Source organism: Oncorhynchus kisutch, unplaced genomic scaffold (genome assembly GCF_002021735.2).
Source record: "Oncorhynchus kisutch isolate 150728-3 unplaced genomic scaffold, Okis_V2 scaffold715, whole genome shotgun sequence".
NCBI classification, from domain to species: Eukaryota; Metazoa; Chordata; class Actinopteri; order Salmoniformes; family Salmonidae; genus Oncorhynchus; species Oncorhynchus kisutch.
Genome location: NW_022262660.1, coordinates 51,052 through 123,140, shown reverse-complemented (window position 1 = coordinate 123,140; position 72,089 = coordinate 51,052). Strand labels below are relative to the sequence as shown.

Sequence of the window (72,089 nt, the reverse complement as noted above, 5' to 3'; positions counted from 1 at the left end):
AGAGAGGCAGATTGTAGCTACAGTTGACTGAGAGAGAGGCAGGTTGTAGCTACAGTTGACTGAGAGAGAGGCAGGTTGCAGCTACAGTTGACTGAGAGAGAGAGGCAGGTTGCAGCTACAGTTGACTGAGAGAGAGGCAGGTTGCAGCTACAGTTGACTCAGAGAGAGAGGCAGGTTGCAGCTACAGTTGACTGAAAGAGAGGCAGGATGTAGCTACAGTTGACTGAGAGAGATGCAGGTTGTAGCTACAGTTGACTGAGAGAGGCAGATTGTAGCTACAGTTGACTGAGAGAGAGGCAGGTTGTAGCTACAGTTGACTGAGAGAGAGGCAGGTTGTAGCTACAGTTGACTGAGAGCGAGAGGTGGGTTGTAGCTACAGCTGACTGAGAGAGGCAGGTTGCAGCTACAGTGACTGAGGAAGCGAGGCAGGCCAGCGGCTACAGTTGACTAAGAGAGAGAGGCAGGTTGTAGCTACAGTTGACTGAGAGAGGCAGGTTGCAGCTACGGTTGACTGAGAGCGAGAGGCAGGTTGCAGCTACAGTTGACTGAGAGATAGGCAGGTTGCAGCTACGGTTGACTGAGAGCGACAGGCAGGCTGCAGCTACAGTTGACTGAGAGAGAGGTAGGTTGCAGCTACAGTTGACTTAGAGAGAGGCAGGTTGCAGCTACATTTGACTGAGAGAGAGAGAGGTCGTAGCTACAGTTGACTGAGAGAGAGAGGTAGGTTGCTGCTACAGTTGACTGAGAGAGAAGCAGGCTGCAGCTACAGTTGACTGAGAGAGAGGCAGGATGTAGCTACAGTTGACTGAGAGAGGCAGGTTGCAGCTACGGTTGACTGAGAGCGAGAGGCAGGTTGCAGCTACAGTTGACTGAGAGATAGGCAGGTTGCAGCTACGGTTGACTGAGAGCGACAGGCAGGCTGCAGCTACAGTTGACTGAGAGAGAGGCAGGTTGCAGCTACAGTTGACTTAGAGATTAGGCAGGTTGCAGCTACATTTGACTGAGAGAGAGAGAGGTCGTAGCTACAGTTGACTGAGAGAGAGAGGAAGGTTTCTGCTAAAGTTGACTGAGAGCGAGGCAGGCTGCAGCTACAGTTGACTGAGAGAGAGAGAGAGAGGCAGGTTGCAGCTACAGTTGACTGAGAAAGAGAGGCAGGTTGTAGCTACAGTTGACTGAGAGAGAGAGGCAGGCTGCAGCTACAGTTGACTGAGAGAGAGGCAGGCTGCAGCTACAGTTGACTGAGAGAGAGAGAGGCAGGTTGCAGCTACAGTTGACTGAGAGAGAGAGAGGCAGGTTGCAGCTACATTTGACTGAGAGAGAGGCAGGCTGCAGCTACAGTTGACTGAGAGAGAGAGGCAGGTTGCAGCTACAGTTGAGAGAGAGAGGCAGGCTGCAGCTACAGTTGACTGAGAGAGAGGCAGGATGTAGCTACGGTTGACTGAGAGAGAGGCAGGTTGTAGCTACAGTTGACTGAGAGAGGCAGATTGTAGCTACAGTTGACTGAGAGAGAGGCAGGTTGTAGCTACAGTTGACTGAGAGAGAGGCAGGTTGCAGCTACAGTTGACTGAGAGAGAGAGGCAGGTTGCAGCTACAGTTGACTGAGAGAGAGGCAGGTTGCAGCTACAGTTGACTCAGAGAGAGAGGCAGGTTGCAGCTACAGTTGACTGAAAGAGAGGCAGGATGTAGCTACAGTTGACTGAGAGAGATGCAGGTTGTAGCTACAGTTGACTGAGAGAGGCAGATTGTAGCTACAGTTGACTGAGAGAGAGGCAGGTTGTAGCTACAGTTGACTGAGAGAGAGGCAGGTTGTAGCTACAGTTGACTGAGAGCGAGAGGTGGGTTGTAGCTACAGCTGACTGAGAGAGGCAGGTTGCAGCTACAGTGACTGAGAAAGCGAGGCAGGCCAGCGGCTACAGTTGACTAAGAGAGAGAGGCAGGTTGTAGCTACAGTTGACTGAGAGAGGCAGGTTGCAGCTACGGTTGACTGAGAGCGAGAGGCAGGTTGCAGCTACAGTTGACTGAGAGATAGGCAGGTTGCAGCTACGGTTGACTGAGAGCGACAGGCAGGCTGCAGCTACAGTTGACTGAGAGAGAGGTAGGTTGCAGCTACAGTTGACTTAGAGAGAGGCAGGTTGCAGCTACATTTGACTGAGAGAGAGAGAGGTCGTAGCTACAGTTGACTGAGAGAGAGAGGTAGGTTGCTGCTACAGTTGACTGAGAGAGAAGCAGGCTGCAGCTACAGTTGACTGAGAGAGAGGCAGGATGTAGCTACAGTTGACTGAGAGAGAGAGTAAGGTTTCTGCTACAGTTGACTGAGAGCGAGGCAGGCTGCAGCTACAGTTGACTGAGAGAGAGAGAGGCAGGTTGCAGCTACAGTTGACTGAGAGAGAGGCAGGCTGCAGCTACAGTTGACTGAGAGAGAGGCAGGCTGCAGCTACAGTTGACTGAGAGAGAGAGAGGCAGGTTGCAGCTACAGTTGACTGAGAGAGAGAGAGGCAGGTTGCAGCTACATTTGACTGAGAGAGAGGCAGGCTGCAGCTACAGTTGACTGAGAGAGAGAGGCAGGTTGCAGCTACAGTTGAGAGAGAGAGGCAGGCTGCAGCTACAGTTGACTGAGAGAGAGAGGCTGGTTGCAGCTACAGTTGAGAGAGAGAGGCAGGCTGCAGCTACAGTTGAGAGAGAGAGGCAGGCTGCAGCTACAGTTGACTGAGAGAGAGAGGCAGGTTGCAGCTACAGTTGAGAGAGAGAGGCAGGTTGCAGCTACAGTTGACTGAGAGAGAGAGAAAGGCTGCAGCTACAGTTGACTGAGAGAGAGAGGCAGGCTGCAGCTACAGTTTACAGAGAGAGAGAGACAGAGAGGCAGGTTGCAGCTACAGTTGACTGAGAGAGAGAGTAAGGTTTCTGCTACAGTTGACTGAGAGCGAGGCAGGCTGCAGCTACAGTTGACTGAGAGAGAGAGAGGCAGGTTGCAGCTACAGTTGACTGAGAGAGAGGCAGGCTGCAGCTACAGTTGACTGAGAGAGAGGCAGGCTGCAGCTACAGTTGACTGAGAGAGAGAGAGGCAGGTTGCAGCTACAGTTGACTGAGAGAGAGAGAGGCAGGTTGCAGCTACAGTTGAGAGAGAGAGGCAGGCTGCAGCTACAGTTGACTGAGAGAGAGAGGCAGGTTGCAGCTACAGTTGAGAGAGAGAGGCAGGTTGCAGCTACAGTTGACTGAGAGAGAGAGAAAGGCTGCAGCTACAGTTGACTGAGAGAGAGAGGCAGGCTGCAGCTACAGTTTACAGAGAGAGAGAGACAGAGAGGCAGGTTGCAGCTACAGTTGACTGAGAGAGAGAGTAAGGTTTCTGCTACAGTTGACTGAGAGCGAGGCAGGCTGCAGCTACAGTTGACTGAGAGAGAGAGAGGCAGGTTGCAGCTACAGTTGACTGAGAGAGAGGCAGGCTGCAGCTACAGTTGACTGAGAGAGAGGCAGGCTGCAGCTACAGTTGACTGAGAGAGAGAGAGGCAGGTTGCAGCTACAGTTGACTGAGAGAGAGAGAGGCAGGTTGCAGCTACATTTGACTGAGAGAGAGGCAGGCTGCAGCTACAGTTGACTGAGAGAGAGAGGCAGGTTGCAGCTACAGTTGAGAGAGAGAGGCAGGCTGCAGCTACAGTTGACTGAGAGAGAGAGGCTGGTTGCAGCTACAGTTGAGAGAGAGAGGCAGGCTGCAGCTACAGTTGAGAGAGAGAGGCAGGCTGCAGCTACAGTTGACTGAGAGAGAGAGGCAGGTTGCAGCTACAGTTGAGAGAGAGAGGCAGGTTGCAGCTACAGTTGACTGAGAGAGAGAGGCAGGCTGCAGCTACAGTTTACAGAGAGAGAGAGAGAGACAGAGAGGCAGGTTGCAGCTACAGTTGACTGAGAGAGGCAGGCTGCAGCTATAGTTGACTGAGAGAGAGGGGGGCAGGCTGCAGCTACAGTTGACTGAGAGAGAGAGGCAGGTTGTAGCTACAGTTGACTGAGAGAGAGAGGCAGGCTGCAGCTACAGTTGACTGAGAGGGAGAGGCAGGTTGCAGCTACAGTTGACTGAGAGAGAGGCAGGTTGCAGCTACGGTTGACTGAGCGAGAGAGGCAGGTTGCAGCTACAGTTGACTGAGAGATAGGCAGGTTGCAGCTACGGTTGACTGATAGCGACAGGCAGGCTGCAGCTACAGTTGACTGAGAGAGGCAGGCTGCAGCTATAGTTGACTGAGAGAGAGAGAGGCAGGTTGCAGCTACAGTTGACTGAGAGAGAGAGGCAGGTTGTAGCTACAGTTGACTGAGAGAGAGAGGCAGGCTGCAGCTACAGTTGACTGAGAGGGAGAGGCAGGTTGCAGCTACAGTTGACTGAGAGAGAGGCAGGTTGCAGCTACGGTTGACTGAGAGCGAGAGGCAGGTTGCAGCTACAGTTGACTGAGAGATAGGCAGGTTGCAGCTACGGTTGACTGAGAGCGACAGGCAGGCTGCAGCTACAGTTGACTGAGAGAGAGGCAGGTTGCAGCTACAGTTGACTTAGAGAGAGGCAGGTTGCAGCTACATTTGACTGAGAGAGAGAGAGGTCGTAGCTACAGTTGACTGAGAGAGAGAGGCAGGTTGCTGCTACAGTTGACTGAGAAAGAAGCAGGCTGCAGCTACAGTTGACTGAGAGAGAGGCAGGATGTAGCTACAGTTGACTGAGAGAGATGCAGGTTTCTGCTACAGTTGACTGAGAGCGAGGCAGGCTGCAGCTACAGTTGACTGAGAGAGAGAGAGGCAGGTTGCAGCTACAGTTGACTGAGAGAGAGAGGCAGGTTGTAGCTACAGTTGACTGAGAGAGAGAGGCAGGCTGCAGCTACCGTTGACTGAGAGGGAGAGGCAGGCTGCAGCTACAGTTGACTGAGAGAGAGAGAGGCAGGTTGCAGCTACAGTTGACTGAGAGAGAGAGAGGCAGGTTGCAGCTACATTTGACTGAGAGAGAGGCAGGCTGCAGCTACAGTTGACTGAGAGAGAGAGGCAGGTTGCAGCTACAGTTGAGAGAGAGAGGCAGGCTGCAGCTACAGTTGAGAGAGAGAGGCAGGCTGCAGCTACAGTTGACTGAGAGAGAGAGGCAGGTTGCAGCTACAGTTGAGAGAGAGATGCAGGCTGCAGCTACAGTTGAGAGAGAGAGGCAGGCTGCAGCTACAGTTGACTGAGAGAGAGAGGCAGGTTGCAGCTACAGTTGAATGAGAGAGAGAGGAAGGCTGCAGCTACAGTTGACTGAGAGAGAGAGGCAGGCTGCAGCTACAGTTTACAGAGAGAGAGAGAGAGAGAGAGAGAGAGAGAGAGGCAGGTTGCAGCTACAGTTGACTGAGAGAGGCAGGCTGCAGCTATAGTTGACTGAGAGAGAGGGGGGCAGGCTGCAGCTACAGTTGACTGAGAGAGAGGCAGGATGCAGCTACAGTTGACTGAGAGAGAGGAAGGTTGCAGCTACAGTTGACTGAGAAAGAGAGGCAGGTTGCTGCTACAGTTGACTGAGAGAGAGGCAGGTTGCAGCTACAGTTGACTGAGAGAGAGGCAGGTTGCAGCTACGGTTGACTGAGTGAGAGAGGCAGGATGTAGCTACAGTTGACTGAGAGAGAGAGGTTGCAGCTACAGTTGACTGGGAGAGAGGCAGGTTGCAGCTACAGTTGACTGAGAAACAGACAGGTTGCAGCTACAGTTGACTGAGCGAGAGGCAGGTTGCAGCTACGGTTGACTGAGAAACAGGCAGGTTGCAGCTACAGTTGACTGAGAAACAGACAGGTTGCAGCTACAGTTGACTGAGAGATATGCAGGATGCAGCTACGGTTGACTGAGAGCGAGAGGCAGGTTGCAGCTACAGTTGAGAGAGAGAGAGGCAGGCTGCAGCTACAGTTTACAGAGAGAGAGAGGCAGGTTGCAGCTACAGTTGAGAGAGAGAGGCAGGCTGCAGCTACAGTTGAGAGAGAGAGGCAGGCTGCAGCTACAGTTGACTGAGAGAGAGAGGCAGGTTGCAGCTACAGTTGAGAGAGAGATGCAGGCTGCAGCTGCAGTTGAGAGAGAGAGGCAGGCTGCAGCTACAGTTGACTGAGAGAGAGAGGCAGGTTGCAGCTACAGTTGAATGAGAGAGAGAGGAAGGCTGCAGCTACAGTTGACTGAGGGAGAGAGGCAGGCTGCAGCTACAGTTTACAGAGAGAGAGAGAGAGAGAGAGAGATAGAGGCAGGTTGCAGCTACAGTTGACTGAGAGAGAGAGGCAGGTTGCAGCTACAGTTGACTGAGAGAGAGAGAGGCAGGTTGCAGCTACAGTTGAGAGAGAGAGGCAGGCTGCAGCTACAGTTGAGAGAGAGAGGCAGGCTGCAGCTACAGTTGACTGAGAGAGAGAGGCAGGTTGCAGCTACAGTTGAGAGAGAGATGCAGGCTGCAGCTACAGTTGAGAGAGAGAGGCAGGCTGCAGCTACAGTTGACTGAGAGAGAGAGGCAGGTTGCAGCTACAGTTGAATGAAAGAGAGAGGAAGGCTGCAGCTACAGTTGACTGAGAGAGAGAGGCAGGCTGCAGCTACAGTTTACAGAGAGAGAGAGAGAGAGAGAGAGAGAGGCAGGTTGCAGCTACAGTTGACTGAGAGAGGCAGGCTGCAGCTATAGTTGACTGAGAGAGAGGGGGGCAGGCTGCAGCTACAGTTGACTGAGAGAGAGGCAGGATGCAGCTACAGTTGACTGAGAGAGAGGAAGGTTGCAGCTACAGTTGACTGAGAAAGAGAGGCAGGTTGCTGCTACAGTTGACTGAGAGAGAGGCAGGTTGCAGCTACAGTTGACTGAGAGAGAGGCAGGTTGCAGCTACGGTTGACTGAGTGAGAGAGGCAGGATGTAGCTACAGTTGACTGAGAGAGAGAGGTTGCAGCTACAGTTGACTGGGAGAGAGGCAGGTTGCAGCTACAGTTGACTGAGAAACAGACAGGTTGCAGCTACAGTTGACTGAGCGAGAGGCAGGTTGCAGCTACGGTTGACTGAGAAACAGGCAGGTTGCAGCTACAGTTGACTGAGAAACAGACAGGTTGCAGCTACAGTTGACTGAGAGATATGCAGGATGCAGCTACGGTTGACTGAGAGCGAGAGGCAGGTTGCAGCTACAGTTGACTGAGAGAGGCAGGCTGCAGCTATAGTTGACTGAGAGAGAGGGGGGCAGGCTGCAGCTACAGTTGACTGAGAGAGAGAGGCAGGCTGCAGCTACAGTTGACTGAAAGAGAGGCAGGTTGCAGCTACAGTTGACTGAGAAGAGAGGCAGGTTGCTGCTACAGTTGACTGAGAGAGAGGCAGGTTGCAGCTACAGTTGACTGAGAGAGAGGCAGGTTGCAGCTACGGTTGACTGAGTGAGAGAGGCAGGATGTAGCTACAGTTGACTGAGAGAGAGGCAGGTTGCAGCTACAGTTGACTGAGAGAGAGGCAGGTTGCAGCTACAGTTGACTGAGAAACAGACAGGTTGCAGCTACAGTTGACTGAGCGAGAGGCAGGTTGCAGCTACAGTTGACTGAGAAACAGACAGGTTGCAGCTACAGTTGACTGAGAGACATGCAGGATGCAGCTACGGTTGACTGAGAGCGAGAGGCAGGTTGCAGCTACAGTTGACTGAGAGATAGGTAGGTTGCAGCTACGGTTGACTGAGTGCGAGAGGCAGGTTGCAGCTGCAGTTGACTGAGAGAGAGGCAGGTTGCAGCTACAGTTGACTGAGAGAGAGGCATGTTGCAGCTACAGTTGACTGAGAGAGAGGCAGGTTGCAGCTACAGTTGACAGAGATAGGCAGGTTGCAGCTCCAGTTGACTGAGAGCTCTCTCTCTATAGTGACATTGTCACGCCCTGGTCTAAGTATTTTGTGTTTTTCTACATGTATTGGGTCAGGCCAGGGTGTGGCATGGGGTTTTTGTATTGTGGTGTGTTTTGTCTTGGGGTTTTGGTGTGTATGTATTGGGATTGTAGCTAGTGGAGTTATCTAGCAAAGTCTATGGATGTCTGGAGTGGTTCTCAATCAGAGGCAGGTGTTTATCGTTGTCTCTGATTGGGAACCATATTTAGGCAGCCATATTCTTTGAGTTTGTCGTGGGTGATTGTCCTCAGTGTCGTTGTTCCTATCTCTTTGTTTATTTACACAAGTATAGGCTGTTTCGGTTTTCGTTACGTTCTTTGTTTTGTAGTGTTTTGTGTTTATTCGTGTTTCACGTTGTTCATTAAACATGGATCGCAATCTACACGATGCATTTTGGTCCGACTATCCTTCACACCTAGAAAACCGTAACAGAATCACCCACCACAACGGGACCAAGTGGCGTGTTCACAGGCAACAGCGGGAGGAAATCCTAAACTGAGAAGGACCCTGGGCTTAGCCTGGAGAATATCGCCGCCCCAAAGAAGAACTGGAGGCGGCGAAAGCGGAGAGGCGCCGGTATGAGGAGGCAGCACGGCGACTCGGGAAGGAAGCCTGAGAGTCAACCCCAAAAATTTCTTGGGGGGGGCTCAGGGAGAGTGTGGCAGAGTCAGGAGTCAGACCTGAGTCAACTCTCCCTGTTTATCGTGAGGAGCCAAGGAGGAGACCAGAACCAGAGCCGGAGTTGGAGGTGAGCGAAGCAGAGACTGTGAAGGAGTTAATGGGGAAATTGGAGGAGAGAGAAATGAGGGAGTTGCTGTGTTGGTGCTTTTTGCATGGAATTCGCCCGACAGAACGTGTCGGGGATTTGATGGCACCTGGGTTAGCGCTCCATACTCGTCCTGAGGTGCGTGTTAGTCGGCTGGTGAAGTTGGTGCCAGCCTCACGCACCAGGCCTCCTGTGCACATCCCTAGCCTTGCACGTCCTGTGCCAGCACTGCTCTCAAGATCTCCAGTACGCCTTCACGGTCTAGCCCATCCTGTGCCACCTCCACACCCCAGCCCTCCGGTAGCAGCTCCCCGCACCAGGCTTCCTGTGCGTGTCCTCGGTTCAGTACCACCAGTACCAGCACCACGCATCAGGCCTACAGTGCGCATCGCCTCTCCAGCGCTGCCGGAGCCTCTCTCCTCTCCTGCGCTGCCGGAGTCTCCCGCCTGTTCAGCGCAGCCAGAGCCTCTCTCCTCTCCTGCACTGCCGGAGTCTCCCGCCTGTTCAGCGCAGCCAGAGCTGCCAGACTGCATGGAGCAGCCAGAGCTGCCAGCCTGCATGGAGCAGCCAGAGCTGTCAGTCTGCATGAAGCAGCCCGAGCTGCCAGTCTGCAAGGAGCTGCCAGTCTGCAAGGAGCTGCCAGTTTGCAAGGAGCTGCCAGAGCTGTCAGTCTGCATGGAGCAGCCAGAGATGTCAGTCTGCATGGAGCAGCCAGAGATGTCAGTCTGCATGGAGCAGCCAGAGCTGTCAGTCTGCATGGAGCAGCCAGAGCTGTCAGTCTGCATGGAGCAGCCAGAGCTGCCAGTCTGCAAGGAGCTGCCAGTCTGCAAGGAGCTGCCAGTCTGCAAGGAGCTGCCAGTCTGCACGGAGCTGTCAGTCTGCAAGGAGCTGTCAGTCTGCAAGGAGCTGCCAGTCTGTAAGGAGCTGCCAGTCTGCAAGGAGCTGCCAGTCTGCACGGAGCCGCCAGAGCTGCCAGTCTGTAAGAAGCCGCCAGAGCTGTCAGCCTACATGGAGCAGCCAGAGCCGCCAGTCAGCGTGGAGCAGCCAGAGCCGCCAGTCAGCATGGAGCAGCCAGATCTTTCAGTCTGCCAGGATCCGCCAGTCAGCCAGACTCTTCCAGATCTGCCAGTCAGCCAGACTCTTCCAGATCTGCCAGTCAGCCAGACTCTTCCAGATCTGCCAGTCAACCAGACTCTTCCAGATCTGCCAGTCAACCAGACTCTTCCAGATCCGCCAGTCAACCCGACTCTTCCAGATCTGCCAGTCAACCAGACTCTTCCAGATCTGCCAGTCAACCAGACTCTTCCAGATCCGCCAGTCAGCCGGAATCTGCCAGAACTGCCAGTCGGCCAGGATCTGCCAGTCGGACAGGATCTGCCAGTCGGCCAGGATCCGCCAGTCGGCCAGGATCCGCCAGTCGGCCAGGATCCGCCAGATCCGCCAGTCAGCCAGGATCTGCCAGTCAGCCAGGATCTGCCAGTCAGCCAGGATCTGCTGAAACCACCAGACAGCCAGGATTTGGTAGATCTACCTACCTGCCTGAGCTTCCTCTCACTCCTAAGCTTCCTCTCACTCCTGAGCTTCCTCTCACTCCTGAGCTTCCTCTCACTCCCGAGCTTTCTCTCACTCCCGAGCTTTCTCTCACTCCCGAGCTCTCTCTCACTCCCGAGCTTTCTCTCACTCCCGAGCTTTCTCTCACTCCCGAGCTCTCTCTCACTCCCGAGCTTCCCCTCAGTCCCGAGCTGCCTCAGTCCCGAGCTGTCCTTCAGTCCCGATCTGCTCCTCAGTCCAGTGGGGTTCTGGGTGAGGACTACTAGGCCATGGTCGGCGGCGAGGGTGGACTATCCAGGGACGCGAGGAGAGGGGACTAAGACATTGACTGAGTGGGGTCCACGTCCCGCGCTGGAGCCGGAGCCGCCACCATGGACATACGCCCACCCGGACCCTCCCTATTGTTTTGAGGTGCGTTCGGGAGTCCACACCTTAGGGGGGGGGGGGGGGGTTCTGTCACGCCCTGGTCTAAGTATTTTGTGTTTTTCTTCATGTATTGGGTCAGGCCAGGGTGTGGCATGGGGTTTTTGTATTGTGGTGTGTTTTGTCTTGGGGTTTTGGTGTGTATGTATTGGGATTGTAGCTAGTGGGGTTATCTAACAAAGTCTATGGCTGTCTGGAGTGGTTCTCAATCAGAGGCAGGTTTTTATCGTTGTCTCTGACTGGGAACCATATTTAGGCAGCCATATTCTTTGAGTTTGTCGTGGGTGATTGTCCTTAGTGTCGTTGTTCCTATCTCTTTGTTTATTTACACAAGTATAGGCTGTTTCGGTTTTCGTTACGTTCTTTGTTTTGTAGTGTTTTCTGCTTATTCGTGTTTCACGTTGTTCATTAAACATGGATCGCAATCTACACGATGCATTTTGGTCCGACTATCCTTCACACCTAGAAAACCGTAACAGACATTGTTGTGACTATATCCTCTCCACCAGCAGCATAATTGACTACCCTTCCAGTGAGATGGAAACGACAGCCCTGTTTGACTACTATTAAAAATGTCATTCTCACATTCTCACACTTTCATTGAAGTAATCTTGAAAGCGGAGTGAAAATATCATCTTTACTTAACTTTGTAATCGTGGGTTAGGTCACCTCAAAGAACGTATACAAATACAGTAATTATTTTAAAGTTTGATTCATTCCAGGCAACAGCAGCAAAGACGTACCAATATGTTCCCTGCTGAGCCCGTTGACCACACCAGATTCCTCAGTTGCTCCAGCTGAAATATGAGCAAACTGTTTATCTGTGTTTCCATGCAGCGATTGACAAGATAGACCTCTTTTGAGTGGAGCCATTTTCCCTCCCAGTGTTCAGCTAGCATGGTGTTATGTGACCCCATTCCCACAGCATCTGATAGACCAGATAGATACAGAACAAGCTGGGGGATGGCATCAATTCAGATGCTCCTGACTGAAATCTATCATATAATGAGCCAGGGCCATTCAACGCTGGTCATCAGAGGGGAGTCTGAATTAAGCTCTCTGTCCTGTTCTCCCCATGCTTTACCCAGGGCTTTCACCCCCGCCCCCACAGCGCAGGCAGCAGAAGGTCCCTGGAACGAGAGGCAGCGAGGGCTGTGAGGCCTGTTCTCGGGTGATTGGGGATAATTTGGAGAGGATGAATTGTAGCTTTGTGTCGTGGGCCAACTCCATGACAGGCACCTGTTGGACTGTCAAACTGAGCTGGGAGAGAGAGAGAGAGAGAGGAGGAATGAGAAGGGGAAAAAGAGGGAGGGTGAGAGGGAGAGGGGGAAGACGAGATAGAAATGAAGCGATAGAGAGAAATATAGGACAGAATAGAGAGAGAGAGAGAGAGAGAGAGAGAGAGAGAGAGAGAGAGAGAGAGAGAGAGAGAGAGAGAGAGAGAGAGGAGAGAGAGAGAGAGAGAGAGAGAGAGAGAGAGAGAGAGAGAGAGAGAGAGAGAGAGAGAGAGAGAGAGACAGAGACAGAGACAGAGACAGAGAGAGATGTTCCAGCAGGCTAGTCGTGAACAATGGAAAAGACAGCTGTCATACAGAACTAGGAACCCTGGACAAATGACCAGCCATTCAGATCATTCTGGTGGGGTACACACACACAGGTGAGTGCCAGTAGGAAGCCAAGGAGATCCACAGAGGGCACATGACCCACCTGGGGCAGGAGACAAGTGTCCCACCTCCACCCATTTTGCTCTGAAGCACCGGAGAGAGTCACAGGCCTGCAGCGACAGAGTTCCCAGGGGAGTTAACCCCAATAATGCACAGAGACCATATTGATGTTCCATATTTCAATGGAAGCATCTCTTGATATAAGAGCCTATCTGCACCCCTCTCCTCCCTCTCCAACCATTCACCAGGCTTCAGTCTAACAGATGGTCTCACGCATAACAAGTTAAACAGAACGGAATTAGTACCCAAACAGCAGCTAACCAGTATAACTCATCTTATTGATGGTCTTTCCTTCAAGTTCTAAGTCCTAAATGACCAATTTACTGTTGATAATTCCGTATCCATGACTAAAGACTGTTGCTGTGGTCAAATGTATCCCCTGAAACTAGTCTAGGTGCATTTCTCTCCTTTCTCCACTATATTAACCAGTATGTCTCTAAGGAGCCTGGAATCGTCCTCCATGACCAGTCGTTTTATCAGTCAGGTTTTGTCTCCTCTCTGTTTCTGCACTTCTGTCTATACTGATTGCGTAACTCCTCACACCCGCTGGTTGGTTGCCTGCAGTCTCGCGGTTTTAATTATAATTGCCATCTCAGCCAATTATGCATTAATAATCAGCAAATTAGCCATGATTAATCGGCATTAGGTGAATGATTATGGAACTAAAGATAGATAATCAGCTGGCGGGGCTGGAAATACAGGGTTTAACACAGTAGGAGGCTTCATTTGGTGGAAACAGACATTCTCTTGGTTGTCTTCCTCACTCAGCATGGCTATATTCTGTGTGTGTGTGTGTGTGTGTGTGTGTGTGTGTGTGTGTGTGTGTGTGTGTGTGTGTGTGTGTGTGTGTGTGTGTGTGTGTGAGAGAGAGTTGGAATTGTATATAATCCATGCTAGCTTTACAACCCTGAGTGATGGGTTGTCTATTGTTACACACACTGAACAGCGACATGGGTTAATACTATGTTAACACAGCCAACCTCCATAAAATGCTGTTGTGACCCCCATGAATAGATACGCTGTCAGTCACACTGTTTATCTCTAAATAGGAAAAAGCTGCCAACTGTGCACTTTATCAGGACAATATGTTGTGTGCCACAGGGAAGTCTACATTCACACTGAATTGATGAGGAAATGTAAACAGTGAATTGATAAGGAAATGTAAACAGTGAATTGATAAGGAAATGTAAACAGTGAATTGATAAGGAAATGTAAACAGTGAATTGATGAGGAAATGTAAACAGTGAATTGATGAGGAAATGTAAACAGTGAATTGATAAGGAAATGTACACTCCAGGAAAGAGGATGTGGATGATGTATATAATGTTTATAACTAGGTATAACAGGCATGATGTTTATAACTGTTTATAACTGGTTAGGTATAACAGGCATGATGTATATAACTGGTTATAACTGGTTAGGTATAACAGGCATGATGTATATAACTAGCTAGGTATAACAGGCAGGATGTTTATAACTAGCTAGGTATAACAGGCATGATGTATATAACTGTTTACAACTGGTTAGGTATAACAGGCATGATGTATATAACTGGTTATAACTGGTTAGGTATAACAGGCATGATGTATATAACTAGCTAGGTATAACAGGCATGATGTATATAACTAGCTAGGTATAACAGGCATTATGTATATAACTAGCTAGGTATAACAGGCATGATGTATATAACTAGCTAGGTATAACAGGCATTATGTTTATAACTAGCTAGGTATAACAGGCATTATGTTTATAACTAGCTAGGTATAACAGGCATTATGTATATAACTAGCTAGGTATAACAGGCATGATGTATATAACTAGCTAGGTATAACAGGCATTATGTTTATAACTAGCTAGGTATAACAGGCAGGATTTTTATAACTAGCTAGGTATAACAGGCATGATGTATATAACTAGCTAGGTATAACAGGCATGATGTATATAACTAGCTAGGTATAACAGGCATTATGTATATAACTAGCTAGGTATAACAGGCATGATGTATATAACTAGCTAGGTATAACAGGCATTATGTTTATAACTAGCTAGGTATAACAGGCAGGATTTTTATAACTAGCTAGGTATAACAGGCAGGATTTTTATAACTAGCTAGGTATAACAGGCATTATGTATATAACTAGCTAGGTATAACAGGCATGATGTATATAACTAGCTAGGTATAACAGGCATTATGTTTATAACTAGCTAGGTATAACAGGCAGGATTTTTATAACTAGCTAGGTATAACAGGCATTATGTATATAACTAGCTAGGTATAACAGGCATGATGTATATAACTAGCTAGGTATAACAGGCATTATGTTTATAACTAGCTAGGTATAACAGGCAGGATTTTTATAACTAGCTAGGTATAACAGGCATGATGTATATAACTAGCTAGGTATAACAGGCAGGATTTTTATAACTAGCTAGGTATAACAGGCATGATGTTTATAACTAGCTAGGTATAACAGGCATGATGTATATAACTAGTTAGGTATAACAGGCATGATGTATATAACTGGTTAGGTATAACAGGCATGATGTATATAACTGGTTAGGTATAACAGGCATGATGTATATAACTGGTTAGGTATAACAGGCATGATGTATATAACTAGTTAGGTATAACAGGCATGATGTATATAACTAGCTAGGTATAACAGGCATGATGTATATAACTGGTTAGGTATAACAGGCATGATGTATATAACTGTTTATAACTGGTTAGGTATAACAGGCATGATGTATATAACTAGCTAGGTATAACAGGCATGATGTATATAACTAGCTAGGTATAACAGGCATGATGTTTATAACTAGCTAGGTATAACAGGCATGATGTATATAACTAGTTAGGTATAACAGGCATGATGTATATAACTGGTTAGGTATAACAGGCATGATGTATATAACTGGTTAGGTATAACAGGCATGATGTATATAACTGGTTAGGTATAACAGGCATGATGTATATAACTAGTTAGGTATAACAGGCATGATGTATATAACTAGCTAGGTATAACAGGCATGATGTATATAACTGGTTAGGTATAACAGGCATGATGTATATAACTGTTTATAACTGGTTAGGTATAACAGGCATGATGTATATAACTAGCTAGGTATAACAGGCATGATGTATATAACTAGCTAGGTATAACAGGCATGATGCATATAACTAGTTAGGTATAACAGGCATGATGTATATAACTAGCTAGGTATAACAGGCATGATGTATATAACTAGTTAGGTATAACAGGCAGGATGTTTATAACTAGCTAGGTATAACAGGCATGATGTATATAACTAGTTAGGTATAACAGGCATGATGTATATAACTAGCTAGGTATAACAGGCATGATGTATATAACTAGTTAGGTATAACAGGCAGGATGTTTATAACTAGCTAGGTATAACAGGCATGATGTATATAACTAGTTAGGTATAACAGGCAGAATGTTTATAACTAGCTAGGTATAACAGGCAGGATGTTTATAACTAGCTAGGTATAACAGGCATGATGTATATAACTAGTTAGGTATAACAGGCAGGATGTTTATAACTAGCTAGGTATAACAGGCATGATGTTTATAACTAGCTAGGTATAACAGGCAGGATGTTTATAACTAGCTAGGTATAACAGGCATGATGTTTATAACTAGCTAGGTATAACAGGCAGGATGTTTATAACTAGCTAGGTATAACAGGCATGATGTATATAACTAGTTAGGTATAACAGGCAGGATGTTTATAACTAGCTAGGTATAACAGGCATGATGTTTATAACTAGCTAGGTATAACAGGCAGGATGTTTATAACTAGCTAGGTATAACAGGCATGATGTATATAACTGTTTATAACTCGTTAGGTATAACAGGCAGGATGTTTATAACTAGTTAGGTATAACAGGCATGATGTATATAACTGTTTATAACTCGTTAGGTATAACAGGCAGGATGTTTATAACTAGTTAGGTATAACAGGCATGATGTTTATAACTAGTTAGGTATAACAGGCATGATGTATATAACTGTTTATAACTTGCTAGGTATAACAGGCAGGATGTTTATAACTAGTTAGGTATAACAGGCATGATGTATATAACTAGTTAGGTATAACAGGCATGATGTTTATAACTAGTTAGGTATAACAGGCATGATGTTTATAACTAGTTAGGTATAACAGGCAGAATGTTTATAACTAGCTAGGTATAACAGGCAGGATGCTTATAACTAGCTAGGTATAACAGGCATGATGTATATAACTAGTTAGGTATAACAGGCAGGATGTTTATAACTAGTTAGGTATAACAGGCAGAATGTTTATAACTAGCTAGGTATAACAGGCAGGATGCTTATAACTAGCTAGGTATAACAGGCAGGATGTTTATAACTAGTTAGGTATAACAGGCATGATGTTTATAACTGGTTAGGTATAACAGGCAGGATGTTTATAACTAGTTAGGTATAACAGGCATGATGTATATAACTGGTTAGGTATAACAGGCAGGATGTTTATAACTAGTTAGGTATAACAGGCATGATGTATATAACTGGTTAGGTATAACAGGCAGGATGTTTATAACTAGTTAGGTATAACAGGCATGATGTTTATAACTGGTTAGGTATAACAGGCAGGATGTTTATAACTAGTTAGGTATAACAGGCATGATGTATATAACTGGTTATAACTGGTTAGGTATAACAGACATGATGTATATAACTAGTTAGGTATAACAGGCATGATGTATATAACTGGTTATAACTGGTTAGGTATAACAGGCATAATGTATATAACTGGTTATAACTGGTTAGGTATAACAGGCATTATGTATATAACTAGCTAGGTATAACAGACATGATGTATATAACAAGTTAGGTAAAACAGGCATGATGTATATAACTAGTTAGGTACAACAGGCATGATGTTTATAACTGTTTATAACTGGTTAGGTATAACAGACATGATGTATATAACTAGTTAGGTATAACAGGCATGATGTATATAACTGGTTATAACTGGTTAGGTATAACAGGCATAATGTATATAACTGGTTATAACTGGTTAGGTATAACAGGCATTATGTATATAACTAGCTAGGTATAACAGACATGATGTATATAACTAGTTAGGTATAACAGGCATGATGTATATAACTAGTTAGGTATAACAGGCATGATGTATATAACAAGTTAGGTAAAACAGGCATGATGTATATAACTACCTAGGTACAACAGGCATGATGTTTATAACTGTTTATAACTGGTTAGGTATAACAGGCATGATGTATGTAACTGGTTATAACTGGTTAGGTATAACAGGCATTATGTATATAACTAGCTAGGTATAACAGGCATGATGTATATAACTAGTTGGGTATAACAGGCATGATGTATATAACTAGTTAGGTATAACAGGCAGGATGTTTATAACTGGTTAGGTATAACAGGCATGATGTATATAACTGTTAATAACTGGTTAGGTATAACAGGCATGATGTTTATAACTGTTTATAACTGGTTAGGTATAACAGGCATGATGTATATAACTGGTTAGGTATAACAGGCATGATGTTTATAACTAGTTAGGTATAACAGGCATGATGTTTATAACTGTTTATAACTGGTTAGGTATAACAGGCATGATGTATATAACTGGCTAGGTATAACAGGCATGATGTTTATAACTAGCTAGGTATAACAGGCATGATGTATATAACTGGTTAGGTATAACAGGCATGATGTTTATAACTAGCTAGGTATAACAGACATGATGTATATAACTGGCTAGGTATAACAGGCATTATGTATATAACTGGTTAGGTATAACAGGCATGATGTTTATAACTAGCTAGGTATAACAGGCATTATGTATATAACTAGCTAGGTATAACAGGCATGATGTATATAACTGGTTAGGTATAACAGGCAGGATGTTTATAACTAGTTAGGTATAACAGGCATGATGTATATAACTGGTTAGGTATAACAGGCAGGATGTTTATAACTAGTTAGGTATAACAGGCATGATGTTTATAACTGGTTAGGTATAACAGGCAGGATGTTTATAACTAGTTAGGTATAACAGGCATGATGTATATAACTGGTTATAACTGGTTAGGTATAACAGACATGATGTATATAACTAGTTAGGTATAACAGGCATGATGTATATAACTGGTTATAACTGGTTAGGTATAACAGGCATAATGTATATAACTGGTTATAACTGGTTAGGTATAACAGGCATTATGTATATAACTAGCTAGGTATAACAGACATGATGTATATAACAAGTTAGGTAAAACAGGCATGATGTATATAACTAGTTAGGTACAACAGGCATGATGTTTATAACTGTTTATAACTGGTTAGGTATAACAGACATGATGTATATAACTAGTTAGGTATAACAGGCATGATGTATATAACTGGTTATAACTGGTTAGGTATAACAGGCATAATGTATATAACTGGTTATAACTGGTTAGGTATAACAGGCATTATGTATATAACTAGCTAGGTATAACAGACATGATGTATATAACTAGTTAGGTATAACAGGCATGATGTATATAACTAGTTAGGTATAACAGGCATGATGTATATAACAAGTTAGGTAAAACAGGCATGATGTATATAACTACCTAGGTACAACAGGCATGATGTTTATAACTGTTTATAACTGGTTAGGTATAACAGGCATGATGTATATAACTGGTTATAACTGGTTAGGTATAACAGGCATTATGTATATAACTAGCTAGGTATAACAGGCATGATGTATATAACTAGTTGGGTATAACAGGCATGATGTATATAACTAGTTAGGTATAACAGGCAGGATGTTTATAACTGGTTAGGTATAACAGGCATGATGTATATAACTGTTAATAACTGGTTAGGTATAACAGGCATGATGTTTATAACTGTTTATAACTGGTTAGGTATAACAGGCATGATGTATATAACTGGTTAGGTATAACAGGCATGATGTTTATAACTAGTTAGGTATAACAGGCATGATGTTTATAACTGTTTATAACTGGTTAGGTATAACAGGCATGATGTATATAACTGGCTAGGTATAACAGGCATGATGTTTATAACTAGCTAGGTATAACAGGCATGATGTATATAACTGGTTAGGTATAACAGGCATGATGTTTATAACTAGCTAGGTATAACAGACATGATGTATATAACTGGCAAGGTATAACAGGCATTATGTATATAACTGGTTAGGTATAACAGGCATGATGTTTATAACTAGCTAGGTATAACAGGCATTATGTATATAACTAGCTAGGTATAACAGGCATGATGTATATAACTGGTTAGGTATAACAGGCATGATGTATATAACTGGTTAGGTATAACAGGCATGATGTTTATAACTAGCTAGGTATAACAGGCATGATGTTTATAACTGTTTATAACTAGTTAGGTATAACAGGCATGATGTTTATAACTGTTTATAACTGGTTAGGTATAACAGGCATGATGTATATAACTGGTTAGGTATAACAGGCATGATGTTTATAACTAGCTAGGTATAACAGGCATGATGTATATAACTAGTTAGGTATAACAGGCATGATGTTTTTAACTAGTTAGGTATAACAGGCATGATGTTTATAACTGTTTATAACTGGTTAGGTATAACAGACATGATGTATATAACTGGTTAGGTATAACAGGCATGATGTTTATAACTGGTTAGGTATAACAGGCATGATGTATATAACTAGTTAGGTATAACAGGCATGATGTTTATAACTGTTTATAACTGGTTAGGTATAACAGGCATGATGTATATAACTGGCTAGGTATAACAGGCATGATGTTTATAACTAGCTAGGTATAACAGGCAGGATTTTTATAACTAGTTAGGTATAACAGGCATGATGTATATAACTGGTTAGGTATAACAGGCATGATGTTTATAACTAGTTAGGTATAACAGGCAGGATGTTTATAACTAGTTAGGTATAACAGGCATTATGTATATAACTGGTTAGGTATAACAGGCAGGATGTTTATAACTAGCTAGGTATAACAGGCATGATGTTTATAACTAGTTAGGTATAACAGGCATGATGTATATAACTAGCTAGGTATAACAGGCATGATGTTTATAACTGTTTATAACTGGTTCGGTATAACATGCATGATGTAAATAACTAGCTAGGTATAACAGGCAGGATGTTTATAACTAGCTAGGTATAACAGGCAGGATGTTTATAACTAGCTAGGTATAACAGGCAGGATTTTTATAAGTAGGTATAACAGGCAGGATGTTTATAAGTAGGTATAACAGGCAGGATGTTTATAAGTAGGTATAACAGGCAGGATGTTTATAAGTAGGTATAACAGGCAGGATGTTTATAAGTAGGTATAACAGGCAGGATGTTTATAAGTAGGTATAACAGGCAGGATGTTTATAAGTAGGTATAACAGGCAGGATGTTTATAAGTAGGTATAACAGGCAGGATGTTTATAAGTAGGTATAACAGGCAGGATGTTTATAAGTAGGTATAACAGGCAGGATGTTTATAAGTAGGTAAAACAGGCAGGATGTTTATAAGTAGGTATAACAGGCAGGATGTTTATAAGTAGGTATAACAGGCAGGATGTTTATAAGTAGGTATAACAGGCAGGATGTTTATAAGTAGGTATAACAGGCAAGATGTTTATAAGTAGGTATAACAGGCAGGATGTTTATAAGTAGGTATAACAGGCAGGATGTTTATAAGTAGGTATAACAGGCAGGATGTTTATAAGTATGTATAACAGGCAGGATGTTTATAAGTAGGTATAACAGGCAGGGTGTTTATAAGTAGGTATAACAGGCAGGATGTTTATAAGTAGGTATAACAGGCAGGATGTTTATAAGTAGGTATAACAGGCAGGATGTTTATAAGTAGATATAACAGGCAGGATGTTTATAAGTAACTAAGTTTTGAAGGCGGTTTAAGCACAAAGTTTATGAGCTGTCATTGTCATGGAGGTCTGGCCGGCCACCGCCCCTCCACTCCTCCCCACTACGCTGTGTTTGTCCCTTGTCCCTTTGTGTCCCTGTCAAAGGCCTGATCCCCCTGTCATTATTTGCTCCTTTATCTCCCTCTCTGCCCGTTCTGATTAGGGTCAGTGGAGTCTGACCAGCAGTGTTCTGGGGGATGCTATCCATTACCGTGTCACTGTGGATAGGCCCAGCATGGGTGAGGTGTGGTGTCAACACAAGCCTCCCGACAAAATCACCAACCCGTCTCCAGCTAATTATCTCCGTCCAAGATAATTAAATAGGGGTTGGAAGGAAGGCGGCGCGCGCGCGCGCGTGTGTGTGTGTGTGTGTGTGTGTGTGTGTGTGTGTGTGTGTGTGTGTGTGTGTGTGTGTGTGTGTGTGTGTGTGTGTGTGTGTGTGTGTGTGTGTGTGTGTGTGTGTGTGTGTGTGTTTGCGTGCGTGCGTGCGTGCGTGCGTGCAACTTAGAAGATGTTCTTATCTAGAGTGACTTACAGTTAGTGCATTCATCTTAAGACAGCTAGGTGGGTCAACCACACATCACAGTCATAGTAAGTACATTTTTCCAAGTCAGGGCAAAACAGTCAAGTGTGAGTGTTAGTCAATGAAAGGCATGTATCTATTATTTTCAAGAAACCAGAGGTGGAAGAACGGAGTGCTCCGGTTGAGGTGTAGGGTTTGAGTATAACCTGAAGGTAGGGAGGGACAGTTCCTCTCTGTAGGCAAATACCATGGTCTTGTAGTGGATGCGAGCTTCAATTGGAAGCCAGTGGAGTGTGCGGAGGAGTGGGGTGACATAGGACAACTTGGGAAGGTTGAACACCAGGCGGCGGCATCATTGGTTGCAGGGGTTTAATGGCACAAGCAGGGAGCCCAGCCAACAGCTAGTTGCAGTAATCCAGACAGGAGATGACAAGTTCCTGCATTAGGACCTGCGCCGGTTCCTGTGTGAGTAGGGTCGTACTCTACAGATGTTGTAGAGCATGAACCTGCAGGAGTGTGTCACTGCTTTGATGTTTGCAGAGAACGATGGTGTTGTCCAGGGTCACGCCAGTGTTCTTTACACTCTGGGAGGGGGACACCGTGGAGTCAACTGGGATGGAGAGGTCTTGGAGCGGGAAAGCCTTCCCCGGGAGGAAGGGCAGCTCCGTCTGGTTGAGGTTGAGCTTGAGGTGGTGGGCCGACATCCAAGCTGAGATATCCGCCACCTGGGTGTCAGAAGAATTTATATTGAATTCATTATCACTTCAGCTCTGTATGTATTTCTTACTTTTCTTCTGAGTGGCAGCCTACAGGTACATGTTTTATAACTGTATCATTTATAACCCCCCCACCCCCCCCCCCGTAAATGAAGAAGGGTGAAGGAGAGATGTAGCTGAGTGTCATCTGCATAGCAATGATATGACAGACCATGTGAGGATATGAGAGAGAGAGTAACTATGGGATCAAACTGAATTTCCACTGGCCACACCACGTCATTTCAACGTGGAGAATTAGGTAATAATTGGTAAATATGTTGCTCAATGAGATTCCAACCTATTTTCCCCCACTCAAAAAGACAGCCAAAAGTTTGTTTAATTTCCAACGTGTTACCACAATGTTTTCTAACATCTAAAAGCACCTAAAAGCACAACCAAATTCCAATGGAAATGTAGTTGTCACCTAAATGTGGTCACATGGTTCAACCATTTAAAAGCATACCCAAGTTCAAATGGAATACAATGTCAGATATTTTGTGTTACACTATTTCACGTGAATGACCAAGAAAACCGATCGAATGAATGAGAGAGAACGAGGGAGGAGAGATTTTGCAGTCATACATATTCCCACTTCGGTGTGCTTCTGTGCTGACCTGTTGTGGTGTGTGTGTGTGAGTGCAGTATGACCGAGCTCTGGCTATTGCTGCGCCAGCACTGCCACCAGGCCTTTCTCTCTGCCTCGCTGCACTACCCATTGTCCCACCGGCTTTGGGAGAAAGAAAAAAATGCTAGCCAGAGGAAACCAATAGAGAATCGCTTGTGTTGTCGATTCTGGAAAAGAAACAGCCTCCTGGTCCTCGTCTGTGGGCATTATTTGTCACCAAGTTTGACCTCCCTTTAACTCCATACTGTGTTAAGCTCTTAATCTCTGGCTCTGGCATTGAAAGAGTTAAGTAATATATAATGAGGGGTGGCGTTGTATGTAGAAAATGGTAGAAAATGGTCATTGGTAATTAATGGTAATTCAATCGATTGTGCAGAGAAGTTAACCAAGAGCAAAGTATAGGGCTGAAAAGGTGTATTTAAAGTGAATATGTTACCCTTAGATGTCTATAACTTTAAAGGTCAAAATGATAGACTACAATAATGAAATAAATAGCAATAGGGATCTACATGGACTATGCAGTGTACCTGATTCAAAATCCACATTTAGATCATTGTTTAAACTTCACACAGCATGTTGACCCAATGTCTTTAAAACACCATAACAATAAGAAGTACCTTGCATTATGTCAAGTATACTGTACATTCACTATGTCTACGCAACGTATTGGAGGAGGAACATGGATGCTCAATAACACAGTTCCACAGTGTTTCATATGAAAATGAAAGGTTTTCCTATTTAAAATACAAATCTCCTCGAAAGCTTCTGAATATCACGTACCGATCCAGTTTGTTCTTCATTTCACGTGTCTCACAGTAGGTTACAATACTAGGTTTGAACAGTAAACCCTCTTCTCTCATCCCTATGCATTTATTGTACATTATTCCTGGCATGATGATCTGTACCTGAATGGAAGAGTAGGGCCTGAGCGCTCTCAGAGGACTGTGGAGAGTGGACCTGTGCCATTGTACTCTGGTAATGACCTGCTTTTCTCTGGCCGCCATGGGCTTATTTGTTTATCCCCCCGTTCTCAAGGCTGCTGCCACAGCGGTGTGAGGATAATGGAGGAGTGTTTTTGTTCCGTTCCTGCGTTGGGGGAATATAATCTAGTGTAAACAGTAGCATGTCTCCCAGGTTGAGAGGGGATGAATGGAGCGGTGTGGTTGATATTGACAGTGGAGAGAGGAGCGGTGTGGTTGATATTGACAGTGGAGAGAGGAGTGGTGTGAGGCTAGAAAGAGAGAGAAAGGCGGGGGAGGAGAGGATGAAAGTGGAGAGAGAGAGATGCAAATAGAGAGGGAGAAGGAGAGCGAGAGAGAGAGAGAGAGAGGAAAAGCAGGGATGAAAAGTGAACACGGGGCAGGTCGTAGGTTACACCCCAAATTAAACCAGGCCAATCCTATCATTTGGAGTGGCTCTTCCCTTGTGTGTGTCCGTGTGCGCTCAATGAAACATGATACACGTCCACAGAGCAATGAAATCACATATTATCCCGGTCAGCTATTATACAATGTATTATGTCACCAAAACAAATCATTTATCTTCCTCTTAGCCAAAGTAGAAAACACTTTACAGATGAATTTATACTTCTGTCACCCCATAGTGCGTTATAAGGTATGCTATAAGCATTCCAAACAACCCATGACTTCTAATTACACCATACTAAATGGAAGTATTTCTCCTCATTATGCAATACCCCCAAGTGGTTGAGAGAAAATATTTCCCACCCAAAAAGAAAATTGCATCCTGCTTTTCTTCAAATGAAAATGACAGAAGAAAACTTTGTCGATTTATGGCGGAATTTTTTAAATTGGGATTTGTAAAAGAAAATATGACAATGATTTTTCCCCACCTCCCTCCTGCTTGCTGCTCTGTGTCTGGCGTGCAGCAATGCACCCTGGGAGAACAAAAAAACAACAAAAGAAACAGCCCCAGAGCCCCCGTGATAATGGTTCAACTGGGAGAATAAAGCTCCTCTCTGTTTCCCACATGCCATCCAGCTCCCAGCGTCCGCTCTGTTGACACTGGCAGCACAATGAGCACTATAGTCCCCTCCAATACATCTTTTATAGGAGCATTCTGGCCCCTGAATGTACAACTGTGGCTGCCCTGTCTGTATAAGCCATGTGAATATTGGCCAAGACTGCCTCTGCTTTGTTCAGCATTATTCCCCATTATTCCCCACAATAGATATCAACACTTTGGAAGTCATTTTAAAAAGGGGGCGAATCAAAATAGTGGCACTTTAAGGCTTTTTGTTTCTCTTCTACACACACGCCCTTGTACTGCATTCTCTCCCCCCACCCACCCATGGATCATTCAGCTCCGGGAGCAGAGAGCCAGAGGCAGGTTAGTGTGGAGGAGCAGAGAGCCAGGGGCAGGTTAGTGTGGAGGAGCAGAGAGCCAGGATAGGGAGGCAGGGAAGGAGATTCAGGCAGGCAGGGAGAGGAGGCAAGCAGGCATGGAAGGCTGGGGAGGAGAGTCAGCGTTGCAGGCAAGCAGGCATGGAAGGCTGGGGAGGAGAGTCAGCAAGGCAGGCAGGCATGGAAGGCTGGGGAGGAGAGTCAGCGAGGCAGGCAAGCAGGCATGGAAGGCTGGGGAGGAGAGCCAGCGTTGCAGGAAAGCAGGCATGGAAGGCTGGGGAGGAGAGTCAGCGAGGCAGGCAAGCAGGCATGGAAGGCTGGGGAGGAGAGCCAGCGTTGCAGGCAAGCAGGCATGGAAGGCTGGGGAGGAGAGCCAGCGTTGCAGGCAAGCAGGCATGGAAGGCTGGGGAGGAGAGCCAGCGTTGCAGGCAAGCAGGCATGGAAGGCTGGGGAGGAGAGCCAGCGAGGCAGGCAGGCAGGCATGAAAGGCTGGGGAGGAGAGTCAGCAATGCAGGCAGGCAGGCATGGAAGGCTGGGGAAAAGAGCCAGCGAGGTAGGCGGCGGAGACGGGAGAGCAGGTATGCAGGGATGAGAACCAGGTGAGCAGGGTTGGGCAGGCAGGCAAGCAAGCATGCAAAGCAGGCACTCTGAGTAGAGGGAGGCAGGTAAGGACGCAGGTAGGCAGATGGGAGAAATAAGGAAAGGCAGGCTGTCTCCCATTCCGTAGCCCCCTGGCCAGCTGTCTCCAGGGTTACTGGAAAGAAGTGATGGACAACCAGAAAGTACCTGGATAAAGACAAGGAGCGGATGTCACACTCCTCCTCTTCTCCCTACTCTTCATCCCTAATTTCCTGGGCACCATGGAAAGGGCCCCCCCCCTCCACCTAAAGAGCAGCAGGTATATGTTTTTTCTTTCCTCTTGGGCGGGGGGGGGGGGGGGGGGTAATTGACAGTCTTGGGGGTGAGGAGAGGGGGGGTAATTTGGAGTGTGTTGGACGAGCGTGTTGGACGAGCAGGGAGAGTGTGACAAGGTCTTGACCTGTCTTGACAGGTTTGGTTAAGAGAGACTGTTTCTTCAAAGTTAATCAAGTGATCTCTGACATTGGATTAGGTGCTGCTGTAGACCTTCTGGATTAGGTGTTGCTGTAGATCTTCTGGATTAGGTGCTGCTGTAGACCTTCTGGATTAGGTGCTGCTGTAGACCTTCTGGATTAGGTGTTGCTGTAGATTTTCTGGATTCTGTGCTGTTGTAGACCTTCTGGATTAGGTGCAGCTGTAGATCTTCTGGATTAGGTGCTGCTGTAGATCTTCTGGATTAGGTGCTGTTGTAGACCTTCTGGATTAGGTGCTGCTGTAGATCTTCTGGATTATGTGCTGCTGTAGACCTTCTGGATTAGGTGCTGCTGTAGTCCTTCTGGATTAGGTGCTGCTGTACTCCTTCTGGATTAGGTGCTGCTGTAGATCTTCTGGATTAGGTGCAGCTGTAGATCTTCTGGATTAGGTGCTGCTGTAGATCTTCTGGATTAGGTGCTGTTGTAGACCTTCTGGATTAGGTGCTGCTGTAGCTCTTCTGGATTATGTGCTGCTGTAGTCCTTCTGGATTAGGTGCTGCTGTAGATCTTCTGGATTAGGTGCTGCTGTAGTTCTTCTGGACTAGGTGCTGCTGTAGACCTTCTGGATTAGGTGCTGGTGTAGGCCTTCTGGATTAGGTGCTGCTGTACACCTTCTGGATTAGGTGCTGCTGTAGGCCTTCTGGATTAGGTGCTGCTGTAGACCTTCTGGATTAGGTGCTGCTGTAGACCTTCTGGATTAGGTGCTGCTGAAGACCTTCTGGATTAGGTGCTGCTGTAGTTCTTCTGGACTAGGTGCTGCTGTAGGCCTTCTGAATTAGGTGCCGCTGCAGACCTTCTGAATTAGGTGCTGCTGTAGATCTTCTGAATTAGGTGCTGCTGTAGACCTTCTGGATTAGGTGCTGCTGTAGACCTTCTGGATTAGGTGCTGCTGTAGACCTTCTGGATTAGGTGCTGCTGTAGACCTTCTGGAATAGGTGCTGCTGTTGACCTTCTAGATTAGGTGCTGCTGTAGACCTTCTGGATTAGGAAAGGTGCATGCTTTCAACAAGGAGGAATGACTCCTTTCTACCGGTCTATATGTCTGTGATTGTTAACGGTATTTGATTAATATCTCTGTAAATATTCCTTCTCTGTAATATTTCTATGGGTAAATCACAAACCCATAACATACTACATTCTTATAGCCGCTCTGTGTTAGTCCAGTCTTCGTGTTCACAGTATTTATTGTCATTGATTTGTAATGATTCAAAGAAAGATAACTGTTTCAATTCTGAGTGATTTATTGCATTAAGTGGCTGCTAGGAGCCAACAAATTATTAAAAATGTATACAATGATTTAATCAATCTTGTATTTAATGAAAATAGGTATTGGTTAACTGAAACGAACTATATTATTCTAAGCATATCTAAGAGTCTCTTGTTCTTCCGTTTTGCTTCAATAATAAATACTCTACTTACTGTTACTTCAGTCTATTCTTTTCAAAAGATGCATTTTGATCATGTGGATAAAAAATGAACCTAAAGATGAATCAGTGCATATCTTGATTTCCAAATGACTTTAAAGGTCACATTATGAGAATGGCAACCAGAGGGCATGCTTTCATCCTCCCCGGCTTCTGAAGGCATCTTAGAGGCAGTAAGGGCCGCTCATGAAAAAATAAAGGAGTGCAGAGAGAAAGAAAGGAGTTGTGAGGATGGGAAGGAAAGGGCAGGTGTAAAAGAAAGAGCTTTGAAACCAGCAGGTCTTGGCTGGAAGGATGACCTCATTTAGAATGCTGGAAGGATGACCTCATTTAGAATGAGAGGAGTCTGGAGTGGTGATAGCAAGAGAGCCACCCAGCTGGGCCTGCTCAGCGAGCTCCGCTCTGAGGCCCACCACAGGGAACACCATGAAAATACACACACACGCAAGCACACATACACCAGTCCCCTGCAGCCTCACTCCCCAGCCTCCCAGGCCCTTTATTTACCCAAAGGAAAGGGCCCACAGTGGCCGCCACACAGACGGGGGGGCTGGGACTTCAAATCCACTCCAACACGATGGAGTGAAGGGGAGAGGAGGAATGGAGGAGGGCAAAAAGAAAGAAAGAAAGAAAGGTGAGTTTGAGTCCCTAATTTGGCCCAGGGGATATAGGGAGAGAGGGAGAGACTCCCAGGCCCCAGCCCCCCATGCCCCAGCCCCCCAGAGCCCCAGCCCCCAGCCCCCCAGAGCCCCAGCCCCCCAGGCCCCAGCCCCCCAGAGCCCCAGCCCCCCAGGCCCCAGCCCCCCAGGCCCCAGCCCCCCAGCCCCCCAGCCCCCCAGGCCCCAGCCCCCCAGAGCCCCAGCCCCCCAGGCCCCAGCCCCCCAGAGCCCCAGCCATCCAGGCCCCAGACCCCCAGAGCCCCAGCCCCCCAGGCCCCAGCCCCCCAGGCCCCAGCCCCCCAGAGCCCCAGCCCCCCAGAGCCCCAGCCCCCCAGAGGCCCAGCCCCCCAGAGCCCCAGCCCCCCAGGCCCCAGCCCCCCAGGCACCAGGGGAAGAGGAGTAGGCTGAGTGGGCTGACGGAGGAGGAAGCGGAGGTCAGGGGGAAACGCAGCTTTTTATTTGTGTTGTTACCGTGTCAGATCCAATTTGCAGCGCAGTCAGGAGGGGGTTAAATGAGATTACCAGCTTTGGACACTGTCACCAGACTCTGCTGTCACTGCTGTTGCTAGCTGCTGGGCATGCTAAATGACTATTTAATAGTCAGCTGTTTTAGCTCTTTTGGGATAGCCAGGCTGGCAGAAGGGCTGGAAAAATGGACAATCTTTGGCCTTCGTTGAATAAACAGACATTTTCTCAATCCCGTTTAATGCGTGGGTTTAAATGGCAGCACTGTTGATACCCCTGACGCATTTACCCTTGTGGGTAGTGAGTAGTATGTTCACTTTCTCCCCGTGTCTAAATCTAAATCTAAATCTCATACCAATTTTGCTGTATTCTTTGACTCTGTAGTTACCGTAGGTTTGAGGTATATAGGTGGGATTGTGATAGCATGGTTTGGGGAGGAAGTGGCTGTGGTTGGGGAGACAAGGGTAGAGGGGGAAAGGGGGCAGTGAGATTGACATCAATCCTGTCGGTGGTGTATCATCGCTCATAATCCTTTCATGCTCCATTAATCCCTCTTCGCCAGGGTCGCCTTCGCCAGGGCCCTCCTCCTAATAACCATAATCTCATTACACAACAAATCAAAACTTTCCTATTTATCTGCAGATTTCAAATGAAACTAATAAGGCTTTACCCATACAGTCCTCTGTCCCCTTGTAACCACCACCACCACCCATCTGCCCCCCCAAAACCCTAATCATATTTCTGCCTATCTAAAAGCAATCAGTGATTGTGTTAGCTACGGAGTACGGAGCGCTACTGACAATACCAGGGGAAAGGAAAGAGCCCAGCTGGACTAATTAAATTAAATGCTAGGCTGCCAGAGCTTCGTCGCTCCTATCGCTAGCTCTCCCTCTCAGTCTCTCTCTCTCTCTCTCTCTCTCTAGCTTGTAGCTCGTACCGTGCGGGCCTGGTGAGAAGGGGTGCAGAATTAATAAGCATTACGGTGCGATGCGGGAGATGATATCATAATAGAAGCAGAGCTTTGATGTGAAGAGTCCCTCATTGAAATTCAATGTACCATAATGTACCATAGTGACAGATGCCCTGGAGATGTGTGGTAGCCGCTGGGCCAACCAGAGTGAGGCCTTTGGAGTATCTGTCTCTGGTTGGGGGTTTTGGTTTTAATGTGTGCGTGAATGGGCACAGGTGTGGTAGCACAGGCAGTGTTGAGTTGTTGGTTTGGGTTTGTGTTTCTGGACACAGGTCTGGTTGGTAAGACAGACCGTGTTGAGTTGTTGGTTTGGGTTTGTGTTTCTGGACACAGGTCTGGTTGGTAAGACAGGCAGTGTTCAGTTGTTGGTTTGGGTTTGTGTTTCTGGACACAGGTCTGGTTGGTAAGACAGGCAGTGTTTTTGGTTTGGGTTTGTGTTTCTGGACACAGGTCTGGTTGGTAAGACAGGTAGTGTTGTTGGTTTGGGTTTGTGTTTCTGGACACAGGTCTGGTTGGTAAGACAGGTAGTGTTGACAGGCGATGAGAGCGATTCACACTCAACTTTGAGATGTCTGTGGTGCTCCTTAAGTTAAGATAAGTCTGGCGCCGATTTTCAACTGAGAATGGCACTGCAGTCAGGGAGTAAATATCACTTTCCTATAGCAGTTACAGTTGCGTTTCTCACGACAGACATATTCATACTGTGTTTTCCAAGACATATATCCATATATAATGACATAAATATATTTTCTCCAAAACTGGGCCTTCTGGCAATTTATCCTGAGACGACTCTGAGAAATCCGACCGTACATGTTCCCCATTTTTTCTCTCACACTCCCGCTGAGAGCGAACCGAACCGCCGAGCAGTGGTCGGACTAATAGATGCCGCAAAAGTGCATTAGCTAATAAGCATGTAAGCAGCAAAGTGGTTAACAGGGATACTTTCTCTCTCTCCCCTCCAGACTGGCACATAGCAACCATTATGCCTTCTCTCTCTGAGTGCAAAGAGCTTTTAATATAGCCTCTGACCCAGGGTGACGAGACGTCGACAGAAAGACTCTCGGTCCTAGTTTGGTGCTTCGTTCTCTGCCCATTATGGTCGCGGCCTATTACTTGAGTAATGAGTGACATGAGGTCTAATTATAAATGTGCTTGGAGATGCTGGGTTATTAAATGTAAAGAGCTAGCTGGCAGTGCCATTAACAGGGCTCCGCTAAGTGATGTCTGTGAACTGCTAAAAAGCCCTCACATTCATTACATATCAATCAAAGAAGGTGTAGTGATTAATTGATGAACGACTGAGACAATACTTAACAGCCCCTCAAAAAGCACTTCTGTAACAACATTAGAAAATTAGTAAAAATTGGAGGGGAAAATGAATATTCTGTAGGGGAGTATGGGGAAAGATGAGCTATTTTTTACATTCAGCAGAACTCCATCAAGGGAAATATAGTATTCTTTCTAACAAAGATATCTACATATATTTCAGGTTGTTGTGTCCCTGGAAATAATCAGAATTCATGTAAAAATGACTGTTTTGAAAAGGATGTCAAAGAAAGTGGTCTCTTGGCAAAACTTAATCCGGGTATAGGGTAAGGTGAGCCGCCTTGGGGTAAGTGGGTGATGATGTCCTGTGGCACTGGGTGATGGTGCTGGTAGGTCAACGTTTAATTCATGGAATGGGGATGAGGTATATTGTATATCTTAAATGTATGCCTACATTCTCAGATAGATCTCTCTGTTCAACATCACTTACCCTTCCATTTTGTGACCAGTTGTCTGGGACAGGGGTGTTGTTTCCTTCTGCCAATTCACAGGCAAGTTCTCCACATCTGAGGCTACTAAGCCCATGAAACTGGTCTGCAAAATGATTGCAATGTTTATGCATGCTCAGACCTCATGTCATCAGATAAGACCTTGTGTGCCTCTGCTACTCTCGCGTAGCCTCTCTTTCACTCAGTTCCTCAGTTCCACTCAGTTCCTTCCTTCCTTGTTCCTTATTATGCATAAAGCTGACCAAATATAATCCTGATTTGTGGTGGTATGGTGGCCATTGTCTCAAACATTTTGATTATATTAGCCCACACAGCTACAAGGATGCACATTCATTCTAGGTTTAGGACCTCATATTATAGCTTATAGAGACCCCAACTGATGTATAAAACAATCTTAAAACTATCTACTTTGGTTTAGATACCAGCGTAATGAAACCTATAACACAAGAAATTCATTTGACTTTGTCAAAATTAGTTGTTGGACCTAACTTGCTTATGACTTTTTCCATGTAGGTACTTCCTTCATAGTCCCCATTAAATGATGACCTCTTCCTAAACATTTGGTCACATGATTCATTTTGTGTATGGTTTCCTGGAAACAAGGGGTGGCTCAACTAACCCTTTGGCTCAACTCTCACTCTCCCTAGTATATCTGTGCATTCTGAAGGTATGGTGTCAGATTATTATAGAAAGAACACCTGAAGCTCCTTTTGAAGGCTGGATCTTTCTGAACTCTCAGGGTACATCTATGGTATTAATGGACGACTGTCAAATAACAGCTCGTGAATAAATATACATTTTAAGATGACCAGTGGCCATACTATAGTACCCGTAAACTCAACTCTGGACCTCGAAGCCAGTTCCCCTGGATTTTTTAATTGTTCCGCTCTAATTAGGGATTTAGATCTGGGACACCAGGTGTGTGCAATGAATGATCAGGTAGAACAGAAAACCAGCAGGCTCTGGACCTCATAGGGTCAGAGTTGGATACCCCTGCTATAGTACAATATCTATTTAAGAATTCAGTTATATTATATGAAACCCTTAGGTGAAAATTGTACGATGTATTGGTTGCAAAACAGGTTGAGTTGGAAATACAGTATATATCGGCATATTCTGTGTAAATACTGCATTAACATACTGGTGTACTTATACAGTATATAAACAAGACCTTCAGTCCTACATAGATGACATGATCTATCTATCTATCTATCTATCTATCTATCTATCTATCTATCTAAACAATTCAAAAGCCATAGAATGACATTGACCTTACTGGATATGTAGTTCAATAAACAAGGACAGAAAGCTCAACATGAAGAACGAAGCACTGGGATTTTCTTTTTGTCATGAACAATGTTTTCAGATACATTACGTGCACTTTGATGGTACATGGAGAGTTGACCTTGAGTCAGGAAGAGAAGATCTTCTGTCCTGTTTTTAGTGGACAGTACTAGGTTCAAGGGGCCACTGTTGCAGTGGTTAAACCCAGTTTTTGTGATGTGCTTTGTTAAAAATAAAAAAAAGATTTTTACAGCTAACTTTTTCATAAATGGACCAGATCACTTTGAGTTCAATTCACACTCAGAATTTGCCACAGTCACATTCAGTTGCTACCACACTATGTAGTGACTTTTTAAGGTCCTTGTCCAAGAACAGGTGTGGAACCAGTCAAGTGTTGATCTGTTTAGATTACTATGTGCTGGAAAGTGTATGGATTCTTCGTTACCAAAGTACTACAGACAGACAGACAGACAGACAGACAGACAGACAGACAGACAGACAGACAGACAGACAGACAGACAGACAGACAGACAGACAGACAGACAGACAGACAGACAGACAGACAGACAGACAGACAGACAGACAGACAGACAGACAGACAGACAGACAGACAGACAGACAGACAGACAGACAGACAGACAGAATCCATCAAGGCTGTATCTCAGTAGTAGTGTCGAGGCCTCATCTCCTCTTCCATTGTTCTCTATCTGCACTGATCTGAAACCACAGAATGGTTCAAAAGTAACATGCTACAAGTTTACCTTGGGGAATTGCTTTCACTAATTCAACTGTGAACCTGATGCATATGAGCTTTGGCAGTATTTCAAACAAATTCCACAATATTTGTACATGCAGTGCATTCGGAAAGCTTTCAGACCACTTGACTTTTTCCACATTTGGTTAAGTTATAGCCTCATTCTAAAATTGATTAAGTTATATTTTTTCCTCATCAATCTACATACTCATCAATCTACATACATACCCCATAACGACAAAGTGAAAACAAGTTTTTAGAAATTTTGCTAATGTATAAAAACAAAAACTGAAATACCTTATTTACATAAGTATTCAGACCCTTTGCTATGAGACTTCAAAGATGAGCTCAGGAGTATCCTGTTTCCATTAAGCATCCTTTGAGATGTTTCTACAACTTGATTGGAGTCCACCTGTGGTAAATTCAATTGATTGGACATGATTTGGAAAGGCACACACCTGTCTATATAAGGTCCCACAGTTGACAGTGCATGTCAGAGCAAAAACCAAGCCATGAGGTCGAAGGATTGTGTCTTGGAGTCCGTAGAGCTCCGAGACAGGATTGTGTCGAGTCACAGATCTGAGAAAGGGTGCCAAAGCATTTCTGCAGTATTGAAGGTCCCCAAGAACACAGTGGCCCAATCATTCTTAGATGGAAGAAATTTGGAACCACCAAGACTCTTCCTAGAGACAAACTGAGCAATCGGGGGAGAAGGGCCTTGGTCAGGGAGGTGACCAAGAACCCTATTTTTCACTTTTACAGAGCTCGAGAGTTCCTCTGTGGAGATGGGAGAACCTTCCAGAAGGTCAACCATCTTTGCAGCACTCCACCGATCAGGCCTTTATGGTACAGTGGCCAGACGGAAGCCACTCCTCAGTAAAAGGCACATGTAAGCCCGCTTGGAGTTTGCCAAAATGCATCTAAAGGACTCAGACCATAAGAAACCAAGATTGAACTCTTTGGCCTGAATGCCAAGCACCACGTCCAGAGGAAACCTGGCACCATCCCTACGGTAAAGCATGGTGGTGGAAGCATCATGCTGTGGGGATGTTTTTTCAGTGTCAGGGACTGGGAGACTAATCAGGATCAAGGGAAAGAAGAGCAGAGCAAAGTACAGAGAGATTGTTGATGAAAACCTGCTCAGACTGGGTGAAGGTTCACCTTCCAACAGGACTGCGACCCTAAGCACACAGCAAAGACAACACAGGAGTGGCTTCGGGACAAGTCTCTGAATGACCTTGAGTGGCCCAGCCAGAGCCTGGACTTGAAGCCGATCAAACATCTTTGGAGAGACTTGAAAATAGCTGTGCAGCAATGCTCCCCATCCAACCTGACAGAGCTTGAGAGGATCTGCAGAGAAGAATGGGAGAAACTCCACAAATACAGTTGTGCCAAGCTTGTATCGTCACACCCAAGAAAAATAGAGGCTGTAATCACTGCCAAAGGTGCTTCAACAAAGTACTGAGTAAAGGGTCTGAATACTTTCCTTTTTTAATTTGTTATAAATTTGCAAAAATGTTTGGTTATTGTGTGTAGATTGATGAGGGGGAAAAAACAATTTAATCTATTTTAGAATAAGGCCGTAACGTAACAAAATGTGGAAAAAGTTAAGAGGTCTGAATACTTTCCGAATGCACTGTATATATGTAGTGTAGATGAACCGAGTACAATAAGAAGGAAACTTCATATAAAGTGTTGCCAAGAATTCAATTAAACATATACAACCCATGTTAAGATTAGAGAGCCGTGTCCATGACAACAACATGTCTTCTGGCTACGGGCCTACATGTTCTCACTCTCAGCCCTGTCAATGCTCTTAAATCCAGCAGGAGCTGACATCTGCTGCGACAGCAAGCTTACACAAACTGCTCTGCGAAAACGGCCTTTGATGCCATTAGCCCCTGCCGGGCGCTAACATGTTGTTTCTAGGAGCTTCAGCTGATGCTACAACACAGGGGAGAGACAGGGGAGAGAAAGGCTGTGTAGGGCGCTGGGGCTGTGGGCTTAGAGATTCCACAGCTAACAGGGGGGGTGAAGCCAGAGAGGCAGAAGAGAGCTGTGAACATCCCCCGTGTGCTTATCTATCCAGGGTGCTTTGATCCTCCAATGAGAGCCGGGGGTGGGGGTGGCTGCTGCTCCATGTTAGGGCTCAATAGGCATCACTCTCAGAACATAGAAATACACTTAATAGAATGGACCTTCACATTTTTTTTTAAGTGTCCTGTTGTAGACTTGGAAACTTTTGATGAATCCAAGTCTACAACAGGTCTCAGAATCGAGTGGATTTCTAGGTGTTCTTCACTTGCAGTAGCTTCACCATGTTGGGTTAACAGTGAAACATGGTGTTGCTAGAGCTGTGTATTTTCTATTTGTTCCGTACTACATATATTGACACATACTGATAATACCACGGAGAGGAACCTTTAGCAATAGGTTCAACTGTGGCTTTTTTTCTTTGACCCTAATAGCAGGGGCTGCTCCCCTGTTTGATTTACGGTGCCCTTGAACACCATTTGTTCAATGGCTTTTAGAGGGGGCTCGTGAGGGTTGATGTGTCTGAATATGGTTGGGGACGGAACAGGCCACTCCTGCTTTTACGCGTTTGTCTCCCTCTTTTCTAGATGCCTCCAGGCCTGACCCCAAATGCCCTGCCTCTTAGCAACAAAGCAGTAGATAGGCGCTTCATGGGGGACCATTACACTGAGTACTCTGAACAGCGACAACGCAGGCCTTGATCGAGACGGGAAAGTGTAGCGACAGACATAAAAGCAGAACTGTGTGCTTTAGCCTACACGGACCAGCTCTCTGATGAAAATGTATTTTCTCTCAGGGAGTCTAACCTGGCTAAATAAAGATTACATGGAAATATGAGTATTATGATCAATGCTCTTCAGCACGACATTGACGGCACTCAAAGATGTACTCAAACTAAAGACTCATACTGGTACCTGTAAATAGGCCCGGAGGCATGAGAAAAGGCTTCGAAACCAGAGAATTTCAACATCACCAACTCCATTGGAGCAGTCCATCCTATAAGTTGTCAAAAAGGAATTGGCCATATTATAAAGTGATAATTCACTATTTGCGAATTGTGTCAAGCACAACCTCTCGTTGTGCGTAGTCTGAAGTGAAACTATCCCTTCAACATGAGGCATGATGGGTAAAAGGTACTTCAGTGAGTGGACTGTGAGCTCACTGAAGTACCTTGAAGGCTTGAGATAAACGTCTATTGGTTATATTTCTATAACTCCTGTCTCCTGTGTGAAATGGACAAATGCCATGGGCCTGTGTGGACCAAACAAGGCTATAAATGTATATGGATAATGGGATACACATTCAGTCTGCTTCAGTTCAGAATGTGATAGAGACATGTGAGACTTTTAGCCCCCAAGGAAATAGCATATGACTGTCATTTTCACAACGGGACATATTTAAAAACAGATTGCAGACATGTTAAACCTAACTGCCATCACCTGCCAGGGGTTGTAAATGTCAACAACAAGAAATAAACACTTATCAACAAACAGTAAGCAAACACTTATCAACAAAGAGGAACCCCTATAGAGGAGAAGGTGGAATTGTTGATTCATAAACCCAGTGAAGACGGTACCAAGAAAACAGTTACTGGAGCTCTAGAATGTTAAGACTAGAGGCTCCAAGACATTTGTCTCTTGATATTCTCAGAGCATGTAACAATTACATTAATATAAGGTTACTGAAATATCCGTTTTTATTTTTTGCAGTTGCAAACCTGAGCATTACGTTGTTGAAATGATGGATAATCTCCTGTCACAAAATACAGAATGACTGTAACCCATATAGTCTGAGGTTATGTTATGATAATAACATCGTACAAATTCCCAACAGGGACGAAACAGACGTATAGCCTAACAGTCGAGCTGAATAGGATGAATCGGCTGGTTTCTTACGATGAAAAAGATGGTGTATACAGTTGGTACTCCGGCTCCCTCGTCGAGCTCCCCAACTCCCAGCTGTCTTCACACCAGTGATTTGTTTTCATTCATCCTTCGGCAGGGAAGGAACCAAGAAGGAAGACACGAAAAGCTGTCAGATAGATTTGAATACCCACGGAAATTCAATTTCGAGAGAAACAACTATTTTTAATTGTCCATTAGATATTTCAATTATTTGATTTGCTTCTCGTGTCCTGTTAGTATGGGGTGTGAGTGAATTTGCGTTGGACATGCCCATCAAGGCCACTGATTAATAGTTTAATTAGATTTCTTTCTTTTCCTGTAAAAACATTTTTTTTAAAGATGGGAATATTTTCAACAATTCTTTAGAGTGAGACTATAGAGCTAGAATTCACATGACTTGGATCCCATTGAAAAGACACCTTTATTTCCTCCAGTCTGTTATGTTTAATGAGTAATGAAGTAGCCTAATGACAGACAAACCGCCACAAATAATGGCATCATTAGTGTGTGTGTGAGGGGGGGGGGGGGGGGGGGGGGGGGGGGGGCATTATGTTTCGCGTGAATATGTACCTTGCTGCTTGGAGTAATATAGTCATAATGGGTGTGCAATGTGTAACTGTAATAACATACTGTAAGTGCCCAGACAGGATAAATTCTAACAATAAAGTTCGTCCTAATATCGGTTTAAAATCCATAGAAAACTCGAATAAAGAGAAACGTGAACATTTTTTAAATATGGAAATACATTTCTTTTTAAATACAGATACATTTAAAGTTCTAAGAATAGCAAATGTTCTAGGTCTGTCCTATATTGTGGATGTTCATGATGCGCGCTGTGTTGGAGGACGGAATAGAGCAACAGACAGATGTAGGCTAAAACTCGCAACATAGTAGCATGCGCCCCTGCTATCCACGCCCGCCCCCACGTGCCAATTATCTTCCCAAAACTCGCTGAGAGGCGACAGAAGCACCTGACAGATGTTGACCGTTTAAAGCCGCGCATTCTCGCGAGTTCAAGAGACACTCCACGTGCACTTTAGGGACGGGATGAAACGGAGAGACCGCACTTTAGCAGCATCGGATAAAGGTTTTGGAACAAGCTCTTGTCAATGGTTAAATACTGACAGAATAAGTAAAGCATTCAGAAATATGATGAGGATTTTTCCTACTCAGTCTAATTCCAAATGTTGATGCCAAAGACATTTCCTTTTTTAAAACAGACTTTGGTTTTGGAGAAATACTTGGAAAATACTTTGAAACTGATTTACCAAACTGATGTGTTTTCAGCCCGAACAGGAACACAGACATTAATTAGCATGACCTTTTCATTTGCATTTGAATCGATAAAAAGCACAGAAATCATTAATTTAATCATTATTGAAAAGTGTTCGTAGGCCATAGTAATATGATAACAATAGGGTAATAATAATAGCCCATTAGTAACATAATAATCATAATAGTAATAATAATCATTGGGTATAAAATGCATCTGTATTTTGTATGCTTCATTTTAGTTTTTTGATCGATTGTTCAATGTTTACAGAAACAATAGCAGGAAAGCACATTTAATGGGAGGTACATTTAAGGAAGCAGGCAGCCTAGCGGTTAAGAGCTTTGGCCCAGCAACCGAAAGGTCGCTGGTTCGAATCTCAGATTAGGTGAAAACCCTTAACCCTAATTGCGCTGGATAAGAGCGTCTGCTGAATTACTATAATGTAAATGATTCGTGTAAATATTATTTTGTCTATGATAGTGTGTACTGACAGCTAGCATCATGTATGGAAGCAGGGTTGGGTAAATCCCGTTTTCAATTCAGTCAGTTGAATTCAAATGTAATTCCCGATTCGACCTATTTATTGTCATTGGTGGAGATGGAATTGACCGTGTCAAATTGCCATAGCCGTGGCAGTTGCAAGGAGGCCTGCCTATTCATTGCAGCGTATATTTTACATCTCCTTAGATAACATGTTATTTACCCAAGCTTACAATGCTGAATGTCAGGTTGACACGGGGATGGATAAGCAAATTGTCAGCGAATCGCACCTGAAAAATTGTCACTTTGATAAATCATGAATTTCCTACGTAAACCCGAGCTACATCTAGAATGTAAATATGCAGATACTGCCACTATCAACTGCGTTACAGAATTCGTCAAATTACGAATAATGTTTTGGAGGTATCAGCTTCATTATTTAAAGACTCCTGGCACTGTGATCCAAGGGCTTTAATATAAAAATGGGTATTTCGATCAGAGTTAGTATTTCGTTATTTTACATATAGGTCTGTATCAGTGAATAAAAAATAAAGCATTCATTACTCACTAAATAGCCTGCTTTTTGGTGTGTGTTTGTTTGTAATATGGACTCTTCATAGTGCAGGCCTATAAGTAGCCTGCGTGTGAGAGAGACCACTGAGAGCGATTGCAGTGTGGTAGCCTACTACTGTGTGTGTGCTTCAGTTCTGCGAGCGCTGTCTTTCAGCACCACGGCGCGCGTTCATGGAATGTGCGCACCCGCCGAATTGAGTCTCCAGTAGACGGCGATCAAGCTCTGCCACGATAGAACCGAGCCTTTCTCCTGAAGATGTTCCTTCATAGTCGGTGTCAATTGTGACCTTCTCTGTTTGGCAACGATAATTAAAACGTATTGATAAAACAAGGTATTGGTCAATAGGACTCTATACTTGTTTTGCAATCATTCGCCCTTGTAAATTTGTGAATAATTTCTGAATAACCACAGGGCCTGGTTCGAAAAACCTATTTTAGATAATTAATTGTGCATTAATGTTTTACGTTGAATAGGTTATACAATTCACAATCATATTTTTTATGTAAAATTGTGGATAACTGGTTGAGTTTCTTTCTGTCATTAATTAATTGATTGATGTGGAATTGGTTTGGTGGACTGCCAACCCGTGAATAGACTATAGACAGACTTTGCTATGGGGCTATGGAAACACAAAAACAAATTATATAGCCTTAATGAAATTAGCTGAATTTGAATCGACATAATCCACAATTACAATGTAAATTACAATGTACATTTACTTATAATCCGCCTGTATATTTCAAGACATGTCATATGAGGATGCAGTGAGATACAGGATGGGTTGGACAACACTCTTCTCGTTAAGTATACTTAAAAACTGTAAATAACCAATCCTCCATCTTTAAGACAATGGAAAAATCATATGCTTCATTATCTAAATATTGAAAGAGCGTGGGCGACGGAGAGGAACAAAATGATGCAATTTGAGGACATGTGGCGGAGGCACAGAAAACAGGGTTGAGAACAGGTGTGTATGAGCAGGTGTGACGTCGTTGAGGTTTGTGTGTATTTTGTATGTACATGCTTTGTATTGTAATAATAAATAAAAAACGATTTTAAAAAACGATGAGCGTAATGAAAATATCTCTGAAATGTAAAGTGACGGCGTAGTTTTAAGTCTTGTTTTGTTCATTGAAGCCATATGTTAGGTAAAACCATGAGGCAGGTCACTCAGAATTGTATGTTGTAATTTATCTGTATTTACCCTGCTTGGCCTATAAACGCCCAGAGATTGAAGCGGGAGAAATGTCTCCCACAGAATAGTACATCGAGGAGAAATACTATATTGCTTTCTCTCATCATGGGTAACTCCCATGTGGTTCTAGCACAATGTCAATTGTAGCAATCCCCCCTCCACCGCTTTTAGACAAAAGGGGTTCGGCTGGCACGTGCTCTGGGCGTCAGTCACCTGTTTCTTAGCAACCGGCACAACAGGAAAACACCTGTGGCTCCAAATAGGCTGTTGATAATGGGACTAGGCCTATCTTTTCTCTTATTTGCAGATACCCCAAGCAAATTATCACAGAGAAATCCAAATGAAAGCACATTTAGTGTTGATTTCTCCAAGTAGGGGTTGTGTTTTTTTTTGTATATGCTTGTGTTTTATTTTGCCTTTTTATTGTCCTGAGATTTTATGGGCTATGGGAATTATCCTATTTCTTTTCAATATTGTACTGATCCCAAAATGATTCGAATTGATTTAAAGCAACATCTTTCAATAGAACGAGTTAAAGATTATTTCCATGTCATGAATATAGATAGGCTACCAATTATAGTTATATAATCACCTGGCTATGAAATGCATATGTAGACCTAGCCTACATTCATTTTTGTGTAACTAATCAATGTTATTCTCGACATAAGCTTTGTTTTGGAAAGGGGGGTCACACTGTGGACCGCGCGCATCTGTTTGGGGGAATTTTGGTCTAAAACTGTCCTTTTACCTATGCATTATCATCGCGGCCATAATCTTTGTAAAATAACCAAACTTGTCAAAGTAGGTTATTGTTATTTACGTTCCCTTATGGGAGTTGGAGGTAACCCACTACTTGCGGGTGAGTAGCTCTAGCCCTCCTATGTCACCTGACAGCGAGACTGCATGCAAATCACGCCTTTCCTAAAGCGCCATTGGCCACCACCACCTCATTTAGTCGCTGTCAACGCGCATCATATGGGTAAGCTCCGCAACTTTACTACTATAGGCACAGAAAGTAGCTCAAAGAGACGCTTTTCATCGAGCTGGATGTGGAAAAAACAAGAGGAGAAAACGACTAATACAGAGAAGGAAGGAAAAGTTTATCGAAGTACCTTTTACTTTGGATTGTATTTCTTCGTTCCATTTGTATTTATTTATTCCGGGAGGATTGATTTGCGCAAGTGACGGTGTGTGTCAGCAGTGTGGAGGTGCCGTGACTGAATGTTTCCGTGTATTGGTTGAAAAAGTTAACGCCAGGTGAATGTATAGTATGATGATGGAGACTGATCTACACTCCCCAGTGCCCCAAACGAACACGAATTCGGGGCACACGGGAGGATCAAACAATGGGAACAAAGTCAACCAAGACCGCGTAAAGAGACCGATGAACGCCTTCATGGTTTGGTCCCGGGGCCAGCGGCGGAAGATGGCTCAGGAGAACCCCAAAATGCACAACTCCGAGATCAGCAAGCGGCTCGGCGCCGAGTGGAAGGTGATGTCCGAGGCGGAGAAGAGACCCTTCATCGACGAGGCGAAGCGGCTACGAGCTATGCACATGAAGGAGCATCCGGATTATAAATACAGACCGAGACGGAAGACCAAGACACTGTTAAAAAAGGACAAATACTCTTTGGCCGGTGGGCTGCTTACCGGGACAGGGGGTGGGGGTGTCGGTCTAGGGATGAGCCCTGGGGTCGGACAGAGGTTAGACAGTCCCGGGGGTCACGGTGGTGCGTCTGCTGCCAGCTACGCGCACATGAACGGCTGGGCGAACGGTGCGTACTCGGGGCAGGTGGCTGCAGCTGCGGCGGCCGCGGCCATGATGCAGGAGGCTCAGCTCGCCTACAGCCAGCACCCGGGCAGCGGGCACCACCACCACTCACACCACCACCACCCGCACAACCCCCAGCCCATGCACCGCTATGACATGTCGGCCCTCCAGTACAGCCCCATCTCGAACTCTCAAAGCTACATGAGCGCCTCTCCGTCCGGCTACGGCGGGATCGCCTACACGCAGCACCAGAGCTCTGGTGTCGCCTCGTCCGGGTCGATGGGCACGCTGGGCTCTCTGGTGAAATCGGAACCGAGTGTGAGCCCTCCCGTCTCTACTCACTCGCGCGCCCCGTGTCCCGGGGACTTGAGGGACATGATAAGCATGTATTTACCGACGGGGGAAGCTGCAGGTGACCCGTCCGTTCAAAGTAGACTTCACGCGCTACCGCAGCACTACCAGAGCTCCACGACAGGGGTAAACGGAACTGTTCCATTGACACATATTTAGAAAGAGAGAGAGAGAGAAAAACATGACTGTGCGATAGCGCAACAAAATCACATAACCAAATATTTACCTCTTTTAGAATGTTGCTATCTCTTTGTACAGGCTATTGGTTATTGTACATTGAAGGCGAATATCTTAATTAAAAAACAATAAGAATACATTAGACAAAATGAACTTTTTCAGTGAGGTATTGTCTGTCCACGTTTATGAAACGCGAGTAGGCCTAATTGCTCATTGGGTTTACTTGCTTTCTAACTGATGGGGATGCCAAGATTTGAGACTATTTAGGTTGTGAATTATTTACATTTTCTGTGGAAACATAACCGTTAATAAGGACATTTAAATGAGATAACCGTGTGATTAGAATGAATGTGGAAAATGTTTTTTAAAAGTTTACAAGATTTCCATTAATTCCACGTTTTCTCGTTTTCACGTGGGTTGCTGTATCTGAAACATTTGTTTTTGTTGTTGTAAAAAAAAAATCATGTAAATTGTGAATAAACACTAGATGAGATTGATAAGCAACTGTAAATAATTTACTAAATGCAATTCTGCCAGGAAAGAAAACCATTTTGCGTTGAAGTATGAGTTAAATAAATTTCCCAGATGTTTCACTGGTTATGGAAAAACGTGTTAGTTTCGTTACTTTGGATTGTATAGGTTTTCTACTTGACACAGTTTGAGTTAACAATGTTAAGGCTAATTCATATTTATATAATTGATGGCAGATTAACAAATTACATAACAAAACATCTACGAGATGCTGGCTCTATTGGTTGTCTGTCTAAACCAACATCGGGATAAAACGTATAGTGACTGAAATCGAGTGCATTACATATGGCAAATATGCGTAAATAAGGATGAATTAGTAATGCTGGACGTAATTACTTGTCACACAACCTTGACGGTTTGATGCTCGGTTTAAGCACGAGACAGGACATCAGACAGGGTTATAGGCCTATACATTAATTTAGTTGGAAGTGCAGCAGCAATAGCTTTAATGATAATATCATGTATCATATCAGTATTCAGCATGTTTGGAATAAATATACTCAGATATGTGATAACTGGTTTGGACCACTGAAATAAGATAGGCCCACTAGCGTTTTAATGCTCATAAATTGTTTATATATACATATATATAAAATGTAGCATATCATTATTATTAGCATGTCATTACTAGCATTATGCTATTGTTATTAATATTACTGATTAATCAAATAGCTGTAAAATATATATCAGATGCTCTTTGAATGTAATTTAATAATATATCATATATCTTTCGTTTTAGTACCTAAAGAAAAGGACGACGTTGTGGTAGTCGCGAGGAAGGGAACAAGACAGGCTCGAGTCACAACACCTGTTGACTTGACTAATGTCTCGTGGGAGGAACTTCGTCTCGGTTGACTATTGTTTTGATTTTATTTTTTTGAACGGGCTTCTTTTGATTATCTGTCCGGTGACATCTTTTTTGACCAACAGGAAGACGCTCACGCCATCGGTCAACACTAGTTAGGCCTACTGATGACAGAATCACCCCTTTTAAAATAAGTTATTTGACTGTCTGTTTTTGCTCTTCTAAGATCCCATATAATTAGCCTAATAATGTCAACTTAATTGTGGACCAATTGTGATGATTTGACATGTGCGTTCTGGCTATTTGTTGATCATGCAAATATGACTATGAATCATTTTTTTTCACATTCCCTGTTTCATGTTTGTCAGTAATTTCCACATCTCGTAATGTGCGTAAAGATTTTACTTTTCATTGACATAATTATCATTTTCAAGAAAGTACAAAAATACGTGTATTGGTCTAAAATAATCTCATAAACTATAATATTCAAATGAGGGAATAAACGAAATGAGGGAATATTCTCTGCTCTCATTTTATTTCATTCATTTACATTGAACTTTCAGAAAGCGTGGTTATTCAAACTTTTCCAGCACTTGTTGCAATTTTAATGTAGATGACAGACACAAACTGGAAGAATCAGTGCGCCAAGATGGAGAAACATAGGCCCAATATCATTAACTAATGGTGCAATCTGCAATGGCATTCTTTTTACATGTTGTTTGTAGAGAATTTTCAAACTTGCGTCATATTGACCTTTGATACTCGTTTCCTCCATGATTTTTGTTCGCGGTGCAATAAAGTAAATTCATTGAAAAGTGGGAGGATTAAAAATGATAAGTAAAGATGCTTATTTTGTCAAGGATGCTTTCTTTAGAGACGAGTATCTTGGACGCGAGGCTTGATCCCAAACTAATCCAAATTCAATGATGTGAATGGATGCAAAGAAATATACAAAGAATATACAATTATTCATTGGTCATTTAATTAACATTCTCAATTTATCCTTGCTCACTGCTTCAGGGTATATACCAGAGACGCTGTAAAGGCGCACGTGGGAAAAAATCCTTTCAGCTTCAGCTAAATCTGTCTGGAGACCTGGTGTGCCATTGACATATCTTGGCCTATAGGCCTACCTCGGCAATGAAGTGTGAAGTTTTAAGGGGATAGACATAACAAGTTAACAATCGATTAGAGCTGAGTAACTGATCAATAATCGGTGTGTATATCTTCATTTACTCCGTGCGTACTCCTCCTTACTGAAGTTGATGAATGAATCAGTGTGCAGTCAAGACACCATCGCACAGTGCCTGTTTGGTTGTCATGGGGGATTAGTGTTACTGAGCGGAGTAGTGGAGAGTGTTTTGTGTAAGGTAGACAAGGATTAGACGATCAGAAGAACTAACCCCGGGGTCAGAGGCAAGTCAAAGACTCTCACAATTGCGCACCGGAAGCCCGGAACCATGACGTCAGTCCGGTTCCCCAAGCTTCGCCAGCCATGAAGCAAGTCACACAGGTCCTAAACAAAATATAATATAGAAATGTGGGCAAGTGATCAAATCAAGTATTTCAGATCGCGTTTTATCGTTTCTATCATCGTCTCTGAACCTTCACGCTTCAGTCCATTGGCGTCAGCGCTCTATAGGCTAATAACAGGTCAATAGCCAGGCATATAACCGTAACATTTGGCCTTACGGTCAATACCGAGCTGTTCATTCAAAATGATGGCTGAGAGTTGGAAAATCTAAAAGTGTCTATGAACTATTTTAGTGTATCCTACATCCCACTTCTTATACAGGGATATTTTAGATTGGATTCCTGTATATGGTGTACAAACTGGATTGTTACTCTGACAAAACACACTTAACCAGCCCTAGTCTAAATTCAAATAATAGTCTATAGGCCACTGTTCTATTCAACTACCATAGGTCATCAAACTATTCATCCTCAACATTTGTACTCCTCTTGTCTAAGAGTTGTTCTCTGGTATCCAATCTTTAACGTAAGAGAGGTAAAATGCGTTTCTAAAAGCATCATCAGATAGAAATGACATGTATCGATTTAAATGTTGTTCTAACCTACCCTACTACACACAATGGAATCGCCACTACATTTGATTTGAGTCTAATCGTGTATCTAAAGTAGAGACGCACAAAGAGTGGAGCAAGTCCATGGACCGTTTCCAAATCCAAAATAAACGTTCTGCAAAATTTCGCCCACAATAATTACCCCATTCTTTGTGAAAAGTGTGTGTGTGAGAGAGAGAGAGGCAGCGGAGGGCCCTGACCATTATATCTCCCCACCACGCGGTATTCTTATCTTGTAGACACTGATACATTCAGCACCAGGAAGCCTCAAACGCGCGTTAGTATTTGCCATCCAGTAAACCCCCGATCTCTTGCACTCGGTGTCCTAAATGTGGATAATTAGCATCACTTTATCACGCCTCCGCATATTTTCTTTTCGCTCCTAAAAACCTCTTCGCTGCCATTGGTTGCCTTTCTGTCACAGGAGATTATGGAGACAGATTGCAAAAACCGAATGTGCTGAAACCAGATTAGCGCGGAATAGAAATAGCAACCGGGCCAATAAATTCCTCGCGAGGGCCTTATCGTGCAATTACACGTTGACATGTTTAACAATTTTTCAGCCTCTTAATCCTCCGCCCCTTCCAAGAGTCGACGTTTTGTGCTGTGTGTGTATGTATGTGTGTGTGTGTGTGTTCGTGTGCGCGCGCGCGCGATGTTTTTCCACCCTAAATAGAATCCTCTAAATGTGAAAGACAACTGATAAAGACTTGGGAAACATTTGATAACAACATTTAGGTAGTTTAGATACAGACCCGTTTAGATAATACATATCACTGATTTGAACGGTATTCACTTAATGGGCGCATTCCAAAATAATCTGGGCCAATAGAGCACACATGAGACCCAACAAGACGCTTGGTATGGGCATGAATATTGGACATCAACTCGGGTTTGCATATTGTCAGTTGACAATCTATTAGATTTCAATATATAATATCAATAAAGCCCGAACATAAAGCTTCGGTCAATATTAATTTTCTTAATCGTCGGCTTGACTGACTGATATAGCCAGATATATAACATTATTCAAGCAACACTGACAGCCAAAAGTTAAACAGAAATATTTTAATGCGAACATTTTTGGATGGCTCTATATAATGTTAGTGATTTATTTTGGTTTTATAGTTGGCCCGCCGTCTGCAGCGGGTCTTCCGCTCTTGTGAAGCCTGGGTAGAGGTGATTGTGAGCAGCTCTGCTGGAATTTGGCTGGGCCTGGTCTTGGAGCGCTGCCCCATGCTGACTCCCCATGCATTGAACTGGGCCCTGTGTGTGTGTGTGTGTGTGTGTGTGTGTGTGTGTGTGTGTGTGTGTGTGTGTGTGTGTGTGTGTGTGTGTGTGTGTGTGTGTGTGTGTGTGTGTGTGTGTGTGTGTGTGTGTGTGTGTGTGTGTGTGGTGCTTGCGGTTGGAAAGTTTCACTCAGTCAACCGTGCTCTCATTGGCTTCACAAAGCAGATTACAGGCCTCAGCGAATTCCTGAAGGCAGCGAGATGCGACGCAGGTGCAAGGGAGACCAGGAACCCCTCATTGGCATAGCGGGGCAACCATTGGGGACAATCCACGGGACCACACAAAAACCCTCACACTCTGTCCGAGCACAGCCGAGAGCTTGAAATGCAATGCATGGAAATAAATTAAACTGGAGAAAGATGGCTTTGAGTATTCAGGAAAAAAACCTTAGTTACCGTTTAAAATGAACCATTTTTATAGATGTGTCATCTTTTTGGTTTTATTTTGATGTTAGGCTACATCTCTTCCCTCACCTGAACTGACTCATGAAATAATAATTCCGATAATGATATATTTCTGATAGGCAGGTACTAAAGTTCATCACGTTGACAATAGCTGTATACATGTCCTGCAATTTCACGAAGCTATTTGCAAATTCCAAAATCATTATTTTACACAGAACTTGACAATCCATGACTAGGTTCTAGTTTCATTCCAATGGTGTTTTTTGGAAATTGTGAATGTCAATGAAAGCACATTACCATTCATAACCTTTAAATGATTTAAATCTCTTTACTTTCCCCCACAAAAAGCTCCAACGCAGTCAGCCTGTGACGGAAAGTAAAGAGCGCTAGACCTATGCCATCATGACTTTATATTCAATTAGAACAATTTCTAACTATCAATTACCGACGAAAGCCACAAAATCCCCCGGGGACCGGTAATCACCGTGACCGGTCTCAGTCGGTCCTCAGAGCCATTGAACAGTGCGGCAGGGGGACTGGGCATAATTATGATTCTCAGCGCGTAGCCCTCCCTGGTGGAAGAATGACTGACTGTTGCCTTCTATTTGATTTTACAAGAGGCCTCTTTCTATATGATCAATCTCTTATAGGCCTACCACGATTTCATGGCTAATCTTTCTGAAATTGTCTTCTAAAATGTCGTGTTTATTGTCGTTGTTCTCTCTCTCTCTCTCTCTCTCTCTCTCTCTCTCTCTCTCTCTCTCTCTCTCTCTCTCTCTCTCTCTCTCTCTCTCTTCTGCATTTGAATCACAGCTGCAGTTCAGAAAAGTTCGTTTTCTTTCATTCCACATTTATCGTGGATGTGATGCTTGTAACGCATGTAGAAAAACGCTGCCGCATTAGCCTCTATTGCATTACAAGCCTTTATGGAGTCAGTAACTGTTTGAAATCTGAGGTAAGGGAGAACTCCCCACTCTAACAATCTGAAGTGTCTGGATCAAGTCTAGGAGGGGGGGTTCTATGAGTGTTTGAAAACGCCCCAATGGGACTCCATGGAAGCGGCGGCATGTGTGAGTTTTCCCCCTCTAAATTTCAATGTTCATTCCGCTAAGGGAATCTGCCGAGTCCATCACATGAGCCCTGAGCTCCGAGCCTCAGTCACCCAGCTCAACCCCCGCCATCCTCGGGTGATTAGCGGACAAAAGAGGTTCCCCTGGACCGGTTATGGTAGTCAATCAAGCAGAACGGGCTATGCAAATGTCTAAGAAAGGCGAGAAGATGGCGAACAGTGCTCCCAATTGTTCGGCACATTTCACAGCACCACGCAGCTGCACCTCTGCGGTTGTCCGGGATTTAAGTGTTCCTACTAGGATACCCCCTCCATCCTCCCCAGTCCCCACCCCAGATTGGAAGAAATAATGAAACTAAAGAATGAAACTATTAAACGTTTGATGCAAAAATGTATTTCTATTATAGGACCTATTTATCAAAATAACTACAATCAGGCTGTATAACACGTTAATGTTACTTATTAGTACTCACAAATAAATAAATAATGGACAATGTTCTCTATTGTTGCCTGCGTTTCAATAAACAATATGTTTAGGCCTACATGTAATTTCCCATTCTTCAAGCACAACAACTGCATGTTTCCAGCATGCAGCACAGAAAACAAGGGGAACGTTAAGGTAGCCTAATGACCACTTAGGTGCTGTTCTATACAATTGCCACTAAGTAGATACTGTTCTCTCAGTTCATGTCACTCCAGGCGTAAATACCCCCTTTACACCAAACTGGGCGACCCACAGCCAGCAGGGAAAGCTCATAGAAGTAATTCTATTTCTTTCGAACCTTACATGGAGCTGTCCAGGTGCTGAAATTCCATATAGACAGAGATCCCTGCAGAAGAATGTTTTAAACCCTTATCTTAAACAACATTATCCAATGTTTATCCATTATCCATTATCCAATTCTGATTCTGATTTTAATTCTGTGAACTAAGAGCTTTTGGGTTATTATTTCTTTATGGAAAGGCAAACCTTTGCATCGAAAAGTAAATTGTGATAAGAAATGTATGTATGTATGTCAAATAAAATAATGATACAAAAAGGTGTATGAGTTGAAGATTGAAACATTCAATGTGAAGTTCATTCAAATCAAACCAACTGCTGCTCCAAGTTCCTGTAAGCCAGGAACAGCCAGCATGAGGCTCTCTGAGAAGTTGATCCACTTTTCAAAAACTATACCTGACCAAAAAAGTAAAGCATTTATCCCAACGTGAACACAACTTTGACTCACTCAGTAATCACTAATCAGCCGGTCATAGGTGCTAGTGAGATTACTCTTTCTCTTTCCCTCTGCTAGCCTGCTGGAGCTATAGAGCTGGAGCTGGAGCTGGGTAATTTGCAGATAGCAGGTGGGTCAAACTTCACACATTCCCCTCCACGTCTTGGCCTTTTTTCTGCCATTCCCCTGTCGAGCTGCCAAAAAATAAACGGCTGCAAATTAGCGTCAATTATGACGCTGGCTGTGTAATTTAGTGGCGTTTTGACACGGAAAGCCGGCAGATGTGGGGAAGTCAGAGAGAGCTGGTTCCCCTGGGGCCCTTAATTAAATCATACTAATCCACTGACCTGAGGGTTAAGGCACAGGGCAGAACTGCCTTAGTCTGCTGGAGACACTGGGAGAGGACAGGGTGAGAGAATGAGAGGGTGGGGGGAGGTGCTGTACGTTTGTGTGTGTGTGTGTGTGTGTGTGTGTTTGTGTGTGTGTGTGTGTTTGTGTGTGTGTGTGTTTGTGTGTGTGTGTGTGTGTGTGTTTGTGTGTGTGTGTGTGTGTGTGTGTGTGTGTGTTTGTGTGTGTGTGTGTGTGTGTGTGTTTGTGTGTTTGTGTGTGTTTGTGTGTTTGTGTGTGTGTGTGTGTTTGTGTGTGTGTGTGTGTTTGTGTGTGTGTGTGAGAGAGAGAGAGAGAGAGAGAGAGAGAGAGAGTATGTAAGTGTATTTGCCTGTGTCTGAGCTTGTACATTGCCTTCGGAAAGTATTCAGACCCCTTGACTTTTTCCACGTTTTGTTACGTTACAGGCTTATTCTAAAATGGATTCAATTGTTTATTTTCCTCATCAATCTACACATAATGACAAAGCATAAACAGGTTAATAGATATTTTGTCTGATTTATTATTATATATTTTTTTTAAATACAATTTACATAAGTATTCAGACCCTTTACTCAGTACTTTGTTGAAGCACCTTTGGCAGTGATTACAGAATCAAGTCTTCTTGGGTATGATGCTACAAGCTTGGCACACCTGTATCTGTGGAGTTTCTCCCATTCTTCTCTGCAGATCCTCTCAAGCTCTGTCAGGTTGGTTGGGGAGTGTTGCTGCACAACTATTTTCAGGTCTCTCCAGAGATGTTCGATCTGGTTCAAGGCCAGGCTCTGGCTGGGCCACTCAAGGACATTCAGAGATTTGTCCCGAAGCCACTTTTACGTTGTCTTGGCTGTGTGCTTTGTCCTATTGGAAGGTGAACCTTTGCCCCAGTCTGAGCGTTCTGGAGCAGGTTTTCATCAAGAATCTCACTGTACTTTGCTCCGTTCATCTTCCCCTCGATCCTGACTAGTCTCCCAGTCCCTGCCGCTGAGAAACATCCCCACAGCATGATACTTCCACCACCATGCTTCACCTTAAGGATGGTGCCAGGTTTTCTCCAGACGTGACACTTGGCATTCAGGCCAAAGAGTTCAATCTTGGTTTCATCAAACCAGAGAATCTTGTTTCTCATGATCTGAGAGTCTTTAGGTGCCTTTTGGCAAACTCCAAGCGGGCTGTCATGTGCCTTTTACTGAGGAGTGGCTTCCGGCCACTCTACCATAAAGTCCTGATTGGTGGAGTGCTGCAGAGATGGTTGTCCTTCTGGAAGGTTCTCCCATCTCTACAGAAGAACTCTAGAGCTCTGTCAGAGTGACCACCTCCCTGACCAAGGCCCTTCTCCCGTGATTGCTCAGTTTGGGCGGGCGGCCAGCTCTAGGAAGAGTCTTGGTGGTTCCAAATTTCTTTCATTTAAGAATGATGAAGGCCACTGTGTCCTTGGAGACCTTCAATGCTGCAGAAATGTTTTGGTACCCTTCCCCTGATCTGTGCCTCGACACAAACCTGTCTCAGAGCTCTACTGACAATTCCTTTGATCTCATGGCTTGGTTTTTGCTCTGACATGCACTGTCAACTGTGGGACCTTATATAGACAGGTGTGTGCCTTTCCAAATCATGTCCAATCAATTGAATTTACCACAGGTGGACTCCAATCAAGTTGTAGAAACATTTCAAGGATGATCAATGGAAACAGGATGCACCTGAGCTCAATTTTGAGTCTCATAGCAAAAGGTCTGAATACTTATGTAAATAAATTATTTACGTTTTTAATTTTAATACATTTTCAAACATTTCTAAAAACCTGTTTTTGCTTTGTCATTATGGGGTATTGTGTACAGATTACTGAGGAGTTTTTTTATTGAATCCATTTTAGAACAAGGCTGTAACATAACAAAATGTGGAAAATGTCAGGCAGTCTGAATACTTTCCGGAGGCATTGTAAGTGTATTTGTCTGTCTGTGTGAACCTGTGAGTGTATTTGCCTGTGTGTGAACCTGTGAGTGTATTTGCCTGTGTGTGTGAACCTGTGAGTGTATTTGCCTGTGTGTGTGAACCTGTGAGTGTATTTGCCTGTGTGTGTGAACCTGTGAGTGTATTTGTCTGTCTGTGTGAACCTGTGAGTGTATTTGTCTGTCTGTGTGAACCTGTGAGTGTATTTGTCTGTGTGTGTGAACCTGTAAGTATATTTGTCTGTCTGTGCGAGACTGTACGTATATTTGCCTGTATGTGTGAACCTGTGAGTGTATTTGTCTGTCTGTGTGAACCTGTAAGTGTATTTGTCTGTCTGTGTGAACCTGTGAGTGTATTTGTCTGTCTGTGTGAACCTGTAAGTGTATTTGTCTGTCTGTGCAGAGACTGTACGTATATTTGCCTGTATGTGTGAACCTGTGAGTGTATTTGTCTGTCTGTGCGAGACTGTATGTATATTTGCCTGTGCGAGACTGTACGTATATTTGCCTGCGTGTGTGAACCTGTGAGTGTATTTGCCTGCGTGTGTGAACCTGTGAGTGTATTTGCCTGCGTGTGTGAACCTGTGAGTGTATTTGCCTGCGTGTGTGAACCTGTGAGTGTATTTGCCTGTGTGTGTGAACCTGTGAGTGTATTTGCCTGCGTGTGTGAACCTGTGAGTGTATTTGCCTGCGTGTGTGAACCTGTGAGTGTATTTGCCTGTGTGTGTGAACCTGTGAGTGTATTTGCCTGTGTGTGTGGACCTGTGAGTGTATTTGTCTGCGTGTGTGAACCTGTGAGTGTATTTGCCTGCGTGTGTGGACCTGTGAGTGTATTTGCCTGCGTGTGAGCCTGTAAGTGTTTGTATTAGCCTCTGTGTGTGTGAACCTGTGAGTGTATTTGCCTGCGTGTGTGAACCTGTGAGTGTATTTGCCTGCGTGTGTGAACCTGTGAGTGTATTTGCCTGTGTGTGTGAACCTGTGAGTGTATTTGCCTGTGTGTGTGGACCTGTGAGTGTATTTGCCTGTGTGTGTGAACCTGTGAGTGTATTTGCCTGCGTGTGTGAACCTGTGAGTGTATTTGCCTGCGTGTGTGAACCTGTGAGTGTATTTGCCTGCGTGTGTGGACCTGTGAGTGTATTTGCCTGCGTGTGAGCCTGTAAGTGTTTGTATTAGCCTCTGCGTGTGTGAACCTGTGAGTGAATTTGCCTGCGTGTGTGAACCTGTGAGTGTATTTGCCTGCGTGTGTGAACCTGTGAGTGTATTTGCCTGCGTGTGTGAACCTGTGAGTGTATTTGCCTGTGTGTGTGAACCTGTGAGTGTATTTGCCTGCGTGTGTGAACCTGTGAGTGTATTTGTCTGTCTGTGTGAACCTGTGAGTGTATTTGCCTGTGTGTGTGGACCTGTGAGTGTATTTGCCTGTGTGTGTGAACCTGTGAGTGTATTTGCCTGCGTGTGTGAACCTGTGAGTGTATTTGCCTGTGTGTGTGAACCTGTGAGTGTATTTGCCTGCGTGTGAGCCTGTAAGTGTTTGTATTAGCCTCTGTGTGTGTGTACCTGTGAGTGTATTTGCCTGCGTGTGTGAACCTGTGAGTGTATTTGCCTGCGTGTGTGAACCTGTGAGTGTATTTGCCTGTGTGTGTGAACCTGTGAGTGTATTTGCCTGTGTGTGTGGACCTGTGAGTGTATTTGCCTGCGTGTGTGAACCTGTGAGTGTATTTGCCTGCGTGTGTGAACCTGTGAGTGTATTTGCCTGCGTGTGAGCCTGTAAGTGTTTGTATTAGCCTCTGTGTGTGTGTACCTGTGAGTGTATTTGCCTGTGTGTGAGCCTGTAAGTGTTTGTATTAGCCTGTGTGTATCCTTACATATGTTTATGTATGTGCCTACCGTGTGTTGGTGTTTGTGTGTTGAGACTGAGGCAATATGCAAATCTCAGGGAGGGGATTTGCCTAACCAGAGAACCATGCTTGTTAGTGATACCCTGGCTAAAGATTTTCACAAACACCCACCTCCTTGATCCACTTTCATAGTTATTATTACACTGTCCGCACAGCGCAGAGGGAATCTTTACTGGCACCGCTACACCATGGATCCATCCGGGATTAAACATGTTGGTGGGAACAGTCAGGAGGTATTTACGTTTTCTCATTATAGCTTCATAATCTGACTCCTCGCTGTATAAACAACACACACATAGGCTTAGTCAGCCCAGGCAGTACCCCGATACTGTTTTACATCCTCTTCCATCTAGCTCATTTCTGACTTGGAGAGGATCCAATGGGATTTTACTATTCATTCTGGATTTCTTCTTGTACGGACATAACTATAGAACAATATATTTTAACGCAAATCGTGGCTAAAAATGAAATCACAAATGAATGTAATATACGATGTGTGAGTTTGTACCCACTCCTCTTTTCAGAACTAAACAAACGACTGATCTTGAAATGTTGCTATTATGGAAGATGTGTAATCATGTTGCTGCAGTCAGCAGCTACAGTAACTTTACACTGTTGTGAGTGGGACAATGTTTTAAATGACCTAAACTCATGTTTTATTAGCCCATATAATAGAGAGTAAAGGAATCTGTTATAATTGTCTTATTCAGTATAGTTTTGCGTGCCCATGTGTGCAGGTGTGTGTGTGTGTGTGTGTGCGCGCGCGCGTGCGTGTGTATGTGTGTGTGCCCATGTGTGCAGGTGTGTGTGGGTTTGTGTGTGTGCGCGCGTGCGTGTGTATGTGTGTGTGCCCATGTGTGCAGGTGTGTGTGGGTTTGTGTGTGTGTGTGCGCGCGCGCATGCGTGTGTGTGTGTGTGTGTGTGTGTGTGTGTGTGTGTGTGTGTGTGTGTGTGCGCGTGCGTGCGTGTGTGTGTGTGTGTGTGCCCATGTGTGCAAGTGTGTGTGGGTTTGTTGGGGAACAGCCATCCAGTGTATCAGCATATGCAGAGAATGTACGTACCACAGCAAAAGGCTGTCTGGACCTCTTTAAAGTCGTCTCTCACATCATTAGGATCTTTTTGTTTACAAAGCCCTGCTCCACAAGCTTCCAACTTACCTAACTTCACTGTTAAGATTTAGAATGACAAGTTATCAAAGCCGTTCACAGGGTTGGTTTACTCTGGAGACTGTTCTGGTGTCTAGAGAGTTAGGTCAATCAGCCTTTCACTTCCTAGCACTGTGTGTTTGGATTCATCTCCAAAAGACGTTTTGATTGGATGCTTTGGTGTCGCTAAGACAATTCAGACAGCTGACAGAGGATTTTATCATGCTGAATGTGTTTGTTTTAAATGACTGTGTTTTTTAAATCTTAATGTGTATTTAATGTGTTTATTGTGTATATTTATGTATCTACTGTATTCCCATTGATGCGTTAATTTTTGTATTGTGCAGAGCTTATTTGCCAAAGAGACTTTAGTCTCAATATGAGTTCCCTGTTGAAATCAAGGGCAATAAAACACACATTGACACTGGAATTGCCCCAATTGATCCACATTCTAGTGAGCAAAACAGCACTATAGCCAGCAAACCAAATCCAAGGTGAGTGTATGGTGAGAGATTCAAAGGGACATACACAACAAGGCTACCCATCCCTGTAGCTGTGGGGAGCTATCACACAACAGCAGAGTGTTTAGAAATGCCTTAAAAACCATTTGAAGATGTATTAGTGGTTCCTCCATTGCTGCCAATGGAAGCCCAATGAGAAGTACATGGGTGTTTTTTTAGCATCTCCAAATTCCCAGCGTTGCTAAGGTGCTTTGGGGAAAGGATTAGACAGTGCTGGCAGAGGGGAGCAAGCCTTGCTGATTTCCTACCAGCAAGAGGAGACAAAGAAGGAAGGAGAGAGAGGAGGAGGAGAAGAAGTGAGGGGGAATGAAGGAAGGAGAGAGAGGAGGAGGAGAAGAAGTGAGGGGAAATGAAGGAAGGAGAGAGAGGAGGAGGAGAAGAAGTGAGGGGAAATGAAGGAAGGAGAGAGAGGAAGAGGAGAAAAGTGAGGGGGAATGAAGGGAGGAGAGAGGAGGAGGAGAAGACGTGAGGGGAAATGAAGGGAGCAGGAAGAACAGGTTGTATAAACATGAGTGGAGAAGAGAGAACAGAGCGACTCTAAACAGTAATTAACACAGAGGAAAGGAAGGTTTCACCGTCTCACCACCAACGGTGTGAGACCTGTCACCGTATGCGCGTACGCACGCACACAGGCACGTGCACACACACACATACACACACACATGCTCTTTTTACTTCTTCAGGCACTCTTTACTCAAGACAATCACACAACTTATTCCTTTGCAGTGACATCGCAATAAGGTAAGGTCCGGGGGCGGCAGGGTAGCCGAGTGGTTAGAGTGTTGTACTGGTAACCGAAAGGTTGCAAGTTCAAACCCCCGAGCTGACAAGGTACAAATCTGTCGTTCTGCCCCTGAACAGGCAGTTAACCCACTGTTCCTAGGCCGTCATTGAAAATAAGAATTTGTTCTTAACTGACTTGCCTAGTTAAATAAAGGTAAAATAAAATGTAAACTGTTAGAGGTGGCATCACAATAAGGTAAGGTCATGTAAACTGTTAGAGATGATATCACAATAAGGCAAGGTCATGTAAACTGTTAGAGATGATATCACAATAAGGTAAGGTCATGTAAACTGTTAGAGATGATATCACAATAAGGCAAGGTCATGTAAACTGTTAGAGATGATATCACAATAAGGTAAGGTCATGTAAACTGTTAGAGATGACATCACAATAAGGTAAGGTCATGTAAACTGTTAGAGATGACATCACAATAAGGTAAGGTCATGTAAACTGTTAGAGATGACATCACAATAAGGTAAGGTCATGTAAACTGTTAGAGATGACATCACAATAAGGTAAGGTCATGTAAACTGTTAGAGATGACATCACAATAAGGTAAGGTCATGTAAACTGTTAGAGATGACATCACAATAAGGTAAGGTCATGTAAACTGTTAGAGATGACATCACAATAAGGTAAGGTCATGTAAACTGTTAGAGATGATATCACAATAAGGCAAGGTCATGTAAACTGTTAGAGATGACATCACAATAAGGTAAGGTCATGTAAACTGTTAGAGATGACATCACAATAAGGTAAGGTCATGTAAACTGTTAGAGATGATATCACAATAAGGTAAGATCATGTAAACTGTTAGAGACGACATCACAATAAGGTAAGTTCATGTAAACTGTTAGAGATGACATCACAATAAGGTAAGGTCATGTAAACTGTTAGAGATGATATCACAATAAGGTAAGGTCATGTAAACTGTTAGAGATGATATCACAATAAGGTAAGGTCATGTAAACTGTTAGAGATGATATCATATTAAGGTAAGGTCATGTAAACTGTTAGAGATGACATCACAATAAGGTAAGGTCATGTAAACTGTTAGAGACGACATCACAATAAGGTAAGGTCATGTAAACTGTTACAGAGGTGACATCACAATAAGGTAAGGTCATGCAAACTGTTACAGAGATGACATCACAATAAGGTAAGGTCATGCAAACTGTTACAGAGATGACATCACAATAAGGTAAGGTCATGCAAACTGTTACAGAGATGACATCACAATAAGGTAAGGTCATGCAGACTGTTAGAGATGATATCACAATAAGGTAAGGTCATGCAAACTGTTACAGAGATGACATCACAATAAGGTAAGGTCATGCAAACTGTTACAGAGATGACATCACAATAAGGTAAGGTCATGTAAACTGTTAGAGATGACATCACAATAAGGTAAGGTCATGTAAACTGTTAGAGATGACATCACAATAAGGTAAGGTCATGTAAACTGTTAGAGATTACATCACAATAAGGTAAGGTCATGTAAACTGTTAGAGATGACATAACAATAAGGTAAGGTCATGTAAACTGTTAGAGATGACATCACAATAAGGTAAGGTCATGTAAACTGTTAGAGATGACATCACAATAAGGTAAGGTCATGTAAACTGTTAGAGATGACATCACAATAAGGTAAGGTCATGTAAACTGTTAGAGATGACATCACAATAAGGTAAGGTCATGTAAACTGTTAGAGATGATATCACAATAAGGCAAGGTCATGTAAACTGTTAGAGATGACATCACAATAAGGTAAGGTCATGTAAACTGTTAGAGATGACATCACAATAAGGTAAGGTCATGTAAACTGTTAGAGATGATATCACAATAAGGTAAGATCATGTAAACTGTTAGAGACGACATCACAATAAGGTAAGTTCATGTAAACTGTTAGAGATGACATCACAATAAGGTAAGGTCATGTAAACTGTTAGAGATGATATCACAATAAGGTAAGGTCATGTAAACTGTTAGAGATGATATCACAATAAGGTAAGGTCATGTAAACTGTTAGAGATGATATCATATTAAGGTAAGGTCATGTAAACTGTTAGAGATGACATCACAATAAGGTAAGGTCATGTAAACTGTTAGAGACGACATCACAATAAGGTAAGGTCATGTAAACTGTTACAGAGGTGACATCACAATAAGGTAAGGTCATGCAAACTGTTACAGAGATGACATCACAATAAGGTAAGGTCATGCAAACTGTTACAGAGATGACATCACAATAAGGTAAGGTCATGCAAACTGTTACAGAGATGACATCACAATAAGGTAAGGTCATGCAAACTGTTACAGAGATGACATCACAATAAGGTAAGGTCATGCAAACTGTTACAGAGATGACATCACAATAAGGTAAGGTCATGCAGACTGTTAGAGATGATATCACAATAAGGTAAGGTCATGCAAACTGTTACAGAGATGACATCACAATAAGGTAAGGTCATGCAAACTGTTACAGAGATGACATCACAATAAGGTAAGGTCATGCAAACTGTTACAGAGACGACATCACAATAAGGTAAGGTCATGCAGACTGTTAGAGATGATATCACAATAAGGTAAGGTCATGCAAACTGTTACAGAGATGACATCACAATAAGGTAAGGTCATGCAAACTGTTACAGAGATGACATCACAATAAGGTAAGGTCATGCAAACTGTTACAGAGACGACATCACAATAAGGTAAGGTCATGCAGACTGTTACAGAGATGACATTACAATAAGGTAAGGTCATGCAAACGGTTACAGAGATGACATCACAATAAGGTAAGGTCATGCAGACTGTTACAGAGATGACATTACAATAAGGTAAGGTCATGCAAACGGTTACAGAGATGACATCACAATAAGGTAAGGTCATGCAGACTGTTACAGAGATGACATTACAATAAGGTAAGGTCATGCAAACGGTTACAGAGATGACATCACAATAAGGTAAGGTCATGCAAACTGTTACAGAAATGACATCACAATAAGGTCTATGTAAGGTCATGTAAACTGTTCTACTCATCTATTTCATCATTCATCCGTTTTCTCAACAGGTTAACAGACAGCACAAGTCAGAGAGCTTGTCCAGGGCCAAGGGGGTCAGACCAAGCCGGCAGGCCTCTTTGATAGGTGGAGCCCTCTCTCTCTCTGCAGCGTCCTATTACAGCAGGGAAGGAACTGGATATGGCCCTGTTTGTAAAACTTGACACAATGAACTTGACAGACAGACAGATTTCTCCTCTCTCCCCGTCCGTTTAGGGTTACTGTGATCTCATTATGGGGCTTGAAAGGGGACAGGTAATGTTAGCTGGGGTGGCATGGCGTGGCTCTAGCAGGGCCCCGGCCCCAAGACTTTATTCTCCAACCCAAGCCTTGATTACCTGAACCGCCCAGGCTCCATTTCAACCACTTATCTCAGCCAGAAATAATCATCTGATCAGCCACTGCCAGGGCCACAGGGGGCCACAGAGAGAGACAGGGGCATCAGGTCATTTTCCAGCAGGTTAAATACTAGCCAGCCTCAGAACCATACTGCGTGGTGATAGACAACTCATCTATACATGTATGGACAATGGCAATAACAGAGTTGGTTTAAGAATATACAGGATGAATACATAGTCTACATGCAACACCCGATCTGTTTTGGATCAAAATATTACCTTGTAATGATGTGGCAGAGCATTTACACTAACTACTGCATCCTGTATGTCCTCCTTACTGGTACCATATAAATATCATTCAAATTCTGTGACTGGCACCCTTACTGAACGATAACTGTGCTTTCTTCAATAGATTTGTTATTCACTTCCCAGCCACTGTAAGTGGTGTGTGTTCTGTAATGTTCAGTTGGCCGGAATGCGAAAACATAACAAAAACGCTACACGGAAACCACCATAACAGACATTGAAAAAAGCATATTGAATGTAAGGAGGTAGGGAAGGAGGCTTCGGGAGGGAGCATTTGAGTGTATTTTTGACCTCCCTGAGGAAAGTGGCTGAAACTCCAACGTCTCGATCGCTACAGTCCTATTCTCCTGTACCAATTTAGCGGGGCCCCCTGCGTCCCTGCCTAGCCTCTAACACAGAGCCAGGGACAATAGGCCCCCACTGTGCTGGTCTGCCTGGCTCTCAGCTGCCAGGAGAAGTGCATGCTAGAGCCACAGGGACGCATTATGGACATATTATTCTGCCCCACAGTCTACCAGGGCCTGGCCCAGTGGCCCCTCATGGCCTCCAACGGCCCTCCAGCCACACTAAGTGCAGAGAAGGGAATTAAGTGACATTTTCTCCGAAGTTGTGACCTTTGTTTTTGCATTGACTCGAGAGACATTAAAAACACACAGGCACACACATACATTTACAAGTACACACACTCTCTTCCACGCATACACACATTCTGCAAGTATACAAGAACACGGAGTACAAATGAAATATCTGAAGTGCTTATGCCTCTCTCTGTACACACACACACACACACACACACACACACACACACACACACACACACACACACACACACACACACACACACACACACACACACACACACACACACACACACACACACACACACACACACACACACACACACACACACACACGCACACAGACACAGCTCCAGCACATGTTGAGCAGATGAATAATAAGGGGTGTATCTGCAACGTGCTGCACAGAGAGATGAAGTCAATGAACACGGCTTAGTTACTCTCTGTCTGTCTGTGTTTCGTGCACCAATGAGATCCCAACTCCTTCCACCCAGCATCGCTTTGCTTCCGCTGCTGCAGCCCAGATTCTGTGCCTCTCCCTGGGCTTGGCTCCCGTCCATCTGGGGGATACTGGAAGCTGTCAGGCTGTGAAACAACTTCCACAGGAGCCTTCCTTCCTTCACTGGGGAGACAATGTTCCTCTTAGTGTGGGATACAGTCACTTCCGTCACAGTTCAACAACCAACACATTCTGGATATTTAGAGGTGGGGGGAGTCAGATCTGAGCATACCCAGAGTTTGTGAAAATTGGTAGAATATTCTCTGAGTTGTTTCATCTACTTTTATCGTACAGCTCAGAATGGTTGTATAGAGAACATCCAGAACATTCTGGATACTATAGCAAAGTGGCCTGATGAAGAAGAGTGATTTGTAGTGATAGTCTGTTAGACAACGCTTTGACACCGTCAGAATGTCACCTTGAACGTCTGTTGTGACCAGACTGAGAGCCAGTCTGTGTGGTAGGATTCAGACCTTCAAAGGGCGTCTATTACCTCTGTCCATCTGGCTACTACCTCTGTCCATCTGGCTACTACCTCTGTCCATCTGGCTACTACTTGGATAATCAAATCAAATCAAATTGTATTTGTCACATACACATGGTTAGCAGATGTTAATGCGAGTGTAGCGAAATGCTTGTTTTTCTAGTTCCGACAATGCAGTAATAACGAGTAATCTAACCTAACAATTCCACAACAACTACCTTATACACACAAGTGTAAAGGGATAAAGAATATGTACATAAAGATATATGAATGAGTGATGGTACAGAACGGCATAGGCAAGATGCAGTAGATGGTATCGAGTACAGTATATACATATGAGATGAGTAATGTAGGCTATGTAACATATAAAAGTGGCATAGTTTAAAGTGGCTGGTGATACATGTATTACATAAAGATGGCAAGATGCCGTAGATGGTATAGAGTACAGTATATACATATGAGATGAGTAATGTAGGGTAAACATTATAATGTAAACATTATATTAAGTGGCATTGTTTAAAGTGGCTAGTGATACATTTTTTACATACATTTTCCATCATTAAAGTGGCTGGAGTTGAGTCAGTATGTTGGCAGCAGCCACTCAATGTTAGTGGTGGCTGTTTAACAGTCTGATGGCCTTGAGATAGCAGCTGTTTTTCAGTCTCTCGGTCCCTGCTTTGATACACCTGTACTGACCTCTCCTTCTGGATGATAGCGGGGTGAACAGGCAGTGGCTCGGGTGGTTGTTGTCCTTGATGATCTTTATGGCCTTCCTGTGACATAGGGTGGTGTAAGTGTCCTAGAGGCCAGATAGTTTGCCCCCGGTGATGCGTTGTGCAGACCTCACTACCCTCTGGAGAGCCTTACGGTTGTGGGCGGAGCAGTTGCCCTACCAGGCAGTGATACAGCCCGACAGGATGCTCTCGATTGTGCATCTGTAAAGGTCTATGAGTGCTTTTGGTGACAAGCCAAATTTCTTCAGCCTCCTGTCTGTGTGGGTGGACCAATTCAGTTTGTCCGTGATGTGTACGCAGAGGAACTTAAAACGTATTACCCTCACCACTACTGTCCCGTCGATGTGGATAGGGGGGTGCTCCCTCTGCTGTTTCCTGAAGTCCACGATCATCTCCTTTGTTTTGTTGACGTGGAGTGTGAGGTTATTTTCCTGACACCACACTCCGAGGGCCCTCACCTCCTCCCTGTAGGCCGTCTCGTCGTTGTTGGCTAGGGTACACAGCTGTGTCCAGGGAATCCTCATCGGCTCCAGGTGGATTCAAAGGATCAAATAAATGACATATATGGTATTCCTTCATTTCACCCCAATGTCTCTTTCCCTAAGATTGCCTTCCGATCAATCTGTCCCTCACAGACAGCCAGACAGACAGAAGACTCACAGACAAGTCAGACAAGACCAGACCTGATTCACACAGACTCTCTCTTTACAGCTCTAAAAACTCCTCCAAACTAGAGAGCAGCTCATGTACTCTTCATCGCAGGCTAAACGAGCATCATTATCATAGGGACCGTCTTCTCTTCTCTCCGCAATTGATAGATCAGCAATCAGCCCCTGAACAGTCGGCTCCCCTCTGGCTCCGGATCATTTTGTACCTTTTAACCTCGGAGCAGAGCAGCCCCAGCTTTTAGTTTGACAGGCAGTAAGAGCCAGGAGAGTCTGTGTAATGGGATGCTCACAGCAGGGTGGATCTGCCTGAGTCTGCCTGACTGTAGCAGGGGAACGGGGGAGAGGAGAGAGGACAGGAGAGAGAGGTAGGAGAGAGGGAGAAAGGGAGAGAGGGAGAGAGGACAGGAGAGAGGGGTAGGAGAGAGGGAGAAAGGGAGAGAGGGACAGAGGGCCCTGGCTGCATAATGTCATCTGACTGCAGGAGAATATGGATCAGAGGGAAGATGATAGAGTGGATAGGTCGAGAGCTTAAAACTGGCTCCTGTGGATGGTGAATAGAAGGGCTAGATGAGATGGAGGGAGGGAAGAGGGAGAGAACGAGAGCTGTCTCACCTCAACTCAACTCTGTGGGGCCTCCAAGCCCAGAGATGACACGGCTCTTTTGTAGTTGAATATAAAAAGTGAGAGTGTACGCTAACCTGTCTTTCTTTTATTCTTTCTGTCTTCCTGAAGGAAAGGAGACGAGCAGAAGGATCCATTTCATACTATTGAGATGAACCTGTGGGTAGAGAGAAAGCACTGTAACAGTTCCTATGTGCTGTGAAGTAACACTATCCCCTCTTGAGTGAAGAACCCATGAAATGTACCTATGGAGAACCACGATACAGGATGTCATTGAAACAGGGCAGGGAGTTGGAGAGAGTACAGATGTGGAAACGTATAGATCACCCAACGTCAAGACTGATGTGTTACTCCACAATTGGCGTCTTCATAGTGCAGTGACTCTGACTGGGTAAACTCCCAGCCCCCGGCTTCTCTCTCTCTACACATGACTCTGACTGGGTAAACTCCCAGCCCCCGGCTTCTCTCTCTCTCTCTCTCTACACAACACTGGATCTGAGAAAAAGATAAATATCTTTGTTTTGAATCTGATGATAACTGTTTATTTTCCAAGCTGTCAAGAAAAAGTCTCCCTCCTGACTTCCTCTTGGGGGTTTTTAGACTCCTAAAGCGGTGCAATGAAACAATGCCTCACTTTCCTCTCATCACGGTGCTACTAACACACAGCCTGACAATAATATGTGTGTTTGCTGGTGTTAAAACAACTCCTCACTTTCCTCTCATCACGGTGCTACTAACACACAGCCTGACAATAATATGTGTGTTCGCTGGTGTTAAAACAACGCCTCACTTTCCTCTCATCACGGTGCTACTAACACACAGCCTGACAATAATATGTGTGTTCGCTGGTGTTAAAACAACGCCTCACTTTCCTCTCATCACGGTGCTACTAACACACAGCCTGACAATAATGTATGTTGGTGATAAAACATAAAGCCTCCCGGTACTCCCCTGTGACTTCCTGACTAACACAGACAGACAGAAGAGTCACATTCCACACAACGCTATCAATAAAATCATTCATTCTGCTTCTGTTTATCTTGTTTTGTTCTACTGCGCAATTTTGCATTTTTCTACTCCAATGTTAATTCCTAAGAAGACTAAAGAAAGTTAATTTAGTAAATTTACCTTCTAGATATAAATTAGGACCACAGGAGTTTGGCGGTTCCTTAACTGGGGAGGACAAGCTCGTGGTAATGACTGGAGTGGAATCAGTGGAATGGTATCATATAGATCAAACACATGGTTTCTATGTGTTTGATGTCATTCCATTCGCTCCGTTCCGGACATTATTATGAGCCGTCCTCCCCTCAGCAGCCTCCTGTGATTAAGACCTGAAAGGTTGGACCAACTGACAAAGAGGACTTAGGGTCTACTTGGACCTGCACTAGGCCTAGATCCTACATCACTACATCAACACAAAGGAGTGGTCATTACATTAACTTTGATCAGGGCCACTTCCTAATTATTGATACCCATACAGCCTTCTCATACCATACAGCCTTCTAATCAAGCGCTCCCAGTTGACGGTGTTATTGTTCGATGGTAGGACCGCCGCTTGGCTTTACTGGGTTCTGTTGTTCCACCACGACTAATTGCCTGATCGACGGCTCAGATAAACTCACATTATCGGGACGTCAGGGGGTGGCTAGGCTAACTACAGCCCACTCCATCTAATGAGCTAGAGGCCAGGTTGTAAAGAGTTATCGGGACGTCAGGGGGTGGCTAGGCTAACTACAGCCCACTCCATCTAATGAGCTAGAGGCCAGGTTGTAAAGAGTTATCGGGACGTCAGGGGGTGGCTAGGCTAACTACAGCCCACTCCATCTAATGAGCTAGAGGCCAGGTTGTAAAGAGTTATCGGGACGTCAGGGGGTGGCTAGGCTAACTACAGCCCACTCCATCTAATGAGCTAGAGACCTGGTTGTAAGAGAGAGTGAAGAAAGGGGTTTTATACTCCTAGACTTTATTTAGTGTGGTTATCAATTCTAATACTTATAAAGGGACAAAGACCTCCTCACCAATGTTTAGCTGACATGTTTATGTTAGGTTATATCGCAGTTTAATTCACTTGGATTTGTTGATTTAGTCACTCTTCAACTACAGTATTTATTTGTGTTATAAACTTCATATAAAATGTTCTGTTGTTTCCGGTGGGTTGTTTAATCTGAGGTTTACCTGCCTAACTTGAATGACATTTGATGGTGATTGGCCTCACCTGTCCAGGTATCCCAGAGTTCCTGCTGTGGCCCTGGGACCGGGGCCAAGGCCTGTCAATCAGCTGTAAGTCAATCCCGTGGGCTCGGGCTGGGCGGTGGATCATGTTCAAGCTGGTGGGGATCTGCGCGGGGATCGGCGTGGCACCAAACCGCCGACACTATTTACAAGGCCAAACTTCAACAGGCTCATATTCACCGTGCTGCTGATGGGACTAGATAAAGCTGTTCTCCCTCCCAGCAGCCCAGCAGGTCAGCACTGAGACACACAGCCGCCCTGAAGGAAACTGACCCTCTAAGCTCCTGTTGCTCAACAATATACTCTATACCCCACTCAGTGTTTTTCTCTCTCTCACTCACACACCCTGCTTCTCACTGTATCGCTCTCTATGTCTTTCTCTCCTTTATCTTCCACCTCTCTCTATGTCCTCTCTCTCCTTTATCTTCCAACTCTCTCTATGTCCTCTCTCTCCTTTATCTTCCACCTCTCTCTATGTCCTCTCTCTCCATTATCTTCCACCTCTCTCTCTATGTCTCTCTCTGTCTCCTTTATCTTCCACCTTTCTCTCTGTCTCTCTCTCTCCTTTATCTTCCACCTTTCTCTCTGTCTCTCTCTCTCCTTTATCTTCCACCTCTCTCTCTGTCTCTCTCTCCTTTATCTTCCACCTCTCTCTCTGTCTCTCTCTCTCCTTTATCTTCCACCTTTCTCTCTGTCTCGCTCTCTCCTTTATCTTCCACCTCTCTCTCTGTCTCTCTCTCCTTTATCTTCCAACTCTCTCTCTATCTCTCTCTCTCCTTTATCTTCCACCTCTCTCTATGTCCTCTCTCTCCTTTATCTTCCACCTCTCTCTCTGTCTCTCTCTCTCCTTTATCTTCCAACCTCTCTCTGTCTCTCTCTCTCCTTTAACTTCCAACTCTCTCTCTGTCTCTCTCTCTTTTATCTTCCACCTCTCTCTCTGTCTCGCTTCTCCTTTATCTTCCACCTCTCTCTGTCTCGCTCTCTCCATTATCATCCACCTCTCTCTGTCTCTCTCTCTCCTTTAACTTCCATCTCTCTCTCTGTCTCTCTCTCTTTTATCTTCCACCTCTCTCTCTGTCTCGCTTCTCCTTTATCTTCCACCTCTCTCTGTCTCTCTCTCTCTCTCCGTTATCTTCCACCTCTCTCTGTCTTTCTCTCTCCTTTAACCTCCAACTCTCTCTCTGTCTCTCTCTCTTTTATCTTCCACCCTCTCTCTCTCCTTTATCTTCCACCTCTCTCTCTGTCTCGCTTCTCCTTTATCTTCCACCCTCTCTCTCTCCTTTATCTTCCACCTCTCTCTATGTCCACTCTCTCCTTTATCTTCCACCTCTCTCTCTGTCCTCTCTCTCCTTTATCTTCCACCTCTCTCTCTGTCATCTCTCTCTTTATCTTCCACCTCTCTCTCTGTCTCTCTCTCTCCTTTAACTTCCACCTCTCTCTCTTTGTCCTCTCTCTCCTTTATCTTCCACCTCTCTCTCTGTCCTCTCTCTCCTTTATCTTCCACCTCTCTCTCTGTCATCTCTCTTCTTTATCTTCCACCTCTCTCTTTCTCTCTGTCTCCTTTAACTTCCACCTCTCTTTGTCCTCTCTCTCCTTTACCTTCCACATCTCTCTGTGTCTCTCTCTCTCCTTTATCTTCCACCTCTCTCTCTGTCTCTCTCTCCTTTATCTCCCACCTCTCTCTATGTCCTCTCTCTCCTTTATCTTCCACCTCTCTCTATGTCTCTCTCTCCTTTATCTTCCAACTCTCTCCCTGTCTCTCTCTCTCCTTTATCTTCCACCTCTCTCTTTGTCCTCTCTTTCCTTTATCTTCCACCTCTCTCTCTGTCATCTCTCTTCTTTATCTTCCACCTCTCTCTGTCTCTCTGTCTCCTTTAGCTTCCACCTCTCACTTTGTCCTCTCTCTGCTTTACCTTCCACCTCTCTCTGTGTCTCTCTCTCCTTTATCTTCCACCTCTCTCTCTGTCTCTCTCTCCTTTATCTTCCACCTCTCTCTATGTCCACTCTCTCCTTTATCTTCCACCTCTCTCTCTGTCATCTCTCTCTTTATCTTCCGCCTCTCTCTCTGTCTCTCTCTCTCTCCTTTAACTTCCACCTCTCTCTTTGTCCTCTCTCTCCTTTATCTTCCACCTCTCTCTGTCTCCCTCTCTCCTTTATCTTCCACCTCTCTCTATGTCCTCTCTCTCCTTTACCTTCCACCTCTCTCTCTGTCCTCTCTCTCCTTTATCTTCCACCTCTCTCTTTGTCCTCTCTCTCCTTTATTTTCCACCTCTCTCTCTCTGTCTCTCTCTCTCTCTCCTTTATCTTCCACCTCTCTCTATGTCCTCTCTCTCCTTCATCTTCCACCTCTCTCTTTGTCCTCTCTCTCCTTTATCTTCCAACTCTCTCTGGCTGTCTCTCTCTCTCCTTTATCTTCCACCTCTCTCTTTGTCCTCTCTCTCCTTTATCTTTCACCTCTCTATCTGTCCTCTCTCTCCTTTATCTTCCACCTCTCTCTTTGTCCTCTCTCTTCTTTATCTTCCACCTCTCTCTCTCTCTCTCTGTCCTTTATCTTCCACCTCTCTCTTTGTCCTCTCTTTCCTTTATCTTCCACCTCTCTCTCTGTCATCTCTCTTCTTTATCTTCCACCTCTCTCTCTGTCTCTTTCTCTCCTTTAACTTCCACCTCTCACTTTGTCCTCTCCCTCCTTTATCTTCCACCTCTTTCTGTCTCTCTCTCTCTCCTTTATCTTCCACCTCTCTTTGTCCTCTCCCTCCTTTATCTTCCACCTCTCTCTCTGTCCTCTCTCTCCTTTATCTTCCACCTCTCTCTTTGTCATCTCTCTTCTTTATCTTCCACCTCTCTCTCTGTCTCTCTGTCTCCTTTAACTTCCACCTCTCTCTTTGTCCTCTCTCTCCTTTATCTTCCACCTCTCTCTCTTTCTTTTATCTTCCACCTATCTCTATGTCCTCTCTCTCTCCTTTATCTTCCACCTCTATCTATGTCATCTCTCTCTTTTATCTTCCACCTCTCTCTTTGTCATCTCTCTTCTTTATCTTCCACCTCTCTCTCTGTCTCTCTCTCTCCTTTATCTTCCACCTCTCTCTGTCTCTCTCTCTCTCTGTGTTTACCCTATCTGATGCTAACAAGACCTGTGTTTACACTAGCCTATGCTAACACGACCTGTGTTTACCCTAGTTGATGCTAACAGGACCTGTGTTTACCCTAGTTGATGCTAACAGGACCTGTGTTTACCCTAGTTGATACTAACAGGACCTGTGTTTACCCTAGTTGATGCTAACAGGACCTGTGTTTACCCTAGTTGATGCTAACAAGACCTGTGTTTACCCTAGCCTATGCTAACACGACCTGTGTTTACCCTAGTTGATGCTAACAGGACCTGTGTTTACCCTAGTTGATGCTAACAGGACCTGTGTTTACCCTAGCTGATGCTAACACGACCTGTGTTTACCCTAGTTGATGCTAACAGGATCTGTGTTTACCCTAGTTGATGCTAACAGGACCGGTGTTTATCCTAGCTGATGCTAACAGGACCCGTGTTTACCCTAGTTGATGCTAACATGACCTGTGTTTACCCTGGTTGATGCTAACAGGACCTGTGTTTACCCTAGTTGATGCTAATAGGACCTGTGTTTACCCTAGCTGATATTAACAGGACCTGTGTTTACCCTAGTTGTGTCACAAATGACACCCTATTGCCTATGGGCCCTGGTCATCTGTAGTGCACTACATAGGGAATAAGCTCCTATTTGGGATGCAAAGCCTCAGTTTTTCTAGATGTGATTTGGGTTCATTGTTAACAAGGTGATGTGGATGATTTGGTTAAGAGGGACATAATGGAAATAATGATTTGGATCATAAACAGGAGTTAACTGATAAAGCATTGTGTGTAATATTTCGAAATGAAACTAAGGTGAACTAGTGAACTAACTACTCTGTCTAACCACAGACCTGGTCTAGTTCCCAGGTCAGCCCTTAACCTCCTGCTCTGAACCACTCCAGCCTCACAGTCACCTGTGTTTCGTGTCGCAGTGATCCACCATGGCAACTTAAAGGCTGTGCTAGAGGGCGTGGCCCATATCAATGGTCCCCGAAGTCAAAACCTTTAATTCAGCTGTATTGTTCTCCTAATCCTTTCCTGTCCATCATGGCTCAGTAAGTGTCTCTGCTGCTGGCCGCCCGCAAGAACGGGAGGAGGAGGAACTTTCATCCTGGATCGAGTGACTGGGAATGGAGGAATGCTTGGCCAAGGTATGGTGGCTGTGTGGCTGTCCCTGGGCTATAGGCACCCTCAGGACCCTCCCTCCTCCACCCCTCCAGCGCTGACTGCCTGCTGCCCGCTGCCCAGACAGACAACAAACTGAATTATCAGAGGTATCAGTGACTGCCGTCTGGACAATAGCCGGTGACCCCTCACCACCACAACTACAACAATCACCACCACACACACACACACACAAACACACACACACACACACACACACACACGAAAACACAGTTTACATGGGCATAATAAAACAAATTAAAATATTTATATATAAAAAGGTGGATTGAATATGATGCTGTTAGTGTTATTTGATATTCTCCAATTCTATCTGCTAATGTCATAGCTGATCTATCCCCTAAACCACACAATCTACAGTATAGATACATCTTTACATCCTCGTAGCCATGGATGTAGAGCCCTGATATATTGTCTAAGATGGTAACAAACTAGATTTATGCTAGGATAACCTCTGCTGAA

At 44.4% G+C, this 72,089-nt stretch overlaps 1 protein-coding gene and 1 long non-coding RNA gene across 2 annotated transcripts; both read left to right on the top strand.

Moving 5' to 3' along the window:
- Window positions 1–25,483: 25,483 nt before the first annotated feature.
- Window positions 25,484–66,138, top strand: LOC116361483 (uncharacterized). Its single transcript, XR_004207615.1, has 2 exons — window positions 25,484–26,462; window positions 65,222–66,138. It is a non-coding gene; the product is annotated as an uncharacterized LOC116361483 (long non-coding RNA).
- Window positions 42,377–45,858, top strand: LOC109890366 (transcription factor Sox-1a-like). Its single transcript, XM_031815959.1, has 2 exons — window positions 42,377–43,715; window positions 45,037–45,858. The coding sequence occupies exons 1-2, from the start codon at window positions 42,729–42,731 to the stop codon at window positions 45,064–45,066; spliced, it is 1,017 nt and encodes a 338-aa protein (XP_031671819.1). The 5' UTR covers window positions 42,377–42,728; the 3' UTR covers window positions 45,067–45,858.
- Window positions 66,139–72,089: the final 5,951 nt, after the last annotated feature.

What these genes read in the sequence shown, in the direction of transcription:
- LOC109890366 (XM_031815959.1), top strand. Translation starts at nt 42,729, where the DNA reads ATGTATAGTATGATGATGGAGACTGATCTACACTCCCCAGTGCCCCAA. An exon ending in ACCAGAGCTCCACGACAGGG is followed by an intron (nt 43,716 to 45,036) that starts GTAAACGGAACT and finishes CTTTCGTTTTAG; the next exon opens with TACCTAAAGAAAAGGACGAC.